This window comes from Mauremys reevesii, linkage group 13, assembly GCF_016161935.1.
Source record: "Mauremys reevesii isolate NIE-2019 linkage group 13, ASM1616193v1, whole genome shotgun sequence".
In the NCBI taxonomy this organism is placed as follows: Eukaryota; Metazoa; Chordata; order Testudines; family Geoemydidae; genus Mauremys; species Mauremys reevesii.
In genome coordinates this window covers 1,460,563-1,529,297 of record NC_052635.1, presented here as the reverse complement: position 1 = coordinate 1,529,297, position 68,735 = coordinate 1,460,563, and the positions used below count along the sequence as shown (strand labels likewise).

The 68,735-nt window shown below is 52.1% G+C and overlaps 3 protein-coding genes and 7 gene segments (V, D, J or C); all 10 read right to left on the bottom strand.

Annotated features, from left to right (window-relative positions):
* Positions 1-14,644: 14,644 nt before the first annotated feature.
* Positions 14,645-19,253, bottom strand: LOC120379818. 5 transcript variants are annotated; one of them is made up of 4 exons: positions 18,901-19,253; positions 16,923-17,040; positions 15,123-15,852; positions 14,645-14,849 (listed from the first exon to the last, which is right to left on the bottom strand). That transcript is itself a non-coding variant. In a coding variant (4 exon segments), coding segments are annotated over 3 exon segments (564 nt in total).
* A 620-nt stretch (positions 19,254-19,873) lies between these two features.
* On the bottom strand, positions 19,874-21,290 carry LOC120380736. Its single transcript, XM_039498668.1, has 3 exons — positions 20,849-21,290; positions 20,422-20,756; positions 19,874-20,047 (listed from the first exon to the last, which is right to left on the bottom strand). Exons 1-3 carry the CDS (start codon positions 21,099-21,101, stop codon positions 19,874-19,876), a joined length of 762 nt encoding a protein of 253 aa, XP_039354602.1. The 5' UTR covers positions 21,102-21,290.
* A 1,602-nt stretch (positions 21,291-22,892) lies between these two features.
* Positions 22,893-24,439, bottom strand: LOC120379823. The segment is given in 2 exon segments: positions 22,893-23,494; positions 23,579-24,439. Coding segments are annotated over 2 exon segments (381 nt in total).
* A 506-nt stretch (positions 24,440-24,945) lies between these two features.
* On the bottom strand, positions 24,946-27,238 carry LOC120380735 (immunoglobulin omega chain-like). The gene is made up of 2 exons (XM_039498667.1): positions 27,014-27,238; positions 24,946-25,591 (listed from the first exon to the last, which is right to left on the bottom strand). The coding sequence occupies exons 1-2, from the start codon at positions 27,236-27,238 to the stop codon at positions 25,163-25,165; spliced, it is 654 nt and encodes a 217-aa protein (XP_039354601.1). The 3' UTR covers positions 24,946-25,162.
* A 5,890-nt stretch (positions 27,239-33,128) lies between these two features.
* On the bottom strand, positions 33,129-34,198 carry LOC120380734. The segment is given in 2 exon segments: positions 33,129-33,727; positions 33,844-34,198. Coding segments are annotated over 2 exon segments (639 nt in total).
* A 1,251-nt stretch (positions 34,199-35,449) lies between these two features.
* LOC120380733 lies at positions 35,450-35,976 on the bottom strand. The segment is given in 2 exon segments: positions 35,450-35,819; positions 35,937-35,976. Coding segments are annotated over 2 exon segments (360 nt in total).
* An 11,138-nt stretch (positions 35,977-47,114) lies between these two features.
* LOC120380732 lies at positions 47,115-47,728 on the bottom strand. The segment is given in 2 exon segments: positions 47,115-47,539; positions 47,630-47,728. Coding segments are annotated over 2 exon segments (471 nt in total).
* A 3,844-nt stretch (positions 47,729-51,572) lies between these two features.
* On the bottom strand, positions 51,573-52,278 carry LOC120380731. The segment is given in 2 exon segments: positions 51,573-51,880; positions 52,150-52,278. Coding segments are annotated over 2 exon segments (360 nt in total).
* A 6,150-nt stretch (positions 52,279-58,428) lies between these two features.
* On the bottom strand, positions 58,429-64,194 carry LOC120380730. Its single transcript, XM_039498665.1, has 5 exons — positions 64,124-64,194; positions 63,773-63,827; positions 61,280-61,406; positions 60,804-61,159; positions 58,429-58,950 (listed from the first exon to the last, which is right to left on the bottom strand). The coding sequence occupies exons 1-5, from the start codon at positions 64,192-64,194 to the stop codon at positions 58,429-58,431; spliced, it is 1,131 nt and encodes a 376-aa protein (XP_039354599.1).
* Positions 64,195-65,434: 1,240 nt separating this feature from the next.
* On the bottom strand, positions 65,435-66,163 carry LOC120380729. The segment is given in 2 exon segments: positions 65,435-65,742; positions 66,012-66,163. Coding segments are annotated over 2 exon segments (360 nt in total).
* Positions 66,164-68,735: the final 2,572 nt, after the last annotated feature.

Sequence of the window (68,735 nt, the reverse complement as noted above, 5' to 3'; positions counted from 1 at the left end):
ATGCTATCATGGTAGTGAGGATGTGCTCCGCTGACGGAATGTGCATAGTGGGGACATTCAGCATCGACTTTGTAAAATCAGAGGCTAAATGTTGACTTAAATAAATTTGACCTAATTTTGTAGTGTAGACATGTCCTAAGGGCTTGTCCATATTTACCAGAGGATTGACTTTTCAGTGAAAATATTAAAAAATGGAATATCTCATCCCCCCGCCCCCCAATAAACAAAGCACTAGGTTCAGGGCTGGCCTTCACACAAACTTGCCACAATGGAGTAACCACACTGGTGTAATTCACACCCTCACCAACCTAAGGCAGATCACAAGAGAACACGGTTACCTGGAAATAAAGAGAATCCACTGGAGACTGACACTGAGATGTGAAAGGTTTAAAATCAGTGATTTGGGTGTGAGCCCGTGGCTGAGCGTTGGTTTTTCAGTAAGAACTGTGCTGCTTCATCACTTAAAAACACAGTGCCACACAGGCATTTGGAAAAAGCTGCGCTCAAGTCCTTGCTCCGCCTTGGGGCCTCTGGCAAGTCGAAATGACGTTATTAAGTTATCTTGGTGATGTGGAACCTAGGTAGATGGTGAGGATGTTTGATAAAACTCTCCTCATATTACTTCTGAGTGAAGAAATAATTTGTGATATGCTGCTGTATATCGCTTTCTCTGCAATTGTGTATCTATTATTTCCACTTTTTTCTTTTGTTCAACTTGTTTATTCAACCTCATGCTTGTTGTGTTTTATTGAAGGTTTATCTTCTTGCTTTAGGAGGAAAAAGCCATCACCTCCTGCATTCTGACTCTCCCACTATAAACTTGTAATGATCACTTACATTTCTAACACAAACCCATTTCATTCAATTTTACTGTACTTATCTGTAGTTGCACTTTTCAAGATTATTTACCGTAGAGCCAGATTCCCAGCTCATTCCAATTCATGTTGCTCTATTGACGTTAGTGGGACAGAATCCCAAATGGAGTAAATTGTTCATCGCTCCACTGGAATCAATGGGACCAGAATCCCAGCTGTTGTAAATCAACATCTCTCCATGGGAATCAATAGGGACAGATTCCCAGCCGGCATAAACCAGTATAGTTACATCAAAGCCAATGGTGTTATGCTTATTTATCCCAGCTGAGAATCTGTACCCTGGGGTGCACATCTCTGTAAATGGCTCTGGCATGTCAGTGTGGGGACACATTTGTTACTTATATTAATATTACTATTATAGCATTTCGAGGCCACAGTCAGAGATCAGGCCTTCATGGTGCTAGGTGTCACATGCTTCCCTAAGGAAATGCTGGCTAATGCCCCAGAGAGGGGACTATGTGAGGATGAGATTTTCAGAGCAGTCTAGGGCTAGGTATGCTCAGTACCCATCAGAAATCTACAGGAATGGGATTTCCAAATTCCCTGGGAGACTCGGAATATCCCCCAACAGGTGGATACCAGAAACACAAGTGTGCAGAATGTAGCAGTGAAATCAGGATGCTGCTTGTTGGTGTAATAAGCAGATGGTGCCACACACCAGGAGTAAATCCACTTCTCCTTTTTGAATGGCTCTGAATGAGGTTTCTCTCACCGTGTCTCTGGCACAGTAATAAACAGCCGTGTCTTCAGCTTGGAGGCTGCTCACTTGTAGAAAGGCTGTGCTGATGGATGTGTCCAGAGTCATGGTGACTTTCCCCTTAAAACTATCAGCATAAGTAGGCACCCCTGTATTTGTGTTAGTCCATCCTATGGAAACCAGCCCTTTTCCAGGAGTCTGTCGAACCCAGTTGATTGCATAGTTAGTGAAGGTATAACCAGATCCTTTACAGGACAGCTTCACAGACTCCCCCGGCTTCTTCACCTCTGCACCAGACTGGACCAGCTGGATCTGAGCCTTTACCCCTGTGAAGAAAGAAGAAGCAGGGTGAGAATTCTTGTGGCTAGTTCTGTTTTTCCCCTTCCTTGTGCCAGTGAAATTCACCTACCTGGGAAAGCTGCCAACAAGAGAAGAAAACTGACCCAACATCTCATGGTTATTCTTCTTAACACCCCTGCAGTAGCAGAACACAGTGACTCCTTTTGCTGCAACGAGCATCCCCTGAGGACCAGTCACTGTTTTTAAAAAGGAAAGAAATTTCCTCTTTATTTGCATATGCAGATCGCATCACCCTCAAAAAGTACACAACCCGCGAGCCAAAAGGAGTAAGGCTGGTAACTTGCATGATAGACTCAAAGAGTCCAAGTAATGTGGAATGCCCCAGATTTATAGTTATTTATATGGCTGCATTGCTGTGGTATGTGAGCACCTCACAGTCTGTAGTGTATTTATTCACACTATGCACCAGTGATATAGGAAGTTTCGTCCCAGTTTTACACATGAGGCATTGAGAGACTAAGAGCCAGTTTTCAAAAGATATTTGGGTGCCTAAGGAAGCAGATAGGTGGCTAGTGAGATTTTCAAAAGGGCAGACATCTAACTCTAATAGAAATCACTTCTGAAAACTCGACCACATGTCTGTCTGCATCTTTAGGTGCCTTAATACTTTTAAACATCTGGCCCCACTGAACTTCCTTGCAGTCATGTGACAAACCTCCTGTCTTCTAAATCCTGGGCTATCAGGAGCATTCTTCTGTCTGGCCTGCAAAGACTAAAGTGTGTGTTAACTTTGTGTACATGAGTAACCCTATTGACTTCAATGGGAATCCTTATGTGAGTAAATTTCAGTATGTGCCAAAGTCGTTGAATTATTGGGGCCTATGGATGAATTTTCCAATTTTAATTTAAACCTAAAATCTATTTTTCACAACCATCGACATGAAGTGAATTATTATTATTATTATTATTATTATAAGTCTCCCTTTCTTCTTCAAACAACTGAAGAGCTCATCAAAATAATTCCAAACTGCACAATGTCAATGAACTTTCGAATTCCAGCATTATAAAATCTAGAAAAGAAAACCTAAAATATTCTAATTTTCCTTCCCAGCTGTTTCTTGACAAATTTTGCTACTAACACACTTTGTACAGAAAGATAATGACCACACTGCTCAGTAAATACCTCCCTCTTGGGAAAGCCAAGGTGACATAAGAAATGAACACCAACTGCATATTTCCTACTGGGAGTAGAACCAGGGAATGGGAAGCCTGCATTTAAATTTTCTAGGAATGCCTCTCATAAAACCAATAGCTTAGTATTAAGCAAAAACTGCCAGACTCTGATGGGCATTAAAGTTTCCCTTTCCATAAAAAAAAGATATAATAGGCCCTGAAATAAGGATCCTTTTCTGTAGTGCGAACTCTGACTAGGAAAGAACTCTCCTGCATATCAGGGATAATTACTGCTATGGATATAACTCCAATTAATTATACTGGGATGTGCAAAAGAGCCAAAGGCAATTAGTTGCCTAACTTGTATTAAATTCTCATGGAATTTTGTCAGCTAACTCCCTAGCCAGTTTGAAATCACCAGACATAACACTAACTCCTGTAGGAACTGATCCATAAGGAATTGAAGTAAGTGGAAAGACACCCATTGACTTCAATTTGTTTTGGATCAGTCCCATATTGCAGTTTCATCTGTTCTTCTCAAAGGAAAGTAAATGTCAGTGTCTGCATGGTATAGGTGGGAAAACTGAGGCACGGAAACACTGCAGTGAGTTGCCCAGGGTCACATGGCAAGTCACTGTCAGGGACAAGAATTTTATTATTACCACTAATCATTAATTATTTGTATTAAGGTGTTGTGTAGGAGCCCCAGTCAGGGATCAGGGACCCATTCCCCAGTCACTGCACAATGACAAAGCAGGAATAAATACAGGATTTTTGAAGTCCCAGTCCAGTGCTCTAGCCACTGAATCAAGAGACCTGGCTTTGGTTGAATGGTGCTGCTTAGCTCACAGATAATATTTTTCCTTCTGGAGAGTATAAAATGCTTTACAAAGGAAGGGAAGCCAAAGGGGGCACCGGTATTAACATCCTTTGTTAAGTGTTTAGCAATTCAAATTTCCAAGCACACAAAAAAGGACTAGATGGGCTTGTGGTTAAAACCCCGGAGTCCGGGCTGGCCGGCTCACAAACTTACAGCGAAATAACGACATCCTCTGTTGAATTCACACCTTCCAAAAGTGCAGTAAGATTGAAGCAGGACATGCTCTGAATCGGGAATGCAGGACACACACCCAGACAGGCACTGAAATCATAAAGCTCTAAAATCAGGGTAGGGGTTGAGGTGAAGGTTCCTGGTGAGATTTAACTTGGAATGAGACCTGTGTGTTCCTAAATCACTCAGGATCATGGGACCAATCATTTGAAAATCCCAGTAAGGGCCAATCTGCCTCCTTTGGGGCTTGACCCACGACAGGGAGTTAGGCTGAGGCCTGGCGTTGCAAGTGTTCTCTGACTGGTTTTTGAACGTTATGATTCCTGATGTCAGATTCAAAATCCAGTCAGAGAACACTTCAGTCTCCCTGGTCACTCAATAACAGACCTAAAACTGGCAATTCTTCAACAAAAAAACTTCAAAAACAGACTCCAACTGGAATTAATTTGCAAACTGGACACCATCAGATTAGGCCTGAATAAAGACTGGGAGTGGTTGGGTCATTATAAAACCTAAACCTAATTTCCCCAATACTAATTTACTCCTACGGTTACTCATATCTTCTTGTCAACTCTCTGAAATGGACAGGGGCGTCTCTAGGCATTTTGCCGCCCCAAGCACGGCAGGCTGGCTGCCTTCTGCGGCTTGCCTGCAGAGGGTCCGCTGGTCCACTGAAGCCGCGGGACCAGTGGACCCTCTGCAGGCATGTCTGTGGGAGGTCCGCCGAAGCCGCGGGACCAGCGGACCCTCCGTCGAAGGCAGCCTGCCTGTCGCCCTCGCGGTGACCGGCAGAGCGCCCCCTGTGGCATGCTGCCCCAAGCACGCGTTTGGCATGCTGGGGCCTGGAGCCACCCCTGGAAATGGGTCACTCTCATTAACACTTCACGAGTTATTTTTCCTCCCTTGGTATCCTGCTGTCAACTGAATTGTCTCATTAGACTGACCTCACACTTGGTAAGGCAATTTATATCTTTTCATGTATTTATACCTGCTCCTGTATCTTCCACTCCATGCATCCGATGAAGTGGGTTCTAGCCCACGAAAGCTTATGCCCAAATAAATGTGTTAGTCTCTAAGGTGCCACAAGGACTCCTCGTTTTGGTTCATTTTTTGTTGTTTGTTTTTTATTGTGGGGCTTGCCATTGTGGCTGTCACTCTGGTCCTGGTGTGAAAACTTTATTAAAGAAGGTGTTGTGATGTGAAGTAAGGGTCAGCACAGTGGGGTAGTCAGATCCCGTCTGGAAGTTTGCTTCCCCGCCTGATCCCCCTTCACCAAGAATGCTGCCTTGACTGTAATGAGGGGAACAAACTGCACATGAATGTATCACTTTCTGCGGTTTAGATTAAAAGCAGCTGCTCTTTCATTATCTTTTTAACCTCCTTCCTTCGGAGCGTCTAAGGATACAGCTCCCCCTTCAGAAACTACAGCGGCTGGTTTATGTGCAGTAACTCAGTTATCTTCAACCACTGTGGTACGTAGTATACACAGTGATAAACAGTGTTACAAAAACCTCTCAGACTTCACTCTACCACCACATGACACAATCGCGCATTCTCAAACACCAGGCCTACCACCCCCAGCTAGTCTGTAATTGCCCTGCCAAAATACTGTGCTTATAAACTGAAAATAGAGGTTCCATAGTTACTTTTTGGAAAGATTAAGAGCCTGACCCCCCCCAGCAGGTGTAAATCAATGTTGCTCCATTCAGGTCAGTGGATCCCTGCCAATTTACATTGGCTGGGGATCTGACCGTAAGTTTCCTTATTTATTTTTAAGAGGCATTTATAGAGAACTAGGCTGGTATTTTCAAAGGAGGCTACAGGAGTTTCAATGAAAGGTTTGTCCACGACTTCCTTTAGCTGCTTTGGAAATCTAACCCTTAATATACTGTGAATTTTCTTTAAAATATATCTTCTCTCTCTCCAAACATAGGCACCTTTTGAAAGGTAGGTACCCAGACCTTATTGAAATCCTTTGGGATTTATGAAAATCTTAATTTGGGGCTCAAATGTTCAAAGTTGCCATAGACATTTGGGAGCCATAAAACAAACCTTCCCAGCACAAAGAATGAGTCTGAGACTCAAGAACTCTTCTGAGAGTTTAAAAGTTTAGAATGTGTTTCTTTGTGCCTAATAATAATAATAATGATAATAATAATAATAATAGTAAAACCTACCTCTTATATAATGCTTTTTCTTGTGTAGATCTCAAAATTATTTAACAAGGAGGTCAGTATGTCATACCCATTTTACAGATGGGGAAACTGAGAAACAGATAAGGACGTGACTCTTGCTGGGTTGGTGGTTATTTGTTTGATTCATTATTTGCTTGGTGATGAAGTGTTTGGCTGATTGATCAGTTGGGTTTTTATTTGGCTGCTTTTATTTGATTAGTTACATGTTAGGGGGTGTCACACTGTCTGCGGTGGCTCACAACCATGAGTACCCACCTCAGCACAGACTGTCAAAAGCAGCAGGGTGGGCATCCCGACTGGTGGTATATTCTATAATTAAATTTCACCAACCCAGTAATAAATGTGAACTCCCGAAGTACAACAATAATGGAGTCACACACTCCAGTCTCTCTTGCACCCAGTCAATCTGGACTATGTGATCAATGGTCACTTACACCAAAAATCATAAAACATCAGGTTACACCCATGCCCAGAGAGCAGTCCCTCAGACAGGTTGATTAGCATCCTAGATCTCACACCAAAGACAATGCTGGATGCCAATTCTACTGTAAACTAACTGAAGGCTTATTAGCTAGGACAAAGGAGTGAGAGTTACTGAGAGGTTAAAGCAGATAAAAAAAATATATGTACTGGTGAGTCATGATCTATGATTCCAAATGGTAGCAGAGACGTAGTAATCTGCCAGTTTCCAAAAACATCACTCAGGGCTGCCCAGAATAACTCTGGGGTTCTCCATCTTCTCATTAGAATCCAAACAGCCCAGAGGTGAAGAATTTTTCCTTGTGTCCATACGGACAGCTTCTTCTCACAGAATACAAGCTGACGGGGGTCACCACGCAGGTGGGCTCTTTCTTGGAGAGCAGTCTCTGCATTTAGAGTCTTTGAATTCCAATCACCACATACAAAAGACCCCTTGTTTGAAATTAGCATTTTCCTATTAACGTTCTTCATTTTCATTCCACAAGGCTTCTTTCTCATTTGGTGGCTTATTTAATCACTGAGGAATACACAGTGTAAATGTTTGCTATTACATTATAGCAGGATACAGATAGGTTAAAACAATGCATGCAGCATCTCATTAGTTTTCATGGTGTTTAAACACCAAATACATTATCATATATGTAACAATCGCTTTGATCTGTACTAGTACACAGGTGAACTGGCTGGGCTTCCAGATGTGAGTTTGTAAGCGTGCTGTAAGGCCTGGGGCTTTGGCCTGGTCTGCCAACCTCACAGGGGCTCTTTCTTTGGGTTTCGTTGGTTCATTATTCGTTTGGCCATCTGGTTCCTTGCTTGATTTGCTGCTTGGTTTCTTATTTGTTTAGTTGATTTGGGTTGGGTTATATATTTGGTTGGTTTAATTTGTTATTTATTCATTTTGATTACTTGGTTGCTTACTTGGGTTATTTATTTGTCTGGTTATTTATTTGGTTTCTTGATTGAGAATTTGGTTGGCTTGGTGGCTGATGCTTAGGTTGCTGGTTTGCCGGGTTCTTTTACATTATGAACGATTATTGTTGCTATTGTTAAAGACATCACATTGTTCTGGGTGTTGCCAATTACATTGTTATGGCTGTTGTCATTGGTACTGTTATTTTTATTCCCATTGCTATAGTTATTGTAACACAGTGCTGTTGCTATTGTATTGTTTATACAATATTATTAAATTATTCATTCCTTTTTATTTAATGGATTTGTTTCTGTTTTGTCCTTTTCAATAAATTAAGGGGATACAATTACCCAGCCACAACAATCTCTCTCCAGACTGTCTTTGAATCCCTTCCAGTGAAAAGAGGAAGTTCTGCGGATTTCTCGCCTCTAACTGCACACAACCCTCTTCCCCTGACTCCCAACCCCCACAGGGCAGTCGATGTTTGTCTGGGCTGGCCGCACACCTGGGACTTGCCTAGTGAGCACTTTCCCACGCTGTGTGTTGCGGTTTGGTTCGGAGAATTCAGGGACTAGTCTCTCTGGGCCACTCTTCCCACAAAACCGCCGCAGCCTTTTGATTTCTCTGATCCGCAGGAAAAGCTGCTGTCGATTAACAGTTGCAGTGTTTCCACCACTGCGGTGCTGACTGGTCTTTGCCAGATCTGCTCTTTTCGATTTGTTTCAGAACAAAAACTTGGCAGGAGGCGCTCACGTACCATGATGATCAGTGTGGTAGGAGAGAAAGGGAGAGTGTGAGGGTTTCAGCGTGTGGGAGTTCAGAGGGAAGAAAAGAGACAGAGACAGAAATCCAGAGTAAGAGTTTATGTAGCATTTGGAAGGGAATCTCAGGGTTAGATTTATCTGCACCCTGCCCCTTTAAGGACCTGCTAAGGAAATCAAAGGGGGTCTGAAAGGACTCAGCAGCAATGGGGCTAGTGCAACTTGTGTTTGTTTGTTTGTTTTGGAATAATAAATTTAACAAAACACCAGTTTTAAAACCCTCTTTGGTCTGAGCGTGTAATGTTTAATCCTACTTCTGCCTTTGTGACCCTCTGGCATGGAGCCCACTCTCAGACACTCTGCAGCGCCTCCTGCTCCACAGAGACCTTTCATATTTTTGCCTCACTCCTGCTTTGCTCCCAATCACTGTGGCTCCTATCGTCTGGCACAGTGATAGGTGGCACTGTCTGCACTTGTCAGGGACCTCAGCTGGAAATAAAACTGGTTCTTGGAAGTGTCCCTGGAGATTATTATTCGGCTCTGAAATGATGGGGCATATGCAGTAGCCCCCTTGGAATCAGTCAGCCCCATCCATTCCAGACCCTGCTGGGGACTCTGCTTGAACCAATACCAGAAGGTCCCTCCACCCGTGATGTAGGAACCATAGACAGCACAGTTGAGTCGCAGAGTCTCTGAGGGCCGCACCACTGCTGGGCCAAACTCCACCAGTCTAAACGGGGGAAGGTCACCTAGAAAAATGGAGACGGGGAGCAAAATTAATAGACCCACGCTGCCAGTTTGGCTCACCCCACACACACCCTGCAAGTGCATCCTCTGTTAACAACTCACACAACACCCGGCCGGCCAGAAAACTCAGAAGGAGCAAAGATATTCCCATTTCTACCACCGGAGAGCAGCACAAGGTAGCCACCTGAGTTTCTGGATGGAGAAAATTTCTGCAGATCTCGGAGCTTCTAGGCAGGAAATCCGGGGTGGTGGCTGGTCCTAGAAGGTTCAGCCAATGGGGGAAAAGCTCGCAAGAAGTGTCTTGCCTATCTCTGTGTCTATCACACTTTTGTGTGTATCTGTCTCCTTCGAGAGACCCACATTCAACCCTAGATAGCTACAGCTCCATAAAAATCACAGATTCTTGTTTCAACTATGATTTTATGGTGGTAGTTATCTTGCTGTTTTGCATGTGTGTACAGAGAGAGTGAGAGAGACATGTATGAAGTCTGCCTACATAACCTCTTCCCAACAGGGATGTTAAAAAATGGACTCATTAGTGAATATTCTACATTGGCCTCTAATGCATGGTGGAACCCACTGTTACTCTCTGGTTTACTAAAAAGAAAGATTGATGATGATACTGGGGGTTTCTTTCCAGATGGGAAACTGAGACACCAAGAACACCACTCTCATCCCAGAAAAGCAGCATAACACAACTAACACACATTCCCGCAATGTGGCTTTGTCCCCGCCTAGTGGCTAGAGCATGCAATGAGGTTTATGAGTGAGTTTTTGAATCAAAAGATTGTAAACTGTTTGCAAATAGACTTGGATGAATTCATGTTTTTTATAATTTCCATGGATAATATCAATCTTTATTTAAAGCATATTTTTAATATTTATCAGTTTAAATTTTCACAGTTGTGCAAAATTATGAGTTTTAAGTTGTTTTATCTTATCTTTTACGCCAATATTTAAAAAGGGCTCTAGGGGTGATCCCGGCAATTACAGACCGGTAAGTCTAACGTCGGTACCGGGCAAATTAGTTGAAACAATAGTAAAGAATAAAATTGTCAGACACATAGAAAAACATAAACTCTTGAGCAATAGTCAACATGGTTTCTGTAAAGGGAAATCGTGTCTTACTAATCTATTAGAGTTCTTTGAAGGGGTCAACAAACATGTGGACAAGGGGGATCCGGTGGACATAATGTACTTAGATTTCCAGAAAGCCTTTGACAAGGTCCCTCACCAAAGGCTCTTACGTAAATTAAGCTGTCATGGATAAAAGGAAAGGTCCTTTCATGGATTGAGAACTGGTTAAAGGACAGGGCACAAAGGGTAGGAATTAATGGTAAATTCTCAGAATGGAGAGGGGTAACTAGTGGTGTTCCCCAAGGGTCAGTCCTGGGACCAATCCTATTCAATTTATTCATAAATGATCTGGAGAAAGGGGTAAACAGTGAGGTGGCAAAGTTTGCAGATGATACTAAACTACTCAAGATAGTTAAGACTAAAGCAGATTGTGAAGAACTTCAAAAAGATCTCACAAAACTAAGTGATTGGGCAACAAAATGGCAAATGAAATTTAATGTGGATAAATGTAAAGTAATGCAAATTGGAAAAAATAACCCCAACTATACATACAACATGATGGGGGCTAATTTAGCTACAACGAGTCAGGAAAAAGATCTTGGAGTTATCGTGGATAGTTCTCTGAAAATGTCCACGCAGTGTGCAGAGGCAGTCAAAAAAGCAAACAGGATGTTAGGAATCATTAAAAAGGGGATAGAGAATAAGACTGAGAATATATTATTGCCCTTATATAAATCCATGGTACGCCCACATCTCGAATACTGTGTACAGATGTGGTCTCCTCACCTCAAAAAAGATATTCTAGCACTAGAAAAGGTTCAGAAAAGAGCAACTAAAATGATTAGGGGTTTAGAGAGGGTCCCATATGAGGAAAGATTAAAGAGGCTAGGACTCTTCAGTTTGGAAAAGAGAAGAACTAAGGGGGGATATGATAGAGGTATATAAAATCATGAGTGATGTTGAGAAAGTGGATAAGGAAAAGTTATTTACTTATTCCCATAATACAAGAACTAGGGGTCACCAAATGAAATTAATAGGCAGCAGGTTTAAAACAAATAAAAGGAAGTTCTTCTTCATGCAGCGCACAGTCAACTTGTGGAACTCCTTACCTGAGGAGGTTGTGAAGGCTAGGACTATAACAATGTTTAAAAGGGGACTGGATAAATTCATGGTGGCTAAGTCCATAAATGGCTATTAGCCAGGATGGGTAAGAATGGTGTCCCTAGCCTCTGTTTGTCAGAGGATGGAGATGGATGGCAGGAGAGAGATCACTTGATCATTGCCTGTTAGGTTCACTCCTTCAGGGGCACCTGGCATTGGCCACTGTCGGTAGACAGATACTGGGATAGATGGACCTTTGGTCTGACCCGGTACGGCCTTTCTTATATTCTTATGTTCTTATGTTATCTATTTAAATGTTCAAGGGGGGAAATCTGGGGGTCAGACAATAATTATTTAATGGCAGTAAATGTTGCAATTCAAAAAGTTAACACTTTTGTGATGCAGTAGGGACTGTCTGTGTGGGGGATGGGAGAGCCAGGGAGGACTTTAGGTGAGGGACAGGACCTGAGCCTGTAACCTGACCCAGGTAGAGGGGAGGGGTGTCAGCACCTTTGCCCGGGAAGCTGGACAAAGGAAGGGGCCGGCTGGAGGGAGTTTGGTTAGTTCAGTTTTGGTTTGGGGCTGGGTGGTTGGAATTCAGGGAATCCCAAACTGGGAACTAAGCTTCCTGAACCCCCAGAAGGACTTGATTGAGGGGTCCTGGCTGTGCCTACAGGCTCTGCTGTAATCTGCATTCCTGTTGTCCAATAAACCTGCTGTGTTACTGGCTGGCTGAGAGTCACTGTGAGTCCCAGGAAGAGGGGTGCAGGGCCGGACTCCCGCACACTCCGTGACAACTTTATAGCCATTAAAACTCAAATGTTCAACATCACATGTCAAAATACTCAGACTAAAGAGCCTTAAAGAAGACACCACTAAATTCTCAATTGCTATTTTTCTTACTTTGAAAACCTCAGCCCCCCTCTCTCTGCCTCTTCCCAGCCAACTAGTCTCTGGTCACTTTTTGTCTGTAAGGCTGAGATGGAGGATGGGGGAGCAGTGGTTGTGGCTGCATATGTGTGAGATGGCTGTGAGATGGAGTGTGTGTGCCTGTGTGTGTTGCTGTGAGTGTGTCACACTCATGCTCTGTAATTGACTCATAGTAATAACTGGTAGGGTGACCAGACAGCAAATGCGAAAAATCAGGATGGGGGAGGGGTAATAGGAACCTGTACAAGAAAAAGACCCCAAAATCGGGACTGTCCCTATAAAATTAGGACATCTGGTCACCCTAGGTGGCGGTGTCTGTAGTTGTAAGGGGAGCTCAGCTGCAGGGAGACTGGGTTCTTGGGGTGGTCTCTGGAAATTCTCGTTGTGTTTTGAGGCAGCGAAGCGTGTTTCCCCATCACAGTTCATCAGTCCGATCCACTCGGGACCTTCGACAGGGAAATCCGGTCTCCAGGGCTGCGCGGAGAGATCGCATGTCAGTGTGAGGTGGGTTGAGACCTTCCTCGCGCGGAACCCAGCAGCTCCTGCAGGTGGGAAAAGACGCCTGCAAACACAGGCAGGAGGTTCCCAAGAAATACTGTAATGATCCGCCTCCGGGGAGCGAAGGGTCTAGCTCCATTGTCATAAACAGATAGTTAAGGGTTAAGGTCTCTTTTACCTGTAAAGGGTTAACATGCAGTACCTGATGACCATCTGACCAGAGAACCAATCAGAGACAACATAATTTCAAATCTCTGTGGAGGGAAGCCTTTGTCTGTGTTCTTTGTTGGCTCTGAGTTCTCTTTTTGGATCTAAGAGAGACCAGTCATGTCTCCAAGTTCTCCTGGAGTAATTTCTACTATTCAATAGTGAGTATTAGAAAGGCAAATTAGTCTTATAATTTGATTTCTACATTTGCAATTGTGTGTTTGCTAAAGGAAATCCTTTATTCTTGTTTGCTGTTACTTTGCTTTTACTGAGAAAGAAAGGGGGAGGGGGAATTATCTCCAGAGATTGATAAATTTAGACCCTGTATTGTTCCATCTTGGATTACAGAGACAGTGACTTTTCTTTTTATTCTTTAATAAATTCTTTTCTATTAAGGACTTGGTTGATCTTTCTTTGGGTGGATTCTCAGGGAAAGGGGAAGGGGAGGTATCCCTCTGTAGTTAAATTCCGGTGTCTCTCCTAGGAAAAGGGAGGGGGGAGGAAGCAGGGGGAATGATTTATTTCTCCTGGGTGTAAGAACTCCATGGATTTGGGGCTCTTGGAATCCCCTAGGAGTTTGGGGAAGGACTGTGTCTCAATCCACATACCTGATTGAGTGGTGGCAGCTTTTACTAGATCTAAACTAGGATTTTAGTTTAGAGGGAAACCAGTGCAGGTCCCCACATTGGAACCCAACAGCTCCAAGTGGGGGTGAGACCTATGACAGGACCCCAGAACCTCAGCTCCCCAGTTCAGCTGCTCAGCGGACAGGAGAGTCTGTTGTAATTTCAGGCAGGGCAGGGGGTGAGACAGGCCAGACGCCTGTAACAAAGTCTCTCTCCTGCCCCTTCACACGCGCAGGTGCTTCCTCTTTCTCTCCTTCTCTCCACTTTCCTGGTGGCCTCTGATAAAGCGGCTCCTTCAAGTGACAGCGGGAGGGGGCGGACCGTAGGGGCAGAGTCAGGTGCCTTCTCTCCGGGAGGCGAAGCGTGTGGCTCGCCGCCTTTTTGTCCCCGGCCCCCTGTCTCCGTGTCACCGTGTCTCCCGGCGCAGTAATAGGTGGCGGTGTCTGCAGCTGTCAGCGAGCGGAGCTGCAGGGAGAACTGGTTCCTGGCGGTGTCTGCAGAGATGGTGACTCGGCCTTGGAGAGACGGGGCGTAGCCGGTATCCCCGTTATACGGATAGACCCATCCCACGGATTCCAGCCCTTCTCCGGGAGGCTGGCGGATCCAGTGCCAGTAGTAATACCGGGTATTGATGGAGACCCCGGAGACAGCGCAGGTCAGTGTGAGGGGCTCGGAGACTTTGCCCACCCCAGGGCCGGAGGCCACCAGCTGCAGCTGGGAAAGGGCGCCTAGAAACAAGGGTGGGAGAGTCCAAAATAATCATTGAATGTGATGCCTGGAGAGCAAAGGCTCCCTCTGCCCCGCCCCGCCCCGCCCCGCCCCCAGCCACACACAGAGAGACAGACACAGACTCACACGGCGCCAGGGCCAGCGCTAGGAAGACACGTTTAATCATTTGGAAGGTGTCAAAAATCTCCAGTTCAGCCGCCGACCCAGCGGAGCTCGCGCGAGTCGGGTGAAGTGTGAGACTCCGGCTCCAAACCTCCGCCAACACCCGTAACAAATTCTAGCTCGCACGACGCACTCGTAGAAAAGTTCGCGCTCTGTGACGTGTCGGGACCGGGTATTAACCCTACATAAATAGTCTGGGAGCCCCTAGCGGTCTCCCTTGTCTTCTGCTGCAGAACCTGCCAGAGAAGCAGTGTAGGTAAGTAGCCAGACACTGTACGTCTTCATCCAGCTGTTCGGAACTCGGCTCTCACCGCGTGGTTTCCCCGTCTTCTATAAAGAGCAACAGACACATCACAGTGTGAGTGTGAGAGTCCTGACTCTGCCTGTCTGTGTCTCTTTCTCTTTTCCCCGCACCCCCTGCTTGTGATCTTGGTTGGGATTTCCAAAGCGGCCTAAGGGAGTTAGGCACTCAAATCCCAATAAAACCCCAAAGGGAGTCAGACTCTTAGCTCCTTTCAGCCCCTTTGAAATCCCCAGTCCCCTCCTTCTCTGCTCCCCACCAATTCTTCATCTATCACCTCTTCCTCGCACCGTGTTACTGACCTAGACACTGGAGAGATTGAACATGTGGAGTTCCCTTGATTCTTTAAAGGAACAGATCTTCTATGGCTCTGAGAGGGGTTTTCTCCTGGTAAAAACTGATTTGCACTCGGCTATGTATGTTGAATGTTTTGTATCCGGAGCTTTTAAAATAAAATGTGTCCCCCTAAAAAGAATCGCAAGGGAATTTAATAAATATTCAACATCACATGTCGATTCTGTTGTGTTGTTATTGGTTAGTGTTTTTGCGAAGTTTTTGTTACCAGATTTGTGTGTGTTGGGAGTTGATTTGTGTGGTGTCCGTTGGGGTTTTTGTTTACAGTTATTTCTTACTGGTTATTGGGTATCTGCTTCGGTGATTACTTTGGAACCATTGAATCGTTGTTCAGACGTGAAGAATAATCGCTCCTCCGGCTCCTCCTCTGTCCCCGCAGAGCTGCGTAAACCCCGGGCTCGGCTGAGAGCTTTGCAGCCGCGGGGCTGTCGGAGCGCCCGGGCGCCCGGGGGACGGAGCCGGGATGAGGCGCCGTAGATCTTCCCCTTTGCACACCCGGAGCAATGCGCTGGGAAGGGAGACGGGAGGATGCTGTGTGTGTCTGTCTGTCTGTCCTCCTCTCGCTGTGCCTCACAGGTCTGCAGCAGGGCGGGCAGAGCCAAGCCTGGTCCGGGTGCGGCGCATCCGCTCTGGGCCAGCTCTGTTAGTCTGATGTAAGCGGTGTAGTAAGATGAGGCCCTGAGACATAAACCTTTGGTATCAGAGGCCTGGTCTGAGGCCTGAGCCCTGAACTGAAGTTACATAAAGCGAAGGAGGCTGTGAGCCAGAGGCAGGCCCTGCTCGCAGAAGTTGGCAAGAGGGAGGCTGCTCAGAGAACCTGTGCTAGAACAGCCTGGTATGAACACTGCCCCACAGAGAGAACAAGGAACAAGCAGATCCAGCCTACAGACAGGGAGGGTCAAAAGGACAATCTGATGCATTGACCTCTTTGTTCGAACCAACCTGTACCAGGAGAAAGGCAGCACCCTAATACGTAGAGGGGCTGCACCTCAATGCATTCAATGCAGGGCTGCCCAGGGCAGGCAAGTGGGAAAATTTGCCACAGGCCCCCGGCCCACAGGGCCCCCCACAAGAATACAGTGTTCTATAGTATTGCAACCTTTTCTAATGGAAGGGGTCCCTGAGGTTGCTTTGCCCCAGGCCCCCTGAATCCTCTGGGCGGCCCTGAGTCAATGCTGCGTAACCGGATTGTACCTGTGTAAGAACGCATCCCTGGGATGGCGCCTTTGTCTGGCCTGGGGGCAGTGGCAAACCCAACCGCTGACTGAGCCAGGCCAGTGTCAGGGAGCACATCTGTACTAGCAGAACTGTAGGCAGCTGATCCAGGAAGCTAGAGACTGTGTTTTGTTTGACAATAAACCTGGCTGGATGCCTTTGTACCTTATCAGAGTCTGTGCTCATAGGGTGGTTCGCTCCAGATCTGCTGTGCCTCGCTTTCCCTTCCCTCCCTGCAGGGAGCGCACCAGGTCTCTCCGCCCCCCAGCAGATGTCTTTCCCCCTGGGCCTGGGGCCGGAGGTTTTCCTCTCGGCTCACACCGGCTTCCCCGCACTGTGCCTCTCTAGCAGCGCAGTGATACCGGGCGGTGTCCTCCCCTCTCAGGCGGCTCATTTCCAGGTACAGCTCGCTCTTGGCGTTGTCTCTGGAGATGGTGGATCGTCCTTGAACCCCAGCCGCGTAATAAGGACTAGACCCATCGTAGTAAATACGTGAGACAAACTCCGGGCTCTTCCCGGGACTCTGCCGGTACCAGAACATGTCGGAGCTGCTGAAGGTGAAGCCGGAGCCTTTACAGGAGAGGCGGATGGACTCCCCTTCATTTCTAACAGCCCCCCCGGACTCCACCAGCTGCATCTGGGACTGCGCACCTGAGGGGGAAAACACGTTAATGATCATAATGATCATTGTTCACACCTAATGACTCTCACTAGCGTAATAAGGGGCATATAAGCAAAAGAGATAGATAGCCAAGTTGCCAGCTAATAGAGCGGAGGAAATCATAGCTGGAGAGAGAAAACAGTATAGGGGGAAATGCGGATGGATAGAGAGATAATACAGCGCAGGGACAATGGATGCATGAATAGCTAGTGGGGGACTAGAAACATACAAAGAGATAAGATAATGATGTGCATGAAACATTGTATAGATTGGACAGTGAAAGAAAGAAAGAAAGAAAGAAAGAAAGAAAGAAAGAAAGAAAGAAAGAAAGAAAGAAAGAAAGAAAGAAAGAAAGAAAGAAAGAAAGAAAGAAAGAAAATATATAATGATGCCTAGATGGATGCAAATGCATAGATAGATAGATGGATGGGGTGGATGGGGACAGATAGATAGATAGATAGATAGATAGATAGATAGATAGATAGATAGATAGATAGATAGATAGATAGATAGATAGATGTTAAAGAGGTTTATACAGACAAACAAAGATCTAGATACACTCTGCCACTAAAAACACATACTCTGAAGGTTCCCTGTATTTTCAAACATTTCCTCACCTGTCCAAGCTGCTAAAACGAACACAAACTGTACCCACACTGGCATTGCTCGCTGAGCTGCAGGGTAAATTCTCGCTGTCAGGATAAGGAGGGTTTAGCCCTTAACTGCACAAACACAAGCCGCGGCCGCTTCTGCCTGTTGCAGCCTCCGACACGCGGCTGCCTGGTTTAGAAGGGAAACGAAGTCACCCCCCTTCCCACACCACACCCTGCCTGGAGAGGGGCGGAGACTCCGGTCTGAGGGTCTCAGGGCGCCCCGGGAGCAGGGCGGGTTATTGTGAGGTTCTTACACTGACCCGAAGTGTGTCAGGCGCTACAGGGGACAAGCGCAAACCCAGAGCTCTGCTCCCAGCACCTCGCAGCCCAGACCCCGGTGAGAAATGCCCCAGCGCAGCCTGGGACCGGCCTGGTGCAACCCTCCCCCGGGAAGCAAACGCTGCTCCAGGCTCCTGAGCAACGGTCTCCGGATGCCGGAAGAGGCTTTGGGATTCCCCTGGTAACTGTCTCCCCTGGGGCACAACGGGCCGCGCATCGCAGGGGAATAAAGTCTCACATCCGGGCTGGGAGTCAGGCTGCCCCCAGGCCGCCCAGTGTTTTCAATCCGCTCCTTCATGCGCGGTAACCTTGCGCGGGTTTGGTGCCCGCTGGAATAGCCGCGGGAGCCGGGCCGGGCTGGGGTTCCAACCCACCGGGTTTGAGTTTCGGTCCCTTCTCTGCCCCGGAGGGATGCGCCTCTCTCAGCTGGTCTCTCCCTCAACCTCCAACTGCCCCGAAAGTGCCTGTGAAATTCACCCCCCTTTTTGTCCCAGCCCCCCCGTCTCCGTGTCGCTGTGCCTCTCGCCTGGCGCAGTGGTAGGCGGCGGAGTCCGCAGCTCTCAGGGAGAGCAGCTGCAGGGAGACCTGGTTTTTGGCGGTGTCTCTGGAGATGGTGAGGCGGTTCCGGAGGGACTGGGCCGGGAACGGAGTCCCGGACCGGGTGATAACGCCCAGGTATTCTAGCCCTGCCTCTGCAGACGCCGGGATCCGGTACCACAGGTAATCGCTGCTCGCTATCGATTCCCCGGAGACAGCGCAGGTCAGCGTGAGGGGCTCGGAGACCTTCCCCACCCCAGGGCCGGACTCCACCAGCCGCACCTGGGAAAGGGCACCTGAAACAGAGGGGGGGGGTGAGTCTAAACTTCCCACTGAGCCCCCCAGCTCTGCCGGGGACCGGCCCCCTCAGTGCTCACTCACCTGGAAAGCCAGAGAGCGCGCAGAGCACCAGCCACCAAGCCCCTGGCATGTCTGGGGGGGGGAGCCAGTGAGCCCCACAGCCACCGATCAGCTTCTCGGGGAGACAAATGCCTGGGAAAGGAGAGCAGCGGCCTCCGTGTGTGGGGGTCGGGGGAGGAGGGTGTGTGGGGAAGAGTAACTCCCTCAGAGTGTGGCTGTGGTCATGGCGGGTGTGAAATTCTGTGCGGGTGGTTCTCCCTCTCGCTTCCGTTCTCCCCCATCTGTGTGAGTGTGCGCATCTTTCTACCACTCATCTCTCCATCTCATACACCCCTCTCTCTACCCAGTACACGTAACCTATCTATTTATCCCGGTACACCCCATCCATCCATCCATCCATCCATCTATCTAGCCCCATCCAGGGCCGCCCAGAGGGGGGGCAAGAGGGGCAATTTTCCCCAGGCCCCGGGCCCCGCAGGGGCCCCTACGAGAGTTCTTCGGGGCCCCCGGAGCTTCTTCCTCTCCTGGTCTTCGCCGGCGGGGAGTCGTTCTGCTCCGGGGTGGAAGGACTCCAAGCTGGCGAATTACTGCCGAAGCGGGACCCGCCGCCGAGGTGCAGCCCGGTCTTCGGTGGTAATTCGGCGGCGGGGGGCCCCGCTGCGGGTCTCCGGGGCACTTCGGTGGCGGGTCCCGGAACGGAAGGGCCCCCCGCCGCCGAAGACCCCAGGCCCCTGGAATCCTCTGGGCGGTCCTGGGTCAGACCCCCACCGGGCTGTCTCATTCTCTTCCCTGCTGTACGCCCGGCAATTGGGGGCGGAGGGGGGCAGGATGTCAAAGAGACAAGGGGGTGAGATAACATCTTGTATTGGACCAACATCTCTCGGTGAGAGAGAGAGAGAGAGAGAGAGAGAGAGAGAGACTCTGGAGCCCCGCCGAGCTCTTCCTGGGGTCTCCTCCCTGCTGTGTTTCTCGGGCTGGGGTCGGCACTGCCCTGTCACTCTGCAGAGTTGTTCTGTCCCTGTCGGCCCGGGATATTGGAGATCCAAGGTGGGTGAGGTGAGATCTTCTCGTGGATCTGTGGGTGTGTCTCTCTCTGTCCCTCTGTCTCCAGCAGAAGTCGGTCGGTAAAAGAGAAGGGCTCCCCCACCTTGTCCCCCGCAGAGGGGAGCTGAGAGAAGGGGACAAGCCAGGCGGGTTCAGCCCCCCCCCCCCGCGGGGCATAGGGGTTCCCCCCTTTCTGTCTGACGGGTCCCTGTCTCTGTGGCTATGGCTACACTTAAACTTCAAAGCGCTGCCGCGGCAGCGCTGGCCGCGGCAGCGCTTTGAAGCGCTAAGTGTAGTCAAAGCGCCAGCGCTGGGAGAAAACTCTCCCAGCGCTGTCCGTACTCCAGCTCCCGGGGGGGAATAACGGACAGCGCTGGGAGCGCGGCTCCCAGCGCTGGGGCTTTGATTACACTGGCGCTTTGTAGCGCCGCAATTTGCAGCGCTGCAGAGGGTGTGTTTTCACACCCTGCTGCAGCGCTGCAAATTTTTAAGTGTAGCCAAGCCCTGTGTCACTGTGTCTCTCCGGGCGCAGTAATAGGTGGCGGTGTCCGCAGCTGTCAGCCAGCGGAGATGCAGGGAGAACTGGTTCTTGGAGGAATCGGCGGAGAGGGTGACTCGGCCTTGGACAGACGGGGCGTAGCGTACGCGCCACCGCGAGTTGTGCCAGTCAATCTCCCCCAGCCAGTCCAGCGCTCCCCGGGGAAGCTGCCGGTACCAATCCCAATAATCAGCAGTGACGGAGCCATCCGAGACCGCGCAGGTGAGTGTGAGGGGCTCGGAGACCTGCCCCACCCCAGGGCCGGACACCTCCAGCTGCACCTGGGAAAGGGCACCTGGAAACAGAAATAAATGAATAAACCAATTGACCCCGCGAGCAAAGAGTCTCCCGCACTCGCCCTATATCCACCCCCCGCCCCGTGCTCACATGGGGCCAGGGCCAGCAGAGCAGCTGAGAGCCAGGTCATCGTGTCTCGGACCGAAGCAGAATAGCCGGAGATGCGGACACCGGCTTCTTCCTCTGGGGAGAGTCTCTGAAACCCTCCGCAGCGTCTGCTGGATCCTGAGACCCAGAGCCGGGGGTGGGGGCGGGCTGGTGCAAATACTGAGCAGTGTCTGGTGTCACGGAGCGAGGCGAGCCCTTCACACACCTCCCGGCTCACTCGCTCGCTCGCTGACATTGACACACACGCAGCCCGCTCGCCCCCGCCTTGTCGCTCAGAGACCAGCTCCTCTTTAACAGCCACGTGTCCGAACACTCCTGCGCCTGTCACCGTCCCTTTAAGGGCCTAGGGGCGGGAAGAATTAACCCTTAACTGCCACGACACCGCGGATGCAGCTTCGCTCTCCTGCAGGCTGAGGGACAAGGCGGGTGTGACCCAGGAAATGCAGCTGCCTCCCTGTTCATATCCTGTAAATTAACAGGGGATTGTCAGTTCTGACTGGCGTCCGGAGCCCCAGCATTAGACTGGGCACCTATTAGGGGAATTACGGGGGTGATTTCCATAGGCTGCCCAGGCGGAGATAACGGTATTTAGCACCATTGAGGAGCCGTACCATAATTCATATTGTAGGCGCTCTCTTAAAAATTAGACCAAGCCCCTTTGTCAATGGAAAAAATGAAAGAATGAGTAAATAAAATCATTTTGCTCCCTCCTACCCCACCCGAGATAACTAAGTTCCAGGCCCGAGTGAACAACACTTCAGAAAGGAAGTGACGTCATCCATTTAATAGTCACCTTCACAACATGATCATACACTTTTTACCAACGGCTAGAAAAATTAGAGTGTTTGCTCCTTTTCCATAGGAAGCAAATAATTCGCAGGCCTGAGTCATCAACCAGGGTGTCAGAGTTTTTGGTTACTAGGAGGGATAATGAGAATTTGGAGCACGGAGTTGGACGGTAATTGCAGACCTACCGAGGGCTGCAGAGTTTCTCTCTGGGAACTGCAGGCTCAGGAACATGTGATTTTTGGTTTGGAACAGGAAACGTAGCTAAGCAGCCTACATCTCCTGTAACCTGATAGCCGAGTGTCAATTCCATCTGACAGGAAGGGAGGGAGAGGGTATTCCAGCATCCCCTTTGCAAGAGAACCATGTCCCGAAATGTTGTGTCTCTTTCTTGTTCTGTTTGAGTATGGATGGTATCCGCACACTATGGAACCAGAGACATATCGGTGAGGGACGAGGACTTGTCTAGAAATCCGGGGCCTCCTCTGTTACCACTGAGTGGGCCGGTTCCAATGCTTTGTACAAATTGTACTACAGAATGAGAAGGCCACTTCTCCTCTTTGCCATTACAAACTGCTCTCGTGAGCTAATGACCAGGCACCCAGTGCTGTCAGCCTTGAGATCTCCTAGCAGGGAAATGGGGGCGGGTCCCTAAAGCCTCTTTCCCTAATAATGTATCTCCGGCCCAGTGCTGAACCTTCTGTTCCACCACCACGGGGCAATGAAGGGGGCAGTGTCGGATATTCCAACAGCCAATGTAGGTCGCACGCTGATTGGGGGGCACCAAAGCGAACCCGTGCTGCCCTCTAGTGGTAGGTACTAGGCTAGAAAACACCGAGTAAGAACTGAGGGGTCGGGATGTGCACTACAGACAAGGAGTGCTGGCCCCTACTGGCAGGGAGCGGGACAGCAGGTGCACAGTGGTCACCCAGAGGGAGGCGCGTGCTGAGAGAAGTGCGCAAATCTGAAAATTCCAACGCTGCTGAAGACTTAGGTGGTGGGGTCAATGTGGTTCTATAAGATAAGAGCTTTGGGTTTTTTTCTTCAGTTTTTATATAGATAGGAAATTACATTAAACGACTCTAATAGAACATTAAGGTGGCAAAGTCAAGCCCTCAAAAGATAGGAGATGCCAGAGCTAAGGTTTTCCATGGAATCTTAACTCTGCCCCCTTGTCGCTAATGACACAAGACTTCACACAGTCAGTGCACAGAAGGGACCCGCTGGGGAATGAAGCGGGACCGGGCAATGAAGGGCACTGTGGTCTGTAGGCCCCCGGCTCATGGGTTGCGGAAGTTGGAATGTGTCCCCCCGGGACAGGAGGAGAGGCTGCAGCTCTCCGAATGCGTCGCAGCCTTGGCGTCTTTGCAGCCTTCACCGGGCTCCAAAAATTATATTTTCCTGCGTGATGAGTACAGCGCTGGGGACTTTTCTCCTTGGTTCAGTTCTGTGTGTGTCTGACCCTTCCCCTGGGCTGTGCCGGCAAAGGGGATGTTTTTGTACGTGGTTAGATTCCCTGCCAAGTCACTGTGTCTCTCTGACAATAATACATCGCTGCGTCCTCGGGTTTCAGGCCGGTCATTTGCAGATACAGCAGGTTGTTGGGGTTGTCTCTGGAGATGGTGAATCGCCCTTTCACCGACACAGCGTATCTCTTGTCGGTTCCGGCCCAATAGCTAATGCCGGACACCCACTGGGGTGCTTTCCCGGGAGCCTGCCGGTACCAGTGCATCCAGTAGTCACCAAAGGTGAACCCGGAGGCTTTACACGAGATGTTGATAGAATCTCCTGCCATTTTCCCGTCTCCCCCAGACTCCACCAGCTGAACCTGCGAATGGGCCCCTGAGGACATAACAGAGAATGGTCTTAGCCTCGTCACCATAACACAGAGCCCCCCTCCCCGCATCTCTTAGGGCCAGAAATCACCTTGGGGAAGTGCCGCCATGACAGCAACATGCAGCCACAGGAGCATCTTCCGCTAAGCTCGGCGTGAATTCCCCAGTGGGAGTTGTGGGTGTTCACTGCAGACACGTGGGGCTGCAGCTTTTGTCTCCTGCAGGGTCGGTGACACGGCGGGGGTGTGACAGGAAATGTTGTCGCTCCATTTGCATTTGCCCCCTTCTTTAAGGACAGAGAAATCAACGTTTGCGTTTGTGTCGCTGCTCATCGTTACCGGATCCATGTGCACTGAGTGTGAGCCAGGGAAGCCGGGGATAATCCCCCGCAGCAGAAACAAATCTCCCGGTTGAGGCGCTTGTGTTTCCAATCAGCCTTTTCATTACCGCTCTGGAGTTGCCAATTCTACCCGCAGGGACTAGTGGGCGCTCCCGTTGGATCCTTTGTGTTATTCAGCTCGGAACTGGGCATTTTCTTACCAGCCTGGGATGCACGAGAGCCAACGTTTGGCACAGGTCCTCTCCTGGAGCAGGCTCCCACCACGCTGCCGGTGGGACCATTACCTAGGGAGTAATCCTGAGAGAAATCTTGGCACCTACAGTGCTCACCATCTCTGCTATGAACCTGAGCTGAGAACTGTGCTCATCTCCCTGTGTGTGTACTGATCTCTTAACCAACACTCTCTTCACTTTTTTAATACATTTTAGTTCAGTTAGTAAGAATTAGCTAAAAGCCTCAGGGCTGGCTCCGGGGGGTTTGCCGCCCCAAGCAGTCAAAAAAAAACCAAACAAAAAAAAGCCACGATGGCGATTGTGATCTGCAGCTGGGCCTTTGCTCCCAGTGGGAGTGAGGGATCCTCCCCCGAATTACCGCCCTGCCTTGGAATGCCCCCCTAAGCGCCTGCTTGCTTAGCTGGTGCCTGGAGCCAGCCCTGATAAGCGTGTACCTGGGTAAGACCTAGAATATTCATTAACCTGGGAGATATTGTTCGGATCCTTTGGGATTGGTAGAACTTTTTTATAAAATGAATAAGATATTTAGTTATCTCATCCTATTTGACTTGGGTGTCTGGGTGGAGGCCTGAGGCTGCGTTACTTTACCGGCTTCTCGGTAACCAGTAAGGGGTTATAGACGCTGTTTTGTGCTGTCTTAGATTCACCAAGTATTGGAATATCCAGCAGTTTGGGGGATTGTCTACCCCATTCTTGGCACTTTACCCTGACTGAGTAACTCCAGTGTGTCTCCCCCGACCCCCGTCACAGAAGTTTCCCCTGAATTCTCCCGAGTACTTGGAGCAGCTTAGACGGTTTCCGTTTCAGAGGCCAGCGACGTTGCTCGTGAACCCAGCAGAGTTCAGGTCGGTTCCCTGCTCTGAGACCCGGGTGTCTGGGGTCAGATTCCTGCCCTGTGCTCTGAGAACAACCGCTCCGGGCACAGACACACACCCAGCCCCGCTGGCGTGCACCACACCGCACGAGGACACGGCATCCAGAGGCTGCAGGGGGTGGGTGAGCGGCGGGCTATGGGGAGCGGCTCAGGGACGTGGGAGTTCAGGGGGTGACGTTGGTCACGTGACGCTCCCGAATCGCCTGGGCTGAACGCAGCGAGTTTTTGTCAGCGCTCAGCCTGGCTTCGCGTCACTGTGTCTCTCGCACAGTAATACCGGGCGGTGTCCTCGGGTCGCAGGCGGCTCATTTGCAGATACAGCTGGTTCTTGGCGTTGTCCCTGGTGACGGTGAATCGCCCTTTCACTGAGTCAGGGTAATCTGTGCTGCCGCCATTGCCGCTGATCCAGGAGACCCATTCCAGGCCTGTCCCGGGGCCCTGCCGGTACCAGAACATGGTGTAGCTGCTGAAAGCGAATCCGGAGCCGCTGCAGGAGAGCCGCCTGGAGCCGCCTGTGTTCGCAGCCCCGCCCCCGGACTCCACCAGCCGCACCTGGGCCTGGGCCCCTGGGGAACAAAGCGGGTTGGGGGCGTGAGAGCGGGTGGGAACAATCCCCTGGGGCCAGGCCTGGGCAAAGGCGGCAGCTTTGGCCACATTCTAGTGTAAGGGGAGAAACTTCTGGTCTCCCTAAAACACTTATGAGAAAAACAAAAACCCGTTGGGGGTTTTCAGCCACTGCCTCTAAACGAGACAAATACATGGTATGAAACCGGAAACAAAATCCGTTTGTCCCAATTTATTCCCGGGGAATCTCCCCTCCCCCGCTCCGGTCAAGCAATATCAACCATCAGATCAACAACCGCCCTCAACCCCCCATTCCAAGCACCTTGGGACGCTGCTGCGATGAAAGCAAAATGCAGCCACCACACAGCATCGTCTCTGCGCGTCTGCGGCCCGTCCTCGCGCTGGGGACGGGCACGAGCTGCTCCCTGCGCGGACAGAGCTTCTCTGCGAGCCGCGGGGTCAGGGGCGGGTGGAAACAACCGGGAAAGAGAGTCCCTGCAAGGGCGTAATTTGCATAACCCCGCCTCATTTAAAATAGCCCTGGGAAAACCCCGCCCCTGCCATGCTGAGCTATTGATTAACAGCCTTCGCGGGGAGGTGGGGGGCTATTCTCACTCACTGGGGGGTGCTGACATTTCACCTGCCCAGTTTTCACTGTTACCTCTGACAGGGCCCGAAAACCGATCAGGTACCGCAGTTAAAGATGCACCGAAGCCATTGGAAGCGGCTGCCTGTGAAACCAGCCCTTTTCTTCAGGAACTCACCGATCAGGATCTGGGAGTCTAACCTGAATGTCCTACATTGGAAAAACCATATCCCTGCCCTACTGGTGCAGTCACTAGGCTGTGTCCCCGGACCCCTGGGTTTCATGCCTAGCGGGGGCACCCAAGGGGGCAGGTCAGATCTGCCAGCAGCTAGTGACATCTGACCCTGTCCCCTTTGGGCTGCCCTGTGCACTGCTCGGTATCCATCCAGGCCTCCCGGGACCCAGGATGCAACACAGAAATGCTGAATCCTCACACCCCCTACAGACTACATGGGACTCATCTTGTGGGGAGGGATCGCTCAGTGGCTTAAGCATTGGCCTGTTGTAAATTCAGGTTGTAAATTCAGTCTTGAGGTGGCCATTTAGGGTAATATGGCAAAATCAGTACTTAGTCCTGCTAGTAAAGCAGGGGGCTGGACTCAATGACCCTTTGGGCTCTATGAGATAGGTATGTCTCCATTTAGTTTATATTATAAGTCAGGGAGCGCAGGCCAGAGCAGGGTGCTGCCCCCTAGGGGCTGGGTCAGGGAGAGAGGAAGCTCGCTGCTAGCCCAGAAGGGCAGGTCTGCAGCAAAGAAAACGGGGTCTGCTGCCCTCCCATGTTTCCTGCCCCACAAAAGCCGAGTCCTTCACGCGCTGGTGGCAGCGCTGGGGACATTATCTCCTTGGTTCAGTTCTGGGTGTGTCTGACCCTTCCCCTGGGCTGTGCCCCGCAGCGGGCTGGGACTGCACAGGGGATGGGTTTGTACGTGGTTAGATTCCCGGCCAGTCACTGTGTCTCTCTGGCAGTGATACACCGCCGCGTCCTCGGGTCTCAGGCCGGTCATTGGCAGATACAGCAGGTTGTCGGGGTTGTCTCTGGAGATGGTGAATCGCCCTTTCACTGAGTGTCCATAGTCCGCGTTCGTGCTGTCGGGGTTAATGCAGGAGATCCACTCTGGCGCTTTCCCGGGAGCTTGGCGGTACCAATACATCCAATAGCTTCCAAAGGTAAACCCGGAGGCTTTACAGGAGATGCTGAGAGACTCTCCTGTGGTTTTAACGCCTCCCCCAGACTCCACCAGCTGAATCTGCGAATGGGCACTGAAAAATTAAAATATATTATTAATCATCTCAACCACGTCCACTGTAATACTGAGCTCCCCTCTGTATCCAGGCAAGGAATCACCTCTGGGAATTGCTGCCATGAAAGCGACGGGTAGCCACAGCATCATGGTTTTTTTATTTTTGGACTATTTTGGAGACAATTCTGCAGAATTGCCCGGAAGACCCGCGGCAGGGCCCCCGCCGCCGAATTACCGCCGAAGACCGAGCTGAACGGGACGAGGGCGGGGCCCACACGCTGGGGGAATGAGAGCAGGTGGGACCCGCCCGGAAAGCGGTGCGGTTGGGGGTTTCCTCTCTCACTCCCGGGGATTCGCTTTTCCCGGGTGCCGGCTGCAGAGACTCGGTCTCCCGGCGCTTCCTAGACTGAGCTCACACGGTCTCCTCCGCCTCCTCCCGGAGCTGCCTTTAACCCCCTGAGGCCGGAGGTCGCGGGGCGGGGGGTTTGTGTCTCAGCTCAGACCGGATTCCCAATCTCCTGCACGGAAATACCGGGCCTCAGGCTCAGGGTGCTGGGACTGGGGGTGTGGGGGGATACCGCACCCCCTGGCTTGAGGCGGTTCCCCTCAGACGCAGGGTCACAGTTCGGGTCCATGGCTCTCAGCACCCCGCTGTGCACGTTGTTCCAGCCCCCTGCTCAGGCTGGTCCTTCGCAAAACTAGATCCTGGGCTGTGGATCCCGGTGTCTTCTAGCGCATCCCACACTGGGGCGGTAGAGTGGGATGGGGGCACCCAGCCCCGGGCACGGGGAGAGAATGGGGGACCTGGTCTGGGGGGAGCAGGGAACGGGAAACACAAAGGACACCGCCTGAAGCGGAAAGGAGGTGAGGTGAGGGGATGGAATAGCGGTGCCTGCTCGCCGAACCATTGCGATGGGGCAAATATGGGGGACCCTGGTATGGGAGGAGGTAGGAATGGGGGAGACTCCAGCGGGGAAGAGCCAGGGGAGTCCCCGAAAAAGGTGGGATGGAAGGAGGAAGACAGGGAGTTTGTGTAGGGGAGGGAGTGATGCAGGAGACCCCGGGGTGAGCGATAAGCGGAGCCTGCACACGCTGGGAAGTGTGCAGCCCCCCTGCTTGTAAACAAGAACACACTTCCTGGTGCCCCGAGATGTGGCTCCCTCCCCCTCCCCCCGGTGCACATAGGGGGGAATGACTCGTCTCCCTTCCTGTTCGAGACCGCCCCGCCCCCCCTCCGGCAGTTTGTGTCGGGAGCCCGGGGCGCTCTGCAGCACGGTGCATCCCAGAGAGCACAGAAATACACCGCCGAGTCAGCCCGCTGCGCCCCCTCTATGGTTAGCTTGAATGACTTCGCTCCCGTGTCCAGCCGCGAGGAGAACCGAGGCGCCACCGAACTGGATTTGCGCTCCGAGCCACCGGAGTATCTGCCCAGCAGGAACAGGGGTTGTTTTCCCGGCAGCTCCTGGTACCAGTCCAGGGCGTAGCTGGTGTAGGAGGTGCTGTATTGACACCTGATCTCCACCCGCTGCCCTTCCGGGGCTGTCAGGGAAGGCGGGATCTGGGTCAGCGAGTTCCCCGCCACCGAACCTAGAAGGGGGAGAATTGGGAGGGAGTCACGGGGCGAGGAAAGTCCCCTAGACAGACCCCGGCCCCTCCGCCCGGAGCTCACCTGGGAACAGCGGCAGCGCGCAGAGACACAGCCACAGAGATCCCCGCATTTCTGTAACCGGTGCGGGAAAGACAGTGAACCGCCGCCACCGATTCGACTTCTGGGGGAAATGAAGTGCCGGGGGGTGAGGCCGCTTCTGTGTGAACGGGGGATCCGGAGCTCGGGTGTGTGTGTGTGTGTGTGTGTGTGTGTCTGCCTGTGGATCCGAGGGTGTGTGCCCGTCTTACCGTGCCTGTCTCTGCGTGTGTCCCCATCTGTGTGTGCTCGCGCAGCCTCTCTCTCTAGTGTCTGCAACACACAACGGTGGCACCCGGCAGCGCCCTGCGCGCGATGCTGCCCCCTAGCGGAGGTTGAGCGGAGGTCACGACCGGCCAATTGTTCTAACCTCTGTCACTGTCTCTTTAAGAGGCGCAGGGGGGCCGAGGGGCTCTGGCGTGACTGTGCCGGGCGCCCCCTGTCTGTCCCTGCTGCTGCCCCTTTGGCATCACTAGGGAGGGGGGAAGGGCAGGTGGGTCCAGGCTGGGGGCGTGGGCGGGGCTCCCATGCTGGGGGAATAGGTGGGGACCCTGGCATGGGGGAGGAGGGAATGGGGCACCCAGAGGCCAATCCCTGGAGCGGAATGGAGGGCAGAGGGGAGGAGGGAATGGGGCACCCAGAGGCCAATCCCTGGAGCGGAATGGAGGGCAGAGGGGAGGAGGGAATGGGGCACACAGAGCCAGTGGGGTCAGGCATTTATGGGGGAAACGTGGGATGGGAGGAGGTGGGGATGGAGGAAGATGGAGATTCCGACAGGGAGGAGCGGAGGAGTCCCTGCGATAGAGGGGGGTGGAAGGGGACAGACGGGGAGATTGTGTAGGGAAGGGAGTGATGCAGGAGACCCCGGGGTGAGCAGTAAATTGGGCCTGGACAAGCTAGGAAGAGTGAAAATCCCCCACCCCGCTTGTAAATAACAACACACTTCTTCGTGCCCCTGAGGTGCGGGTCCCCTGGCCTCCCCCTGTGCACAACTAGGGGGAAATGACTCATCTCCCCTCAGAATAAATAGCCAGAAAGAAGACAAGGATCAATTCTCAACTGCTATTTTTCTTACTTTGCCTAGGTATAAATGTTGATGATTATTCATGGAAACGTGTTTTCCTGTTTGTCTGTGTACAGAGAAATCAGACATTTGCCAACAGCTAGTGACAAAAATCGAACCCCTCCAAGCCTAGGCAGAAATCGTTTCTCGTAGGTTTTAAGGCTAGAGGGGCCGTCTGCTCTCACCTCTTATTTAACACAGGCCGGAGAAGTCCAGCCAATGACTCCGGCATCCACCCCAATAACTTGTGGCTGGTCTTTGAGAAAGAGCCGCCCCGCCCCGTCTCTCTTTGATCCACTCCCTTTGCGCCCCACTCCCCGGGATGGGATGGGGGTAAACAGGACACAGCCCGGTAATGCCGGGGGGAGGCGGATGAGACTCTGCTGGTGTTGGTGGGTGTTTCTGAGAGTGAGCATGAGAACGGCCCTTCTGGGTCAGACCAAAGGTCCATCTAGCCCAGTGTCCTGTCTGCTGGCAGCGGCCAGTGCCAGGTGCCCCAGAGGGAGTGAACAGAACAGAGAATCATCCAGTGATCCATCCCCTCCTGTCAAGTCCCGGCATCTGGCAGTCGGAGGCTGAGTGGTACTGGGGTGGGGAGTGGGTGTAGGTGGGATATTTTTGCACGTGGGTGGGTGTGACTGTCGGTGTGAGATTGTGGGTGAGGCACTTTGTGGATTTGGGTGTGAATATGTGGGTGGAGGTTGACACTGTGTTAGTTGGGTGTGAGTGCAGTGCTTAATTTCTAATGAAAAAGGTGCTGGGGCACAAGCAATGTTTGTACTTTCACAGCTGTCACTGCGAGCCCAGAGGTGCCAGGCTCAGCCTGTGTGAGTGAGTGTGACTGTAGGTGAGCTGGCGGTTGTGTCTGCCTGTGAGAGGGCTTGGACTCTGTGGCAAGGTGGGGGGCTGAAGTGTCCGTGTGTGTCCTACTCTCTCCGGCTGCCTGTTTCACTCTACAAGCGGTGACGAGATGAGCTAAACACCCTGACCTTTGCGGTCCCTTCTCACCCTCTGGTTCTAGGATGCTATGAAATGCTTGCACCAGCCAGGAGCGAAGCCTGCCCAGCACTGCTTGTATCACTGCTCCTCCCCTTGCATCGCTCTCCCTGCAACTCTCAGTGGGCCCCGCTGCCGTTTCGAGACACCTCCTTTTGGTGCCAGCCCCCTCCCCTCCGTCTCTGTGTCACTGTGCCCCCAGGCACAGTAATGCGTGGCGGGGTCCGCAGCAGTCAGGGAGCCGAGCTGCAGGGAGACCTGGTTCTTGGGTTATCTGCGGAGATGGCGACCGCGCCCTGCAGGGAAGGGGGGTAGGATGTCTGCCTCGTAGAGGGGTGTATCCACCCCAGCGACTCCAGCCCTTTCCCGGGAGGCTGCCGGACCCAGTGCCAGTAGGAGAAATGACCAGTGATGGGGACCCCAGACACCGCGCAGGTGAGCGTGAGGGGCTCGGAGACCGGCCCCACCCCAGGGCCGGACGCCGCCGGCTGCAGCTGGGAACGGGCACCTGGAAACAGGGGTGGGAGAGTCCTGAATAAACGTCTAACGAGGCGCTCTGGGAGGAAAGGTCTCCCCGCGACACCCCCTTTCCCCCCACACCCTGACACAGAGAGAGTCACACCCCAATACCCTCACAGACATACACACCCAGTATACAAACACATGTACACTCTCACACAGATACACACCCCCATATACAGTGCACAGACACATCTACAGTTACACAGAGAGATTCACGCCCAAATACGCTCATATGAATACACATACACTCACACACACTCACACACACACACAAATACGGTACACAAACACACTTCTACGGTTAGACAGGGAGATTCACCCCCAGATATACTCTCACCAACACACACACACAACGACCGAAATTCATAGCACACAAGTTCGCTCACACAAATAGATTCGCCCACAAACACACACACAGACACACACACACGGGCCAGCGCCAGGACAGCTAAGAAACATCTGATCATTTTCAGGAGGAAATGAGCAAAACCAGAGCTCCAGTTCAGCTTCTCACCAGGCAGTTCTACTGGAATATCGGTCCCGCACTGCAAAACCGCACCCGCCGTTCCTGTCTCAGAGTCTCCCCTCTCTCGATGTGCCTCTGTCCCTGCTTATACATAAAGCAGTGTCTCTCTTTCTCTCTCCTCCCCCGCCCCGGTTAGTAGGTGCCTATTCGCCCTGCCGAATTTGCAAATGAACCTAAGGGAGTTGGGCGCCCAAATCCCAATTAAATTAAAAGGAGAATTTAAGCACTAAAGTCCTGTAGGAGCCCTTGAAAACCTCAGCCCCCCTCTCTGCCTCTTCCCAGTCAACTTTTCTCCGGTCACTCAGTCTGAGATGGGCAGGGGGCGGGGAGCGGTAGGGTGGTTGTGGCTGCGTGTGGGTGGGTGGGTGGCCGACCGTGAGATGGTGCGTTTGTGTGTGTGTGTGTGTGTGCTCACTGTGTGTGTGCTCTGCAACTGACACACAGGAAAAGGTGGCGGTGTCTGAAGCTGTAAGGGGAGCTCAGATGCTGCGACACCCGGTTCTTGGAGGGTCTCTGGAAATGCTGGTTGTGTTTTGGGGAAGCGGATCGTGTTTCCCCATCACAGTTCGTCAGTCCGATCCACTCGGGACCTCGACCAGGAAAATCCGGTCTCGAGGGATGCCCCATAGACGTCCCATGCCAGTGTGAGGGGCTCTGAGACCTTCCCCATGCCAGGGCCTGAACCCACCAGCTGCAGCTGGGAAAGGGGCCTGCAAACACGGGCAGGAGATTCCCAAATAATCATATAACGACCACCCCCACTCCAGGGAGGGAAGGATCTAGCTCGATTCACAAAGACTCCTTCATCTAAATGCTCTCACATGGATAGGAATCAACAGAGCTCCTCACACACACGTGCAAACATATCCACAAATGCTCTGTCCCACCAGGAAAAACTCACACACACGCACAGAGAGAGAACGAGAGACAGGGCTAGGGCCAGCGCAGCCAGGAAACAGCCAGTCATTTGTCAGTGGACCCCAGAACCTCAGCTCCCCAGTTCAGCTGCTCAGCGGACAGGAGAGTCTGTTGCAATCTCAGGCCTAGACTGGGGTTTCCAGAACTGCCAGACGCCTGTAACAAAGTCTCTCTCCTGCCCATTCACACGCGCAGGTGCTTCCTCTTTCTCTCCTTCTCTCCAGTTTCCTGGTGGCCTCTGACAAAGCGGCTCCTTCCAGTGACAGCGGGAGGGGGCGGATCGCAGGGGCGAAGTCAGGTGCCTTCTCTCCGGGAGGCGAAGCGTGTGGCTCGCCCCCTTTTTGTCCCAGGCCCCCTGTCTCTGTGTCACCGTGTCTCCCCTGGCGCAGTAATAGGCGGCGGTGTCTGCAGCTGTCAGCGAGCGGAGCTGCAGAGAGAGCTGGTTCTTGGCTGTGTCTCTAGAGATGGTGACTCGGCCTTGGAGAGACGGGGCGTAGCGCGTGCTATCGGTGTATAGATATACCCGTCCCATGGATTCGGGCCCTTTTCCAGGAGGCTGACGGAGCCAGTGCCATTCGTAATTTTGAGAAGTGATGGAGACCCCGGAGACAGCGCAGGTCAGTGTGAGGGGCTCGGAGACTTTGCCCACCCCAGGGCCGGAGGCCACCAGCTGCAGCTGGGAAAGGGCGCCTAGAAACAAGGGCGGGAGAGTCCAAAATAATCATTGAATGTGATGCCCGGAGAGCAAAGGCTCCTTCTGCCCCCCCCCCCCCCAGCCACACACAGAGAGACAGACACAGACTCACACGGCGCCAGGGCCAGCGCTAGGAAGACACGTTTAATCATTTGGAAGGTGTCAAAAATCTCCAGTTCAGCCGCCGACCCAATGGAGCTCGGGCAGCTCGGGAGAGTCGGCTGAAGTATGAGCCTCGGGCTGCAAACCTCTGCCGACACCGGTAACAAATTCTAGCTCGCACGACGCAGTCACAGAAAGGTTCGCGCTCTGTGACGTGTCGGGATCGGGTATTAACCCTACATAAATAGTCTGGGAGGGGAGCCCCTAGCGGTCTCCCTTGTCTTCTGCTGCAGGAGCCACCAGAACCTGCCAGAGAAGCAGTGTAGGTAGGTAGCCAGACGCTGTACGTCTTCATCCAGCTGTTCGGAACTTAACTCCCGTGTGGTTTCCCCCTGTTCTTAGTATTGTACAAAGAGCAACAGACGCAGCACAGGGCCATACTGGGTCAGACCAAAGGTCCATCTAGCCCAGTGTGCTGTCTGCAGACAGTGGCCAATGCCAGGTGCCCCAGAGGGAATGAACTGAACAGGTTATCATCAAGTGATCCATCCCCTGTCACCCATTCCCAGCTTCTGGCAAACAGAGGCTGGGGACACCATCCCTGCCCATCCTGGCTAATAGCCATTGATGGACCTGTCGTCCATGAACTTATCCAATTCTTTCTTGAATCCTGTTAGAGTCTTGGCCTTCACAACATCCTCTGGCAAAGAGTTCCACAGGGGACTGTGCCTTGTGTGGAAAAAAACGTTCCTTTTATTTGTTTGAAACCTGCTGCCTATTAATTTAATTAGGTGTGTTATGAGGAGGAGCAAATAACACTTCCCTATTTATGCTCTTGGTGCGTGTGTGGGTGCTTTTCCTCTCACACACACTGTCTCTGTCTGTGTCTCTTTCTCTTTTCCCCAGCACCCCCTGCTTGTGATCTTGGTTGGGATTTCCAAAGTACCTAAGGGAGTTAGGCACTCAAATCCCAATAAAATCCAAAAGGGAGTCAGACTCTAAGCTCCTTTCTCCTCCTTTGAAATCCCCAGTACCCTCCTTCTCTGCTCCTCACCACTTCTTCATCTATCACTGACTCAGACACTGGAGAGGTTAAAAACTTGCAGATTTCTTGATTTTTTTAGACAACAGATCTCCTCTAGCTTTCAGAGGGGTTTTCTCATGGGAAAAACTGCTTTACACTCGGCTCTGTTTGTTGTATGTTTTATATCTGGAGGCTTCTAAATAAATATGTTCCCCTAAAAAGAATTGCAAGTGCATTTAAATAAACATTCAGGATCACACGTTGATTCTGTCGCGTTGTTATTGGTTAGTGTTTGTTGCCAAGTGTTTGTTAACTGAATTCTGTGTGTTGGGAATTGATTTGTGTGTTGGCCGTTGTTTCTGGTGTGTAGTTATTTCATATTGTTTATTGATTATCCGCTTTGGTGATTACTTACGGGTTTATTTGTTGCGTTGTTATTGTTGCTGTTGGGGGTGGATTTGGGTTTGCTTTTTTCTTGATTTGCTTTTGTTGTTTTCTCTCAGCTGTCTGCACCGTTCAACAGCAAAACAAGCCCTTCCCTGCCTGCTGCATTTCCCTCCCTGGGGCTCTCTATCGGCCTGCATGGGCCCAGTTACCATTTTAAGCCGCTCACCTTTTGTCCCAGACCTCCCTGTGTCTGTGTCACTGTGTCTCTCCGGCGCAGTAATAGGTGGCGGTGTCTGCAGCTGTCAGCGAGCGGAGCTGCAGGGAGAACTGGTTCCTGGCGGTGTCTGCAGAGATGCTGGTTCGGCCTTGGAGGGATGGGGCGTAGCGCGTGTCCCCATCCCAGAATATCAGACCCAGCCACTCCGGTGCTTTCCCTGGGACCTGCCGATACCAATCCCCTCTAAAGCCACTGGCTGTGATGGATTCACCAGAGACAGCGCAGGTGAGTGAGAGGGACTCCGAGCTCTTCCCCACCCCAGGACCGGAGGCCACCAGCTGCAGCTGGGCAAGCGCCCCTAGAGAGAAGGATGGGAGAATCCAAACAAACATTGAACCAGCTGCTCCCGGGAGCGAAGGATCTCCCTGCGCTATCCCCGCCATGCAAACATCGCCCCAGAGAGACAAACACTCACCTGGTGCCAGGGTCAGGCCAGCGAGGAAATACTTCAGCATTTTTAAGAGGAGATAAAATAGCATCAAATCTCTCCAGTTCACCCTCTGAGCTAACAACCCCCAAAAACTCTGGTGGGCTCTGAAAATCACAGGTCCGGAGTTGTCCACACTCCTGTAATTTATCAGAGGGGGAGCCTGTTAGTCTGGATCTGTAAAAAGTGACAAAGAGTCCTGTGGCACCTTATAGACTATCAGAGGTATTGGAGCATGAGCTTTCCTGGGTGAATACCCACTTCCTCGGATGCATGTGATTAACACTCCCCTCCCGCACACACAGCTCGATTGACTCTGGATCTCTCTCTCCCTCCCTTTGAGTGCATGCCAGTCTCTTCCCTCACACAGACTTACTGTGTGTGTGTGTGTGTGTGTGTGTGTGTGTGTGTGTGTGTGTGTGTGTGTTTGGCTTCCTGTGAGCCTCTCTAGCCTTGTCCTCACTAGTTGCAAAAAAGTGCTATTTAACCACGTGTTAGCTAACATCTGCTGCTAACCTCCTCGTGTAGAGGAGGCCATTTTTAGTTTTCAATTCAGCTGGTTGTTAACCCCAGATATCCCGCCTCTCCCCGCAGCCTTTATGCCCACCCATTAATAAGAATGAAAACCTTGTCCACACTAAACACACACACCCCTTCTGTCTCTTCTGTCGCTTCACAAATGCACACTCCTCCCTTCCCTAAGCTACCGATTGGGCATGTTGAGAAATTGCAATTCGCTTGCTGCTGTCAAATAAATGATCCCCCATTTTCGTGTTTAAAAGTGTGTGGAGGGGGCATTGTTTGTAACAAGTTCTTTCTCTATCTCTCTCAATGTGTCCCTAAAAACTTACAAGTGAATTAAAGGAAACACGGGGGACCCCCTCTCAGTACAATGTGTTACTGCTGGTTAGAAAGTGCCGGGGTGTGTTTGAGGGGTTTTGTTCATTGGCGTTTGGTTGTTTTAGGATTCGTTGTTGGTGGTTTTATTCCTATTTTATTATCTTTGCTTTGATTATTCTCGCTTGACTCCCCTTCATTTCTAAAAGCAGCCCCGGACTGTACTGGCTGCATCTGGGACTGGGCACCTGATGGAAAAACCACAATGATCATTGTTCAGACCTATGGACTCTCACTAGGGTGAAAAGGGTCATATAAGCAACAGAGAAAGAAAGACAAGTTGCCGGTTAACACAATGGAGGGAAGTTGGAGAGAGAATACAATGGAGGGGAAAATTGCAGATGGATAGAGAGATAATACCGTGAAAAAACAATGGGTGAATAGCGAGTGGAGGATTAGAAACATAGAAATGGATAAGGTTATAATCACGGGACATTGTATGGATTCGACTGCGAAGAAAGAAAGAAAGAAAGAAAGAAAGATACTAAGGAGGTTTATACAGACAAACAGAAATAGATACACTACTATCAAAAACACATAATTTCTAGGTTCCCAAATATTTCCTCACTTTTCCAAGCTGCTAAAATGAGCACAAACTGTACCCACACTGGCACTGCTCGCTGAGCTGCAGGATAAATTCTCGCTGTCAGGATAAGGAGGGTTTAGCCCTTAACTGCACAAACAAAATGCGCGGCCGTTACTGCCTACTGCAGCCGCCGGGTTTGGAAGGGGTTTCCCACGGAGAAGCGAAGTGGGGAAAGGAACTGAAATAATTTAAGCCTTATACTCCCTCCTTAACCTGTGTATTAGATAATTTTAACACAGAGAGCCAGCAAAGCACCAGCCACCAAGCCCCTGGCATGTCTTGGGGGGGGCAGTGAGCCCCACAGCCACCGATCAGCTTCTCGGGGAGACAAATGCCTGGGAAAGGAGAGCAGCGGCCTCCGTGTGTGGGGGTCGGGGGAGGAGGGTGTGTGGGGAAGAGTGACTCCCTCAGAGTGTGGCTGTGGTCAGGGCGGGTGTGAAATTCTGTGGGGGTGGTTCTCCCTCTCGCTTCCGTTCTGTCCCATCTGTGTGAGTGTGCGCATCTTTCTACCACTCATCTCTCCATCTCATACACCCCTCTCTCTACCCAGTACACGTAACCTAGCTATCTATCCTGGTACACCCCATCTAATCTATCTGTTCGTCCAGCCTATACTCACCAAACACCGGGTCTCATGCATCTGTAACGGAGTGTGGGGGCGCCAGGCCCTGCACCACCGGCTTCCTGCGATTCACCAGGACTCTCAGCCAGCCAGTAAAGCAGAAGGTTTATTTAGCCGACAGGAGCACAGTCCAGCACAGGTCTTGCAGGCTCAGATAACATGATCCCCCCTGTTAGGTCCATCTTGGGGCCCCAGGAGCCCCACAGCCCCCATTGGGGGATCAGAGCCCTGTCTGTGCTTCCCTTCCTTCCCCAGCCAGCTCCAGTCAGCCCAACCCCCTCCAGCCCCTCCTCTCTGCTCAGCTTCTTACCTGGGCCAGGAGGTCACCTGACCCCTTTGTCTCCAACATTTTCAGCTGGCACCTTTGCAGAGGAGGGGCCCAGGCCATCAGCTGCTAGGAGACAGGCATTCAGGTGCACTGGCCTTTTGCTTTGCTAGATACTTAAGAACTGCACAGGGGGCACTGAGGCATCAACCCAGCATTCACAGACCCCAGTAAGAACAGTCCCACTTCTTCACACCTCTCCCCACTTCGAGACCAAACTGAGCGGGGTCACTTCAGCCAGTGACCTGGGGAAGCTCGAACCCACCTACATGCCCAAGGATGCCCCAGGATCCCCCCAGTTATGGGGGGAGAGTTACCCCAGGCCATTCCAGTTTCCTGCCCCCCTGTAGGTCGGGGAGACTCAAGGACACTCACAGTTTGCAGGTGGGAAGGCTTATGCAGCCCGCGCCCTTTCCCCACCCCAGTACCCCTGGGGTTCAAGCTGGGCTGGGGTCTTCTCCCAGCGTTCCAGTCTGGGGGGCAGTGATTCGGGCTTTCTTGGTTCAGAGCCCTCCTTTTGACCCTGCCCCCCCTCTGGAAAGGTTCCTCTGTGCTGGGCAAGGGTCCTACAGCCATTTTCCCCTTGTCCCGGGCCTCCCTCACCCTCTGGCAGGGGTCACAGGAGCGGCAGTGCTGCTGGACGTGGGGAAAGACCCCAGGCCAGTAAAAGCTCCGTAGCAGCCTCTGCTGGGTACACCAGGCTCCCTGGTGTCCTGCGAGGGGGATGTAATGGGCCCGGCACAGCAGCTGGCGGCGATACTTCTGGGGTACCACCACCTGCCTCCTGATCCCCCCTGAGTCCATTTTCCCTGGGGGAGCCCATTCTCGGTTCAGGAACCCCTTCTCCCACAGGAACCTTTTCTGGCCACCTCCCCCCATGGTCTGTACCCCACCGAGGTTGGCCAGGTCCCCTATCCTCCGCAAGGAGGGGTCTTCCCGCACCGCGGCCTGGTACTCAGCCGCTGGGGCAGGGATGGGGACCTGCTCTCTCTCACCAGCTGGGTCTGCGGCCGCAGCCTCTCTGAGCCGTGTCCCTGGGCATTCCCTCCCCACCAGGTCAGGATCCGGTGCCTCGGGCAGAGAACCTTCCCCGTTGTCAGGGCGCAGTGCCCTGTGCCGACTCTGACTACGGGTCACGACCAGGGCACCCCGAGCATTGCTTGTCCAGTCCTCGATGTCCCCCCCCATTAACACCTCTGTGTGCAAATGTGGGTGCACCCCCATGTCCTTGGGGCCCTCCTTGTCCCCCCACTTCAGGTGTACCCTCGCCACAGGCACCTTGAATGGGGTCCCGCTCACACCCCTCAGGGTCAGGTAGGTGTCAGGCACCATCTGATCTGAGGCCACCATTCTGGGCCGGGCCAGCGTCTCCTCTGGGCCCATGTCCCAGTACCCAGTGACCTTCCTCCCATCTACCTCCAGGGGAACAAGGCACTGTTTCCGGAGGGGCAGCCCTGTGCACACCCTGTAAACCAAAAACCCGGAGTCTGGAGCATCCAGCCCCCCAGAGGAGCAGACCTGGGGCCTTCTTCCCTCCTTCCCAGGTGGTGCACGGCCAGCCCCCCTTTCCTGGGAATGTTGCCCCTCATCCGACTGGGTCTTTACCCAGTCAACCCTCTGCGGGTTGGGTCTGCTCAGTCTGTCCCTGAGCTTGGGGCACTGGGCCCGTATGTGGCCTCTTTGGCCCCAGTGATAGAAGCCCATATGTCTCGTCGGTCCCCTCGAGTGGGTCGGATGGACCTGACGCTGGATGTTTCCCTTTGGTGGGGGTTCTTCATAGGCCCATGCTGGGAGGTCCCCTGGTGACTCTCTCTCTGCGTTGAGGCAGACCTGCTCCTTCGAGATGCCTCCCTGCCATCCCCTGCCCGACTGTCCATGTATTGGTCGGCCAGCTGGCCCGCATGCTGCAGGTTCTCCGGCTTCTGGTCCATCAACCACAGCCTCAGGTCAGACGGGCACTGCTCATACAGGTGCTCCAGTATGAATAGGTCAAGGAGGTCCTCTCTAGTTTGGGCCCCGGCTGTCCACTTGCGGGCATACCCCTGCGCCCGGTTGACCAGTTGTAGGTATGTGACCTCACAGGTTTTATGTTGACTCCGGAACCTCTTCCGGTACATCTCAGGAGTCAGCCCAAACTCGCGGTGGAGTCCAGTAAGGGGGTGAGAAACGGGATCCTGTCTGCAGGGTCAACCCTGTGCAGCTTGCAGGCATTCTCAAAGGCCGTCAGGAAGGTATCTATGTCCTCCCCCTCCTTACGCCGGGCCAGGAAGCTCTTATCAAAGCTCTTTGTAGGCTTGGGTCCCCCCTCACTCACCGCAGCCGGGGCCTCCCTGCTTCTCAGCTGGGCCATTTCCAGCTCATGTTTATGCTGCTTGTCCTTCTCCTCCACCTCACACTGGCACTGGTTCTCCTCGTGTTTACGCTGGTTCTCCTTCTCCTCCAGCCAGGGCCGGCTCCAGACCTCAGCGTGCCAAGTGCGCACTTGGGGCGGCATGCTGTGGGAGGGCGGCAGGCGGCTCTGGTGAGGGCAGCAGGCGGATCGGGTGGACCTGCCGCAGCCGTGCCTGTGGAGGGTCCGCCGGTGCTGCGGGTTCGGTGGCCGATCCGCAGGCATGCCTGCGGGAGGTCCACTGGAGCCGTGGGACAAATGGACCCTCCGCAGGCACGTCTGCAGGAGGTCCACCGGAGCCATGGGACCGGTGACCGCCACAGCGCCCCCCCGCGGCATGCTACCCTGCTTCGGGCAGTGCAATTCCTAGAGCTGCCCCTGTGCAGGAGGTCCGCCAGTCTGTGGCTTCGGCCACCGAATTGCCTCTGGGTGACCAGTGGACCTCCCACAGGCAGGCTGCCAAAGGCTGCCTGACTGCTGCCCTTGTAGGGACTGGCAGGGTGCCCCCAGCAGCTCACTGCCCCAGGCACATGCTTGGAGCACTGGTGCCTGGAGCCCTTGCTGGGCAGATGGGCCCAGCTCCAATAGTAGCTACTGATGGAGACTCCAGAGACTTTACAGGTGATACTGAGGGTCTCTCCCGGCTTCACCGTCCCAGGGTTGGTCTGGACCAGCTGCACCTGAGAGAGGACACCTGGGCAAAGGGAAACAAAGAGAGGAATGAATGAATCACAGAACATATCTATGGATCGGCCCCTATTTCCCTCCTTTCCCAGAGACACTCCCAGGTGAGAGCAGGGAAAGGAAAAGCAACAGTTTTCATTCTTGTTTTCATAGTATGAAGGAAGTGGGCAGGGCCGGCTCTAGGTTTTCTGCCGCCCAGGGGCGGCTCTAGGCACCAGCAAAACAAGCTGGTGCCTAGGGCGGCAAAATGTAGGGGGCGTCCCCTGCCGCCGGGGAGGGAGGGAGGCTGGGCCGGCGGCGGGTCCCTTCTTCCCGCGGCTCCGGTTGAGTTCGCGCTGCCGCAGGTCGACCGGAGCCCGGGACGAGTGGACCTCCCGCAGTCATCCCTGCGGCAGCTCCACTCGTCCCGGGCTCCGGTCGACCTGCGGCAGCGCGAGCTCAACCGGAGTCGCGGGAAGAAGGGACCCGCCGCAGGACCGGGGAAGGGCGGCGAAGCGCACCGCGCTGCTTGGGGCAGCGTGATTTCTAGAGCCGCCCCTGGTGAGGTGAGATCTTCTCGTGGATCTGTGTGTGTCTCTCTCTGTGTCCCGCTCTCTCCAGCAGAAGTCGGTCGGTAAAAGGGAAGGGCTCCCCCACCTTGTCCCCCGCAGAGGGGGGCTGAGAGAAGGGGGCAAGTCAGGCGGGTTCAGCCCCCCCGGGCGGGGCATAGGGGTTCCCCCCTTTCTGTCTGACGGGTCCCTGTCTCTGTGTCACTGTGTCTCTCCTGGCGCAGTAATAGGTGGCGGTGTCCGCAGCTGTCAGCGAGCGGAGCTGCAGGGAGAACTGGTTCTTGGAGGAATCCGCGGAGAGGGTGACTCGGCCTTGGACAGACGGGGCGTAGCGTACGCGCCACTGCGAGTTGTACCAGTCAATCTCTCCCAGCCAGTCCAGCGCTCCCCGGGGAAGCTGCCGGTACCAATCCCAATAATCAGCAGTGACGGAGCCACCCGAGACCGCGCAGGTGAGTGTGAGGGGCTCGGAGACCTGCCCCACCCCAGGGCCGGACGCCTCCAGATGCACCTGGGAAAGGGCACCTGGAAACAGAAATAAATGAATAAACCAATTGACCCCGCGAGCAAAGAGTCTCCCGCACTCGCCCTATATCCACCCCCCGCCCCGTGCTCACATGGGGCCAGGGCCAGCAGAGCAGCTGAGAGCCAGGTCATCGTGTCTCGGACCGAAGCAGAATAGCCGGAGATGCGGACACCGGCTTCTCCCTCTGGGGAGAGTCTCTGAAACCCTCCGCAGCGTCTGCTGGATCCTGAGACCCAGAGCCGGGGTTGGGGGCGGGATGGTGCAAATACTGAGCAGTGTCTGGTGTCCCGGAGCCAGGCGAGCCCTTCACACACCTCCCGGCTCGCTCACTCGCTCGCTGACATTGACACACACGCAGCCCGCTCGCCCCCGCCTTGTCGCTCAGAGACCAGCTCGCTCTTTAACAGCCACGTGTCCGAACACTCCTGCGCCTGTCACTGTCCCTTTAAGGGCCTAGGGGCGGGAAGAATTAACCCTTAACTGCCACGGCACCGCGGATGCAGCTTCGCTCTCCTGCAGGCTGAGGGACAAGGCGGGTGTGACCCAGGAAATGCAGCTGCCTCCCTGTTCATATCCTGTAAATTAACAGGGGATTGTCAGTTCTGACAGGCGTCCGGGGGCCCAGCATTAGACAGGGCAACTATTAGGGGAATTACGGGGCTGATTTCCATAAGCTTCCCCAGCCTGAAATAATTGGGTTTAGAACCATTGAGGAGTCGTCCCCTAATTCATGTTGTAGGCGCTCCCATCAAGAGTAGACCACGCCCCTTTACCAATAGAAAAAATGAAAGAATGAGTAAATAAAATTATTTTACTCTCTCCTTCGCCATCAGAGATACGTAAGCTCCAGGTCTGAGTGACCAACACTTCAGGAAGGAAGTGACATCCTTTTAATAGTCACCCTCACAGCGTGATTGTACAGTATAACCCCAATTGCTAGAAAAATATTGTTTTTGCTCCTTTTCCATAAGAAGCAAATAATTCTCAGGCCTGAGCTAACCAGGTGCTCGTAGTTCGTGGCTACTTGGAGGGATAATGAGTATTTGGAGCACGGAGTTGGATCGTAATTGCAGACGTACCGAGGGCTGCAGTGTTTCTCTCTGTTAACTCCAAGGTCAGGGACATGTGATGCTTGGGTTGGAACAGGAAACGCAGCTAAGCAGCAGCCTACATCTCCTGTAACCTGATAGGCGAGTTTCAATTTCAACTGACAGGAAGGGAGGGGGAAGGTATTCCAACACCCCCTTTGCAAGAGAACCATGTCCCGAAATGTTGTGTCTCTTTCTTGTTCGCCCATGTTGAGTATGGACCCAGAGACATGTCGCTGAGGGACGAGGACTTGTCTAGAAACCCCGGGCATTCTGGGCTACCACTGAGTGGGCCGGTTTCAGTGCGGAATGACAAGGCCACTTCTCCTGCCTTTGCCATTACAAAGTGCTCTCGTGAGCGAATGGCCAAGAAGCCAGAGCTGTGAACCTTGAGATCTCCTAGCAGGGGAAAAAATTCTAAAGCCTAAATCTCTAATAATGTATCTCCGGGCCAGTGCTGAACCTTCTGTTCCACCACCACGGGGCAATGAAGGGGGCAGTGTCGGATATTCCAGCAGCCAATGTAGGTCGCACGCTGATTGGGGGGCACCAAAGCGAACCCGTGCTGCCCTCTAGTGGTGGGCACTAGGCTAGAAGACAGAGAGTAAGAACTGAGGGGTCGGGATGTGCACTACAGACAAGGAGTGCTGGCCCCTACTGGCAGGGAGCGGGACAGCAAGTGCACAGTGGTCACCCAGATGGAGGCGCGTGCTGAGAGAAGTGCGCAAATCTGAAAATTGCAACGCTGCTGAAGACTTAGGTGGTGGGGTCAATGTGGTTCTATAAGATAATAGCTTTGGGTTTTTTTCTTCAGTTTTTTATATAGATAGGAAATTACATTAAACGACTCTAATAGAAATTTAAGGTGGCAAAGTCAAGCCCTCAAAAGATAGGAGATGCCAGAGCTAAGGTTTTCCATGGAATCTTAACTCTGCCCCCTTGTCGCTAATGACACAAGACTTGACACAGTCAGTGCACAGAAGGGACCCGCTGGGGAATGAGGCGGGACCGGGCAATGAAGGGCACTGTGGTCTGTAGGCCCCCGGCTCATTTGTTGCGGAAGTTGGAATGTGTCCCCCCGGGACAGGAGGAGAGGCTGCAGCTCTCCTAATGCGTCTCAGCCTTGGCGTCTTTGCAGCCTTCACCGGGCTCCAAAAATTATAGTTTCCTGCATGATGAGTACAGCGCTGGGGACTTTTCTCCTTGGTTCAGTTCTGTGTGTGTCTGACCCTTCCCCTGGGCTGTGCCGGCAAAGGGGATGTTTTTGTACGTGGTTAGATTCCCTGGCAATCACTGTGTCTCTCTGACAATAATACATCGCTGCGTCCTCGGGCATCAGGCCTGTCATTTGCAGATACAGCAGGTTGTTGGGGTTGTCTCTGGAGATGGTGAATCGCCCTTTTACCAACTCCGCGTATCTCTTGTCGGTTCCGGCCCAATAGCTAATGCCGGACACCCACTGGGGTGCTTTCCCGGGAGCCTGCCGGTACCAGTGCATCCAGTAGTCACCAAAGGTGAACCCGGAGGCTTTACACGAGATGTTGATAGAGTCTCCTGCCATTTTCCCGTCTCCCCCAGACTCCACCAGCTGAACCTGCGAATGGGCCCCTGAGAATATAACAGAGAATGGTCTTAGCCTCGTAACCATAACACAGAGCCCCCCTCCCCGCATTTCTTAGGGCCAGAAATCACCTTGGGGAAGTGCCGCCATGACAGCAACATGCAGCCAGAGGAGCATCTTCCGCTAAGCTCGGCGTGAATTCCCCAGTGGGAGTTGTGGGTGTTCACTGCAGACACGTGGGGCTGCAGCTTTTGTCTCCTGCAGGGTCGGTGACACGGCGGGGGTGTGACAGGAAATGTTGTCGCTCCATCTGCATTTGCCCCCTTCTTTAAGGACAGAGAAATCAACGTTTGCGTTTGTGTCGCTGCTCGTCGTTACCGGATACATCTGCACCGAGTGTGAGCCAGGGAAGCCGGGGATAATCCCCCGCAGCAGAAACAAATCTCCCGGTTGAGGCGCTTGTGTATCCAATCAGCCTTTTCATTACCGCTCTGGAGTTGCCAATTCTACCCGCAGGGACTAGTGGGCGCTGCCGTTGGACCCTTTGTGTTATTCAGCTCGGAACTGGGCATTTTCTTACCAGCCTGGGATGCACCAGAGCGAACGTTTGGCACAGGTCCTCTCCTGGAGCAGGCTCCCACCACGCTGCCGGGGGGGCCATTACCTAGGGAGTAATCCTGAGAGCAGGGCCGGCTCCAGGCACCAGCATGCCAAGCTGGTGCTTGGGGTGGCATTCTGCAAGGGGCGGCAGTCCCTGTTGTTTTGCCCCCAAGCAGCGCGCCGAATCGCCGCCGCGGGCGGTCCGTGTGCCCTTAGGGCGGCAGGCGCGTTTCCGCGGCAGCGCCAATTCGGCGGCAGCTTCTATGTTTAGCTGTCCTGGGCGGCTTCAGCTAAACATAGAAGCTGGCGCCGAATTGCCGCCGCCGGGGAAACGCACCTGCCGCCCTAAGGGCACAGGGACTGCCGCACCCCCCCCCCTCCAGGGCCCAGGGCGGCAATTCGGCGCGCTGCTTGGGACGGCGAAAACTGTAGAGCCGGCCCTGAGTGCGGGGCGCTTTATAGAAGTTTTATCTTTGTATAAACTACTCACCATTGTCTGGTGTTTCTGTTAAAAGACCCGAGGGAAATAAAGCGAAGAGGTATTAATTTGGAGGCTGTGATAACACAGGTGACATCCTGTGACCTTTAGGGAGGCAAAAGTTTACCTTGGAAAATTGATAAAGCAGCAAGTTAGTGGAAACAGAATCTCATCTTCCTGGAGGTGGAGAAATGAGCGTGTCCAAGGATGAGAAACGTGGAGAAGCCGGAGTCTCTGTACCGGGGCAGATGCAGGGACAGAGTTGTGGCGGGATTTAAAGAGGGCGTTGGGTTATTAATTTCCCTGGGCACCTGTAAACGTAAGAGCCTCTCCCCGCAGTGTGTGATCCCAGCTCTGTGAGCAAAGGCTGAGAGAGGGGGGAGGGGTAGAGTATCCATGGATCGATCATAGAATCACAGAACTGCAGGGCTGGAAGGGAGGGGTCATTCCCTCCAGCCCCTGCACTTTGGCACCGGTGCAGCCTGAGGCCAGGGGAGATGAGACAGCGGATCAGACAGGGAGTCAGATAAGAACGGAAGCTGTTTAATAGGCTTCTAATCAAACATCACACAGCTCTAGGGCACTGGTCAGGCGTGTTTGGGGGGAGTAGCCTCTGCTCGTTGATAGTTGTCCTGGTCCGTGTTTTTCCTTATCCCGGTTTTTCCCAGCACACAGAACATGGGGATTCACATGGGGAGTGTTTGGCATTTTCTGGGCTCTATGGAATGTATTGTGAGGCGTAGAACAGTTTATGGGACCCAGCGTGTCAGTCCCCCCATCCCAGTCCCGAGGTGCCGGCCTCGGGATCTCTGCTGTCTGTGGCACTGGATTTGGCTGCAGAGCCGAGAACATTTTAACCATTTCAAGGAAGGGAACCGCGAGAGCCCAGCGCCCGGACTTTCAGTCTCACAAACCAGCTGGGGCTTCCCCTGCTGACCGCAACGGGAGGTTTTTGTCTGAGCTCAGCCCGGCTTCGCCTCACTGTGTCTCTCGCACAGTAATAGCGGGCGGTGTCCTCGGGCTTCAGGCCGGTCAGTTGCAGGTAGATCAGCTTCTTGGAGCTGTCTGTAGAGGTGGTGAATCGCCCTTTCACGGAATCTCCGTAATAGGCTGTTGCTCCACTAATTGCTGATACCCACTGCAGCCCCTGCCCGGGAGCCTGGCGGACCCAGCTCATCCAGTAGCTGTCTATGCTGAACCCCGAGGTGGTGCAGGTCAGTCTGAGGGAGTCTCCGGGCTTTTTCACATCCCCGCCGGACTCCAGCAGCTGGACTTGTGACCGGACACCTGGAATAAACGCATGTTAAAATCATGTCAGTGTGAATTGCCAACAATCCATCCCGCTGACTCCCCTGCCCGTACAAGGGGAGAAAATACCTTCCAAAGCTGCTGCAACGAACACGAAATGGAGCCAAAGAGGCATTTTCCCTGGTGTGGGAGGGGAGCGGAAAGGTCTCAGGTGGGTCGGTTGGTAACTGCACAGACCCCGTGGGCTGCAGATTGTCTCGGGGTGCAGATTCGGCAGAGAGAGATTTAAACAGGAAACTCTCACCCTTATTTGCATATCCCCTCCTTATAACAGCTAAAACTCCTTCCCAGTGACTCACTGGATGAGTGCCCTGGTCTGGTCACTCCCTGTGGGGCACCTGGCACTGGCCACTGTCAGACAGGATACTGGGCTGGATGGACCTTGGTCTGACCCAGTCTGGTGGTTCTTATGATCTCTCATCTTGGTCTGGGGACCCAAGACTTCTTCCTAGAGAAAAAACTTTGAACTCTGCCAGTCGCCCTGAGGGCGAGAGTCAGGCTGCCTTCAGCGGCGTGCCTGCGGGAGGTCTGCCGGTCCCACGGCTTCCCCGAAGACGCGGACGGCAAATCACCGGCAGAAAGGCCACCGAAGGCCGCCCGACTGCCGTGCTTGGGGCGGCAAAGAACACAGAGCCCCCCTGCCCTTGCTACCCCACCGCCCTCAGCGCCAACCTTTGGGAGTTCCCTGTAATTAAGGGCTGCAGGTTCAGTCCTTTATCTCCGCGGTCACTCTGTTAAATTGCTGGAACTGTATTGTGGGCTGGAGCTTTAGCTTCGCCCTCGGAGAGCTGCAGAAATTCTGGACTGTGATTCTCAAATGTGAGGTGGGTTCCTTAATCCATGAGGCCCCTTTGAAAATCCCAACCCTGCGCCCTATTTCCAGTACCAGCTGAGCGGGGTTTCTTCAGGAACTGAGCGGTCTCTGCAGCACAGGCCCATCGGGACTTGCCACAGAAATGGGTGACAAAGCCCGGGAATTATAGGGTTACACACTGACAGCAGGCTCTTATTCACCCCTGGTGCTGGAGCGGAAAGTTCTCAAGGGACTGGCTGGTCACTGCACAGACCCGGGGGGCGGGGGCTTGGCGCGGCGCTCCGAGGGGAGGCGGGGGCGTGGAGCTTGGAGGGGCGGGGCCTCGTGCATTGTGGCACTCGGGGCGGGGCTTCGGGGGCGTGGTGCTCAGGGGCGGGGCATCGTGCAGCATGGCATTCAGGGCGGGGGCTTGGCGCGGCGCTCAGAGGAGGGGTGGGAGCTTGGCGCAGTACGGCGCTTGGAGCGGGGAGGGGGCGTAGCACGGCGCTTGGAGGGGGCGGGGCTTCGGGCAGCGTTGTGCTCAGGGGCGGGGCTTCGGGTGGCGTGGTGCTCAGGAGCGGGGTTTAGGCAGGGCGGCGCTCAGAGGGGAGGCGGGGGCGTGGAGCTTGGAGGGGGCGGGGCATCGTGCAGCATGACACTCGGGGGCGGGGCTTCGGGGGGCGCGGTGCTCAGGGGCGGGGTTTCGGCAGCGCTCTTCTTTTTAGCTTCGGGCGGCAAAAAAGTTAGAGCCGGTGGTGTGGGGAACCCGGCATTCGTGTAGAGGCTCATGGTTCCGAGATACATTTACACTCCAGAGGCTCAGTGTGCGCGGGGCGGGGCTGGTAAAACCAGGGACAGTTTCCTGGCTGGGGAAACAAATCTCTCGCGCGGCGGCCCTTGTGTTTTCAATCAGGCTCTTCATTCCCGCTCGGGAGTTGCCAGTTCTGCGCGTAGTGACTATGGGCGCTCCCGTTGGGTACTTTGTGTAATTCAAATCGGAACTGGGCATTTTCTTACCAGCCTGGGTATCACCAGAGCCAACACTGGGCACAGATCCACCGCGCTGCCCGTTGGACCGAAGGCTCTGTACAGAGATCTGGAGCCTTTTGTTTGAAGGCGTTGCCGGACTAACGGCGTGTGCCAAGGCAGGACGGACACCCCATGTTCTCGCACGATGCGCTGAGAAAGAATCCCCGGGGCAGCCCGGCTTGGGGCAGAGCTGAGAGCCAGGGCACGTGCTCCCCAGACAGTCCCACACCAGCGCGCAGAGCGCCAGCGTCATACCAGCCATTCGGCTGCTGTTCCCCACCTCTCTGCACCGAAGAAGAAGTTGGGGAGGGGTGTCAAGGTTGATTCCCCACTATGGCACTTCCAGTGCAAAAGGTGGGGGCCGGCAAGGACTCAAAAATAATACTGGCCACCCCGGACTGGTATTGGTGCCACCACGCAAATTAAAACTGCCTTTTGCCAATCCAGAAAAAAACAACCCTCACTTGGGAAGATTTTTTTCTGAGACCCTGCAGTTTTACCACCACTCCCTCGGGGTGATATACGTGCTGACGCTTGTGCAGTAGGTGGTGATCATAGCCTTGGTGTGGAGTGATTACTGCATCCGCAGTCTAATGTACTGATTTCTCTGCAACTTCTCCTTCTCAGAGATATGATTCACCACCGTCATCCTTCCCGAAACAATGAAAGAAATAGCTTGATGTGCTGACATAAGATTCATCAGTGAGTGTTTCACCGAAACCTATTTCTATTTCTTCCTTGGGACCTCGGAGTATATCCTGGTAGCCGTGATGTCCTTTGATAGATCCACAGCTATTTGTAAGCCTTTGCACTACCCCACCATCATGAACGGTCAATTGCCTCTTCAGTTCATTATTGGTAGCTGGTTAGGAGCCTTTAAATCAGTTCTCTGCCCAACCATCCTGGTGTCTCACTTACCATTCTGCGGCCCCAATGTCATTAACCAGTTCTTCTGTGACATAAGAGCCCTTTTTAAACTGGCTTCTACAGACACACACCTCATTGAATGAGTGAGCTCCCTACACACTTCCACTGTGGTGTTTAGCTCTTTGCTCCTAACAATAGTGACCTACGTGTATGTCATCCCCACCATCTTACACATCCCATCCACCCAGGGGCGGCTCTAGGCACCAGCAAAACAAGCTGGTGCCTAGGGCGGCAAAATGTAGGGGGCGTCCCCTGCCGCCGGGGAGGGCGGGAGGCTGGGCCGGCGGACCTGCTGCAGTCATGCGGAGGGGGCGCTCGTCCCGCGGCTCGGCTGCACCTCCCGCAGGTATGCCTGCGGGAGATCAACCGGAGCCGCGGGAAGAGGGGACCCGCCGCAGGACCGGGGAAGGGCGGCGCAGCGCACCGCGCTGCTTGGGGCAGCGTGATTTCTAGAGCCGCCCCTGCATCCACCACCGGTCGGCAAAAGGCATTTTCCAACTGCGCAGCTCACATCGGTGGCGTCCATCTTCTACAGCTGTTCTATTTTCATGTACATAGATATTACCCCAAATGAGCCACTGTCGGGGTTGTACAAAGCAGCAGCCATTCTTCATACAGTGGTCACCCCTTTGCTAAACCTATTCATATACCACTTTGGGAATGAGAAAGTAAGAGAAACAAAGGGTAGGAATAAACTGTCAGATTTTCAGAATGGAGAGAGGTAAATAGCGGTGTCCCCCAGGGATCTGTACTGGGCCCAGTCCTATTCAACATATTCATAAACGACCTGGAAAAGGGGAAAACAGTGAGGTGGCAAAATTTGCAGATCGTCCAAAACTACTCCAGATAGTTAAGCCCCAGGCAGACTGCAAAGAACTACAAAAAGTTCTCACAAAACTGGGTGATTGGGCAACAAAATGGCAGATGAAATTTAATGTTGATAAATGCAAAGTGATGTGCATTGGAAACATAATCCTCACTATACATATAAAATTATGAGGTCTAAATTAGCTGTTACCACTTAAGAAAAAGATCTTGGAGTCATTGCCCATAGTTCCCTGAAAACATCCACTCAATGTGCAGCGGCAGTCAGAAAAATCAACAGAATGTTGGGTATCATCAAGAAAGGGATAGACAGAAAATATCATGTTGCCTTTTTATAAATCAGTCTTTCGCCCACACCGTGAATACTGCCTGCGGAGGTGGTAAGTGAGAGGAGGCCCGTTCCAGGGAGTTACTGTAGGAGAGGAAGCCAGGCAGCGATCACTGTGCATCTGTCGCACAGTAGTAGGTAGCGGTGTCTGCAGCTGTGAGACTGTCTATCTTTAGCTTGCCAGTGGAGCCGCTGGTGGAGGGGGTAACGCGTCCTTTGAACTCATCCGCGATGTAGATGGGGTAATCCGGTCTGAAGGATGCTATCGGGACCAGATTTTTCCCCTGGGGAAGGCGCAACCATTGCATATGACGGTCATTAACATTATACCCAGAAACAGTGCAGTCCAGCGTAATGGAGTTCCCTGGCTCTGCCTCGGCAGAACTCGGCTGGGTTAAAGTGATCGCGGCCACCCAGCCTGTGAAAGAAAGAGAACAGAGACATTATTATTCTATCAGGCCAGAGCAGGGGTCCCTCTAATCTCCAAAATGCATGACAGAGGAAGGGGCAAGACACCCTGCTGTGGGCAGTCACAAAATGACCTGCCCAGACAAAACTAAGTTTTCCCCTCAGCCCAGGGTCACGGATTGGGTTAAATGCCAGAGCCTCGATCCAGTGCTGTCATCAGTTCCTTAGCGATATAACAAAAACCCAACACCCGACAAGAGTCTGCATTTCCCTGCTCACCTGACAGGCTGCACCATGAGATAAGGCAAAGACAATATAACAGCCGCAGCATGACTGCCGCTGATCTCTGCTTTAGCACAGCGGCCTTGTGTCAGATATTCCCTCTGAAGCTACCGCCCTAAATTCTTATATCCTTCAACGAGGGAAACGGTTCTGCATTTGAGAACCTTTGCATCTGCTTTCTGCCTTTCCCCGCCTACTCTCCACCCACCCGCTGACTAATGGTGTAGGACGCAGGAGATCTGCCTTCAGGCTGGGATCTTTCAAAATTGCCTGAAGTTACGCAACTCGCTACCCAATTCCCTCGGTCCCCCTTGAATAGCTCAACTTCTGCTACCTGCCCGGCCACATGCTCACTGTGTGATGGGCACAGAGGGTCAGTCCTGTCCATCTAGCTCAGTTCTTCAACAGGAGCCAAGACCAAGTGCTTGAACAGAAGCTGCACGATTGACTCTAGTAGCGACCTATGGGATGCCTTAGCCGTAGCAGGGGAATGTTCTTCCCAACCACATTCAGTGAAAGTTTGACGTGCCTGCTCAAAACAGCATAGAGATCTCAACCAATCAACTGAGTCTTGCTTTTACTTCGTTCCCCATCAAACAATGGTTTCCTGCCATTCCTGGCTCTTGTGGGGATAAATTCATTGTTTGTGATGGGCTCAGATATTACCTAGGTGGAAGCCAGGGAAGATCCTAAACCGAAAGTTATCTTTGATGTTGGTCAAACCACGTTTGCAAGCGTTGACTATAAAATACAGATGTTTTACTGTCACATGTGTAAATGGTGAGGACTTCTGAACATGTACGGAGTAGGAACTTATTCTCTGAGTACTAACAGTGGAGTCAGTGGGGGGTAGAGATTCCCCCTCCCTCACGCGTCAGTGTAAAGCAGAAGTCATTTCACTGCAGTCAATGGGCCTAAATTTTCTTTTTAATCAGTCTTGTGTAAAGCACAAATAAGGTCTTTGTACTCAGTGAGGCTGGATCATGTCTCATTCACCATGGTGTTAGGAAGGACTAATTCTGCTTGGGTCATGGGGCTTCTCTCCTTTGGCGTACTCGTGTGTAAATTAGGAGAGACTCCAGTGTGCACCCACTATTACCGAGGGGAGAATCCGGAGCAATCGAGCTACTCACAGAGTAAAATACTACTGGACATGAGGAACGGGAACAGAATCTCACCCCCTGCTAGCATTGCCCTGCTTTGAAACAAACAAACAATGTAGAGATTTATGGAGAGATCACGAGGTCGTGTGTCTGTGTGCAGTGCTAATGACGGCTATACTGAATTACACCACATGAGAATTTGCCTCTTTCCAGTTCCTTCTTTCTAGCAAAGGAATCAGGCTAGATTGCATAAAGTCTTTAGAACGTGATGATGCAAAGTAGGCGCCTACTGTGGTTTTCAAAATAGGGTAAGAAGGTCTGGCACCTAATTCCCATTGAAAATAACGGGACTTAGGCACCTAGCCCACTTTTTCTATATCTACTTACCTTTAAAAATAGGACCAGTGCTTTCTTGAAAGTCAGGCATATGAAGGGTGAAGACTCCTCAAACACACAAGACACTTCAAAGCTATTAATTGCAAGACAGTTTTATTTTTTTAGGGTCTTCCATTCAAATTCTTGTCCCCTAAAATTGTACAGAATATAACAATAGGATAGTAGCTCTTAAAATCATTTCCCTGTCTCCTAATATTAGTTAACAAAGCAGCAGGCAATTAGGAAACCACAGACTTTCAGCTGGAATTTAAAATGAAAGTGAAACGCCATGTGGTTTCCTCAGATGACCAGAGATGCAGGTGCAACTGAGAGCTGCTAGATCTCTGTCCTTCAGAGTTCTGCTGCCATCATTTGCTCAATGGCGGGTATAGCGACAGCTGTCTCATTCCCCTGCCTGTGTTAACAACTCCCGTCATTGTACAGGGCACCGCATGCTCTCACTTCCTGACCCTTTCCTGCTTCCGCCTGTGGTCACTATGCAATAGACGTCTCTGTCTCTTTCCCCGAGTTCTGCTGCCCTCTGGAGACCACTGCACCAAGGAATTCATGTTCACTCTCGACCATTGCAGACTGGTGGCGGATTAGAATTGGAGTCAAGATCACCTCCCTCCCTGTCCAGCATTGTCACCAATATCAGATACATATACTGCAGCTCAAAAGACACGCTGTAGTTCAGACAAAGGTTTGTTACAGAAATGCCTGCGATGTGTGTCACGCAGAGAGACAAAATGTTCTCAGAATGGTATTTCCGGCTTCAAAAGTCTGTGACTCTGTCCTCCATGCGCCTTAAAACATGAATGCTTTAGTTCAACATTTCTTCTGGATGCAGAACCCACTGGGTGGGATGGCCTTATGTAAGGGTCCTTTCTGCCATTCAAATCCACCAGTCATTATTCTTGGAATTTTTGTAACACCTGAAGGGTCCCAACCAAGATCAGGGTTCCAGTGTGCCGGGTGCTGCCCCTACGCGCCACAGGAGACAGGCCTTGCACCCAAGAGGTTTCACTCTAAACAGACAAGCCAGACAAAGGGAGTCACTTGCGTCACTTCACATTGGTTCTGTTCTAGGCTGTGACAGTGATCAACAAATTCTCCCAATTCCCACCCCGGTGGCCTAACCTGCAATGATGCTGCTTCCCGGTCACAAGTTGATTTGAACGATGCACGTTGAAATTGCAGAGCTCAAAGCCACAAATCGCTGGGTAAAATTCTACCTTTGGAGAGGCAGGAGAGCCAGGCCTGTTCCCCAAGGAGCCCCTACTCTGAGCACTGGTGTGAAAGTCCGGTGATGCTTGGCCCCCTACCGGCCTTGTGCCAGGGGTGAAGTTCATGCAAAGAGAAAAATGAGTTAAGTGAGAGGAGGCCAGTTCCACAAGGGATATTGTAGGAGAGGAAGCCAGGCGGCGATCACTGTGTATTTCTGTCACAGTACTAAGTAGCCGTGTCTGCAGGGGAGAGTCTGTCTATCTTTAGCCTGGCAATGGCACTGCTGGTAGAGGGGGTAACCTGTCCTTTCAACTCATCCACGATGTAGGTGGTGTAACCTGTTCTGAAGGCTGCCAGCCAGACCGGACCTTTCCCAGGGCCTTGTCGGATCCAGCTCAAATGGTGGTCATTGACGTTATAGCCAGAGATGACACAGTCCATGGTAAGGGAACTGCCTGGCTCTGCCTGGGCAGAACTCGGCTGGGCTAAAGTGATCGCAGCCCCTCAGCCTATAAAAGAAACAGAACAGGGATATTTGTTATATCACATACAACCAGGGGTTAGTCTAATCTGCAACAGCCATTTCAGGGGCAGATGCAGTGGGCAATTAGAAAATAACCATATTCCAATAACGATATTGGAAGCTTTAGCTTAGGGTTGGCCCATTGGTGTCATCAGTTCCTGGTATATATAGGGGGAAAACACGCAACATCTTGCAAGAGGCTGTATCTTGCTGCTCACCGGAGAGGATGCACCACGTGATAACACAAAAACAATGTAAAAACTGCATAACTGCTGACAACCTTTCCTCTTGTGCAATGGGTTGGTGCCCGCAATATCCTCTGAAGCTACAAGCCAGTTATCACCCCAAGTTCCTATATCCTCGTAGGCAGGCAAATGGTTTTGCATTTCAGAAATTTCCTTTCTCCTGTCCGGCTTTCCTCTCTCCCCTCTACCCACCCATTTGTTTGTGGTTAAAAAAGTCTTCAGGCTGGGAGTTTCCAAAGCTGCCTAAAGAAGTGAGGTCCCTAACACCCTTTGAAATCCATTGGGTACTCCCTTAGGCACCTTTGAAAACCTCTATTACCAGCACTGCTACGTACTCAAGGTGTGACTGGAACACAGGAGTGCTCTAATGAATCAGACCTGTCCATCTAACCAACACTGGCTAATACAAAATGCTCAGAACGAAGGTGCAAGACAGACCATAGTAAAGGAATAACCTATCCACAGGGGAATTTTCTTCTAAACTCTGGTGAATAAGAGGGTGGGTTGTTCACAAGGACAATCTACTCCTTCTTAACTCCCTAGTCCAGGCGCAAACTACAAAAAGTGATGGTTTCCTACCACTCATGGTTGCTGGGTCTATACATTGATTAATGCTGGTGGGGATCTCAGGCACGAGTGTGACAGAGCCCACTGGAGATTCTAAAGAGAAAATTCTCTTTGGACATAGTTGAACCATATAAGTTCCAAATTAAAAGTCTGATAATTAACAAAAAAGTTTCTCTATAAAAGTTTTTTAAATTATGAGGACTTCTCATACACTGAGTAGTGACTTACTTTTTCAGTAGTCTCAATGGAGTTAACAGGCCCAACTCTCCTCATTCACTCATAAGACCCCGGCCACACTGGTTCAGATCACAAGTCCATCTAGCCCAGTATCCTGTCTTCCGACAGTGGCCAACGCCAGGTGCCCCAGAGGGAATGAACGTAACAAGTGATCCGTCTCTTGTAGCCCATTCCCAGCTTCTGGGAAACAGAGGCCAGGTGTGAGTCAGGAGTAAGTCCACTGGTTGAACTTGGGCTGGTTCTCCTCTCATCCTGTTGCAAATCAGGGATAAGATCCACATTTTCCAGAAGGTATATAGGTGCCTAGTGGGATTTTCAGAAGCATCTGTGCAACTAAAACTTAATCATTTCAACAGGCATTAGGCAGCCTGGCATTTCCAAATGCATTCAAAGTTACCTGAATCCCTTTAAAAATAAATCCCCAAATACTCTGGAATCAAGGTGAGTTATTCTTTTCTTATGCACCTGTGATAAACTGGGGGAGTGAGGGTAATCACCCCTGTGTAACTTCCCATCCATTCAGTTAGCTACAAAATCCTTCCTAGTAGCTGTTCTCTGATTGCGTTACCTGTAAAGGGTTAAGAGATAAGCTTGAAATGAGTGGGCACCTGACCAGGGGAACCAATAGGGAAGCTGCACCCTTTCAAATGGGGAAAAACTGCTGGGTGTGGGGGTCGGGCAGAAGCAGACCGGGCAGCAACATGGTGTAAGGTTTGGGCCAGGTATAAAAATCACCAGCATCATACCTAGAAACTACTCATTTGAAACCACAGGTAAGTAAGTAGAACAGGAATGTCTAGTTAGAAGCAATTAGACTGGATTCTTCATGTTGGGCTTGTGGAGTCCTCTGTGCTAACCCCAGATGCTTTTGTTTTGCTTTTTTTGTTTGCTTTTAACCTTTAAGTTGGACCCCAAGAAAGTCATTTTTGGTGTTTGATCCCTAACAGCCTGAGTTTTCAGATGTGTTGCATTTATTTTTTCAATAAAATTTACCCTTTTAAGAACATGATTTGATTTCTGTGTCTGAGGAGGTAAAGAGGCTGTGCCTATGTGGATACAACAGCTGAGCTTCCCTTTTCTTTTGTTTTCTTTCTCAGCTGCCCCGAGGGAGGGTGGAAAAGTTGAGGGGCCTCAGGAAAAATCTTCCCAAGTGAGGGTTTCTCTGGATTGGCAAAAGGCAGCTTTCACTTGGGTGGGGGCAGCATTACCAGCCTGGAGAGGCCAGTCTTATTTTTGGAGTCTTGCGGCCCCCACCTTCTGCACTCGAAGTGCCAGAGTGGGAATCAGCCTTGACTGCACCTCAGTGTAAAGCAGGAGTAATTCCACTGGGGTCCACGTGACTGACTCTCAATGGAAACTCCATTGTCTCGTCCGGGCTAATTCTCCAGTCACTCAATCTAGGGTGGCAGTTCTCAAACTGTGGGTCGGGACCATATTTTAATGGGGGCCTCAGGCATGGTGTTAGACTTGCAGGGGCCGAAGCCCGAGCTCCACACCCCAGGACCAAAGTCAAACCTCGGCAGCTTCAGCCCTGGGTGGGGAGTCCAAGGGTTACAGGCCTCCCGCCTAGGGCTGAAGCCTTTGCCCTCCTCCTGCGCAGAGCAGTGGGGTCGGGCTTTGACCCCGCCCCACCCCGACACACAAGAGGCAGCTGAGTTTGGGTGGGCTCAGGCTTCGATTCCCTGCCCTGGGGTCCTGTAGTAATGTTTGCTGTCAGTAGGGGCTTGCGGTTCAAAGACGCGTGAGAACCCCTGAGTTAGGCTGGTTCTCCTCTCACTCATCAGGAGTGTAAATCAGGAGACATTCCAGAGTAAAGCACTATAGGTGTGAACGGCTCCAATGGACTCACTCGTGAAGTAAAACACACACACACCCACACCCACACACACACCCCTCCCATGGGCCAGAGCTAGGGCAGCCAGGAAATACCAGTCATTTATCAGAGTCATCCCCACCCCTCAACTCCCCCGTACAGCTGCGGAGCGGACAGGAGAGTCTGTTACAATCTCAGGTCCGGATTGGTGGTTTCCAATACTGCCAGACGCCTGTAACAAAGTCTCTCTCCTGCCCATTCACACGCGCAGGTGCTTCCTCTTTCTCTCCTTCTCTCCAGTTTCCTGGTGGCCTCTGACAAAGCGGCTCCTTCAAGTGACAGCGGGAGGGGGCGGATCGCAGGGGCGAAGTCAGGTGCCTTCTCTCCGGGAGGCGAAGCGTGTGGCTCGCCCCCTTTTTGCCCCAGGCCCCCTGTCACTGTGTCTCCCCTGGCGCAGTAATAGGCGGCGGTGTCTGCAGCTGTCAGCGAGCGGAGCTGCAGGGAGAACTGGTTGCTGGTGGTGTCTGCGGAGATGGTGATCCGGCCTTGGAGGGACGGGGCGTAGCTCGTGTCCCCGGTATATGGATATATCCCTCCCATGGATTCCGGCCCTTCTCCGGGAAACTGCCGAACCCAGTACCAGATGTAATCCTGAGACATGATGGAGACTCCAGAGACAGCGCAGGTCAGTGTGAGGGGCTCGGAGACCTTCCCCAACCCCGGGCCGGAGGCCACCAGCTGCACCTGGGAAAGGGCACCTAAACAAGGGTGGGAGAGTCCAAAATAGTAATTGAATGCGATGTCCAAAGAGCGAAGGCTCCCTCTGCCCGCCCGTCACAGACACACACACAGAGAAATGCACAGACAGACACAGAGACTCACTCGGACCCAGGGCCAGCGCTAGAAAGACACATTTAATCATTTGGACGGTCTCAAATATCTCCAGTCCAGTCGCTGACCCAGCTGAGCTCAGGCGAGTCGGCTGAAGTGTGAGCCTCCGGCTGCAAACCTCTGTCTACACCTGTAACAAATTGTAGCTCATAAGCAGAGATAGAGATTTTGGTATGATCCCTATAAATAGTCTGGGAGCCCCTAGCGGTCTTCCTTGTCTTCTGCTGCAGAACCTGCCAGCTTCATCCAGCTGTTCGGAACTCAGCTCTCATCGTGTTGTTTCTTATAGTTGAATAAAGATCAACACTGTCATCACAGGGTTATAGTGGGTCGGACCGAAGGTCCATCTAGCCCAGTATCCTGTCTTCTGATAGTGGCCGGTGCCAGGTGCCCCAGAGGGAATGAACAGAACAGAGAATCACCGAGTGATCCGACCCCTGTCGCCGAATCTCCTCTCTCGCTTTCTCTCTTGGCCACGCGTGCGCTCTCTCTCTCTGGATGTGATTCTGTCTTTGCTTACACACTCAGCAGTGAGTTTGTCTGTTTCTTTCTCTCCCTCTTCCTCCGCTTACTCATACACTGAGTTTGTTTCTTTTCTCTCGCTCTCTCTCGCTCACTGGCTCTGTCTGTTTAGCAGCTGCCTTTTCACCCTGACCGATTTCTCCAAAGAGCCTAAGGGAGTTAGGCGCCCAACTCCAAATTAAATTAAAAGGGAAACTTTAAGCACTAAAGGGAGACCCAGTTCTTGGCGGTGTCTCTGGAAATGCTCGTTGTGTTTTGGAGAGGCGGCATGGAAGGTGTTTCTCCATCACAATACATCACCCCAATAAACTCAGGACCCTGGCCAGAAAATCCGGTCTCCAGGAGACGTCGCATGTCAGTGTGAGGGGCTCTGAGACCTTCTTCACCCCGTGGCCCGAACCCACCAGCTGCAGGTGGGAAAGGGGGCCTGCAAAAGGGGCAGGAGAAACCCAAATAATAATATAATGCTCCCCACTCCAGGGGGCTAACGATCTGGCTCCAAGCGCAGACTCCTTCATCTAAATGCTCTCATGCAAATATGAATCGACACAGCTCCTCACACACACAGGTGCAAATGTAACACTGACAGACCCAGTGGTTGGAACCTGGGACCCCGGGTGCTTAGTGTGTGAGCCTCTACCTCATGAGCCAAAAATCATGTGCCTCTTAGCGAAGGCTGTAGAGCAGACACATTAATCAAGTGGTCTTGGTGCCCCTCGATGGGAGGAACACCACATCCAGAAGGCGTGTGGGTTACAGAAACCCACAAATACTCTACCTCACCAGGAAAAAAATCTCACACACACACACTCCCTCCCATGGGCCAGTGCTAGCGCAGCCAGGAAATACCAGTCCTTTATCAGAGGGTCCCACCAGAACTTCAGCTCCCCAGTTCAGCTGTGGAGCGGACAGGAGAGTCTGTTGCAACCTCGGGTCCAAATTGGTGGTTTCCAGATCTGCAAAACTCCTTTAACAAAGTCTCTCTCCTGCCCATTCACAAGCGCAGGTGTTTCCTCTTTCTGCTTCCTCCAGCCTCGTGGGTGCCTCTGACAAAGCGTCTCCTTCAACTAAAAGTGACCTCAGAAGGGAGCGGACCGCAAGGGCGAAGTCAGGTGCCTTCTCTCCGGGAGGCGAAGCGTGTGGCTCGCCCCCTTTTTGTCCCAGGCCCCCTGCCTCCGTGTCACCGTGTCTCCCCTGGCGCAGTAATAGGTGCCGGTGTCTGCAGCTGTCAGCGAGCGGAGCTGCAGGGAGAACTGGTTCCTGGCGGTGTCTGCGGAGATAGTGACTCGGCCTTGGAGAGACGGGGCGTAGCGCGTGCTATCGGTGTATAGATATACCCGTCCCACGGATTCCAGCCCTTCTCCGGGAGGCTGGCGGATCCAGTGCCAGTAGTAATACTGAGTATTGATGGAGACCCCGGAGACAGCGCAGGTCAGTGTGAGGGGCTCGGAGACTTTGCCCACCCCAGGGCCGGAGGCCACCAGCTGCAGCTGGGAAAGGGCGCCTAGAAACAAGGGCGGGAGAGTCCAAAATAATCATTGAATGTGATGCCCGGAGAGCAAAGGCTCCCTCTGCCCCTCCCCCCACATCACAGCCACACGCAGAGAGACAGACACAGACTCACACGGCGCCAGGGCCAGCGCTAGGAAGACACGTTTAATCATTTCGAAGGTGTCAAAAATCTCCAGTTCAGCCGCTGACCCAGCGGAGCTCGGAAGTGTGAGCCTCGGGCTGCAAACCTCCGCCAGCACCTGTAACAAATTGTAGCTCAAACGGAGACACAGAGATTTGCCCGGTGTTATCCCTATAAATAGTCTGGGAGGGGAGCCCTCTAGCGGTCTCCCTTGTCTTCTGCTGCAGAAGCCACCAGAACCTGCCAGAGAAGCAGTGTAGGTAGGTAGCCAGACGCTGTACGTCTTCATCCAGCTGTTCGGAACTCGGCTCTCACCCTGTGGTTTCTTAATGTTGAATAAAAATCAACATGGGCAGCACAGGGCTACACTGGGTCAGACCAAAGGTCCATCTATCCCTGTGTCCTGTGTCCTGCCAGTGACCAAAACCAGGCACCCAAGAGGCAATGAACAGAACAGGTAATCCTCAAGTGATCCATCCCCTGTCACCCATCCCCAGCTTCTGGCAAACAGAGGCTAGAGACACCACCCCTGCCCATCCTGGCTAATAGCCACTGATGGACCTCTCCTCCATGAATTCATCTAATTTTTTTAACCCTATTATAGTCTTGGCCTTCAGGACATCCCCTGGAAAAGAGTTACTTAGGTTGATTGTGCGTTGTGTGAAGAAATACTTCCTTGTGTTTGTTTTAAACTTGCTGCCTATTATTTTCATTGGGTGACCGCTAGTTCATGTGTTGTTTGGAGTAAATAACACTTCCCCATTTACTTTCTCCGTGTCTATGTGGATCCTTTTAATCTCTCACACACTGTCTGTGTCTCTTTCTCTTTTCCCCACATCCCCTGCTTGTGATCTTGGGTGGGATTTCCAAAGCTGCCTAAGGGAGTTAGGCACTCAAATCCCAATTAAACTCCTAAAGAAGTCAGACCCCCGATCCTTTCACCGCCTCTGAAATCCCCAGCCCCTCTCTGTCTCTGTTCCCCACCGATTCTTCATCTCTCGCCTCCTTCTCACACACTTTTACTGACCTAGACCCTAGAGAGCTTGAAAAATTGCAGTTTAACAGGGGCGGCTCCAGGCACCGGCGCAGCAAGCAAGTGCCTGGAGTGGCAAGCTGCGGGGGGGGGGGGGCGCTCTGCCAGTCGCCCTGAGGGCGAGAGTCAGGCTGCCTTCGGCGACTTGCCTGCGGGAGGTCTGCCGGTCCCACGGCTTCCCCGAAGACGCTGACCGGCAAATCACCGGCAGAAAGGCCACCGAAGGCCTCCCGACTGCCGTGCTTGGGGCGGCAAAGAACACAGAGCCCCTCTGCCCTTCCTACCCCACTGCCCTCAGCGCCAACCTTTGGGAGTTCCCTGTAATTAAGGGCTGCAGGTTCAGTCCTTTAGCTCCAGTCACTCTATTCAATTGCTGGAACTGTATTGTGGGCTGGAGCTTTAGCTTCGCCCTCGGACAGCTGCAGAAATTCTGGACTGTGATTCTCAAATGTGAGGTGGGTTCCTTAATCCATGAGGCCCCTTTGAAAATCCCAACCCTGCGCCGTATTTCCAGTACCAGTTGAGCGGGGTTTCTTCAGGAACTGAGAGGTCTCTGCAGCACAGGCCCATCGGGACTTGCCACAGAAATGGGTGACAAAGCCCGTGAATTATAGGGTTACACACTGAGGGCAGGCTCTTATTCACCCCTGGTGCTGGAGGGGAAAGTTCTCAAGGGACTGGCTGGTAACTGCACAGACCCGGGGGGCGGGGGCTTGGCGCGGCGCTCAGAGGAGGGGCGGGAGCTCGGTGCAGCATGGCGCTTGGAGGGGGCGGGGCTTGGGGCAGTGCGGCGCTCGGAGTGGGGCGGGGGCGCGGAGCTTGGAGGGGGCGGGGCTTCGTGCAGCATGGCACTCGGGGGCGGGGCTTCGGGGGCGTGGTGCTCAGGGGCGGGGTTTCGGCAGCGCTCTTCTTTTTTGCTTGGGGCGGCAAAAAAGTTAGAGCCGGTGGTGTGGGGAACCCGGCATTGGTGCAGAGGCTCATGGTTCCCAGATACATTTACACGCCAGAGGCTCAGTGTGCGCGGGGCGGGGCTGGTAAAACCAGGGACAGTTTCCTGGCTGGGGAAACAAATCTCTCGCGCGGCGGCCCTTGTGTTTTCAATCAGGCTCTTCATTCCCGCTCGGGAGTTGCCAGTTCTGCCCGTAGTGACTATGGGCGCTCCCGTTGGGTACTTTGTGTAATTCAAATCGGAACTGGGCATTTTCTTACCAGCCTGGGTATCACCAGAGCCAACACTGGGCACAGATCCACCGCGCTGCCCGTTGGACCGAAGGCTCTGTACAGAGATCTGGAGCCCTTTTGTTTGAAGGCGTTGCCGGACTAACGGCGTGTGCCAAGGCAGGACGGACACCCCATGTTCTCGCACGATGCGCTGAGAAAGAATCCCCGGGGCAGCCCGGCTTGGGGCAGAGCTGAGAGCCAGGGCACGTGCTCCCCAGACAGTCCCACACCAGCGCGCAGAGCGCCAGCGTCATACCAGCCATTCGGCTGCTGTTCCGCACCTCTCTGCACCGAAGAAGAAGTTGGGGAGGGGTGTCACGGTTGATTCCCCACTATGGGACTTCGAGTGCGAAAGGTGGGGGCCGGCAAGGACTCAAAAAATAATACTGGCCACCCCGGACTGGTATTGGTGCCACCATGCAAGTTAAAACTCCCTTTGCCAATCCACAAAAACACAACCCCCTCACGGGGGAAGATTTTTTTCTGAGACCCTGCAGTTTGACCACCACTCCCTCGGGGTGATCTACGTGCTGACGCTTGTGCAGTAGGTGGTGATCATAGCCTTGGTGTGGAGTGATTACTGCATCCACAGTCCAATGTACTGATTTCTCTGCAACTTCTCCTTCTCAGGGATATGGTTCACCACAGTCATCCTTCCCGAAACAATGAAAGAAATAGCTTGATGTGCTGACATAAGATTCATCAGTGAGTGTTTCACTCAAATCTATTTCTATTTCTTCCTTGAGACCTTGGAATATATTCTGGTAGCCGTGATGTCCTTTGATAGATACATATCTATTGTAAGCCTTTGTATTGCCCGGCCATCATGAATGGGCAATTGCCTCTCCAGTTGATTATTGGTGCCTGGTTGGGAGCCTTTAAATGAGCCCAACCTTCCTGGTGTCCCGCTTACCATTCTACAGCTACAATGTCATTAACCATTTCTTCTGTGACATAAGACCCCTTTTCAAACTGGTTTGTATAGACACAGAAATCATTGCATAGGTGAGCTCCCTATACACTTCTATGGTGGTGCTTAGCTCTTTGCTTAACAACGGAGTCCTACATGTATATCATCACCACCATCTTACACATCCCATCCACCACCGGTCGGCAAAAAGCATTTTCCAACTGCGCAGCTCACATCGGTGGCATCCATCTTCTACAGCTGTTCTATTTTCATGTACATATTACCCCAAATGAGCCACTCATCGGGGTTGTACAAAGCAGCAGCCATTCTTCATACAGTGGTCACCCCTTTGCTAAACCTATTCATATACCACTTCGGGAATGAGAAAGTAAGAGAAACAAAGGGTAGGAATAAACTGTCAGTTTTCAGAATGGAGAGAGGTAAATAGCGGTGTCCCCCAGGGATCTGTACTGGGCCCAGTCCTATTCAACATATTCATAAACGACCTGGAAAAAGGTGAAAACAGCGAGGTGGCAAAATTTGCAGATCGTCCCAAACTACTCCAGATAGTTAAACCCCAGGCAGACTGCAAAGAACTACAAAAAGATCTCACAAAACTGGGTGACTGGGCAACAAAATGGCAGATGAAATGTAATGTTGATAAATGCAAAGTGATGTGCATTGGAAACATAATCCTCACTACACATATAAAATGATGAGGTCTAAATTAGCTGTTACCACTTAAGAAAAAGATCTTGGAGTCATTGCGATAGTTCCCTGAAAACATCCACTCAATGTGCAGCGGCCGTCAGCAAAATCAACAGAATGTTGGGTATCATCAAGAAAGGGTTAGACAGAAAATATCATGTTGCCTCTTTATAAATCAGTGTTTCGCCCACACCGTGAATACTGCCTGCAGAGGTGGTAAGTGAGAGGAGGCCCGTTCCAGGGAGATACTGTAGGAGAGGAAGCCAGGCAGCGATCACTGTGCATCTGTCGCACAGTAGTAGGTAGCGGTGTCTGCAGCTGTGAGACTGTCTATCTTTAGCTTGCCAGTGGAGCCGCTGGTGGAGGGGGTAACGCGTCCTTTGAACTCATCCGCGATGTAGATGGTGTAACCCGGTCTGAAGGATGCTATCCGGACCAGATTTTTCCCCCGGGGAAGGCGCAACCATTGCATATGACGGTCATTAACATTATACCCAGAAACAGTGCAGTCCAGCGTAATGGAGTTCCCTGGCTCTGCCTCGGCAGAACTCGGCTGGGTTAAAGTGATCGCGGCCACCCAGCCTGTGAAAGAAAGAGAACAGAGACATTATTATTCTATCAGGCCAGAGCAGGGGTCCCTCTAATCTCCAAAATACATGACAGAGGAAGGGGCAAGACGCCCTGCTGTGGGCAGTCACAAAATGACCTGCCCAGACAAAACTAAGTTTTCCCCTCAGCCCAGGGTCACGCATTGGGTTAAATGCCAGAGCCTCGATCCAGTGCTGTCATCAGTTCCTTAGCGATATAACAAAAACCCAACACCCTACAAGAGTCTGCATTTCCCTGCTCACCTGACAGGCTGCACCATGAGATAAAGCAAAGATAATGTAACAGCCGCAGCATGACTGCCGCTGATCTCTGCTTTAGCACAGCGGCCTTGTGCCAGATATTCCCTATGAAGCTACCGCCCTAAATTCTTATATCCTTCAACGAGGGAAACGGTTCTGCATTTCAGAACCTTTGCATCTGCTTTCTGCCTTTCCCCGCCTACTCTCCACCCACCCGCTGACTAATGGTGTAGGACGCAGGAGATCTGCCTTCAGGCTGGGATCTTTCAAAATTGCCTGAAGTTACGCAACTCGCTACCCAACTCCCTCGGGCCCCCTTGAATAGCTCAACTTCTGCTACCTGCCGGCCACACGCTCACTGTGTGATGGGCACAGAGGGTCAGTCCTGTCCATCTAGCTCAGTTCTTCAACAGGAGCCAATACCAAGTGCTTGAACAGAAGCTGCAAGATTGATTCTGGCAGCGACCTATGGGATGCCTTAGCCGTAGCAGGGGAATGTTCTTCCCATCCTCATTCAGTGAAAGGTTGACGTGCCTGCTCAAAACAGCATAGAGATCTCAACCAATCAACTGAGTCTTTCTTTTACTTCGTTCCCCATCAAACAATGGTTTCCTGCCATTCCTGGCTCTTGTGGGGATAAATTCATTGTTTGTGATGGGCTCAGATATTACCTAGGTGGAAGCCAGGGAAGATCCTAAACCAAAAGTTATCTTTGATGTTGGTCAAACCACGTTTGCAAGCGTTGACTATAAAATACAGATGTTTTACTGTCACATGTGTAAAAGGTGAGGACTTCTGAACATGTACGGAGTAGGAACTTATTCTCTGAGTACTAACAGTGGAGTCAGTGGGGGGTAGAGATTCCCCCTCCCTCACGCGTCAGTGTAAAGCAGAAGTCATTTCACTGCAGTCAATGGGCCTAAATTTTCTTTTTAATCAGTCTTGTGTAAAGCAGAAATAAGGTCTTTGTACTCAGTGAGGCTGGATCATGTCTCATTCACCATGGTGTTAGGAAGGACTAACTCTGCTTGGGTCATGGGGCTTCTCTCCTTTGGCGTACTCGTGTGTAAATTAGGAGAGACTCCAGTGTGCACCCACTATTACCGAGGGGAGAATCCGGAGCAATCGAGCTACTCACAGAGTAAAATACTACTGGACATGAGGAACGGGAACAGAATCTCACCCCCTGCTAGCATTGCCCTGCTTTGAAACAAACAAACAATGTAGAGATTTATGGAGAGATCACGAGGTCGTGTGTCTGTGTGCAGTGCTAATGACGGCTATACTGAATTACACCACATGAGAATTTGCCTCTTTCCAGTTCCTTCTTTCTAGCAAAGGAATCAGGCTAGATTGCATAAAGTCTTTAGAACGTGATGATGCAAAGTAGGCGCCTACTGTGGTTTTCAAAATAGGGTAAGAAGGTCTGGCACCTAATTCCCATTGAAAATAACGGGACTTAGGCACCTAGCCCACTTTTTCTATATCTACTTACCTTTAAAAATAGGACCAGTGTTTTCTTGAAAGTCAGGCATATGTAGGGTGAAGACTCCTCAAACACACAAGACACTTCAAAGCTATTAATTGCAAGACAGTTTTATTTTTTTAGGGTCTTCCATTCAAATTCTCGTCCCCTAAAATTGTACAGAGTATAACAATAGGATAGTAGCTCTTAAAATCATTTCCCTGTCTCCTAATATTAGTTAAGAAAGCAGCAGGAAATCGGGAAACCACAGACTTTCAGCTGGAATTTAAAATGAAAGTGAAACGCCATGTGGTTTCCTCAGATGACCAGAGCTGCAGGTGCAACTGAGAGCTGCTAGATCTCTGTCCTTCAGAGCTCTGCCGCCATCATTTGCTCAATGGCGGGTATAGCGACAGCTGTCTCATTCCCCTGCCTGTGTTAACAACTCCCGTCATTGTACAGGGCACCGCATGCTCTCACTTCCTGACCCTTTCCTGCTTCCGCCTGTGGTCACTATGCAATAGACGTCTCTGTCTCTTTCCCCGAGTTCTGCTGCCCTCTGGAGACCACTGCACCAAGGAATTCATGTTCACTCTCGACCATTGCAGACTGGTGGCGGATTAGAATTGGAGTCAAGATCACCTCCCTCCCTGTCCAGTATTGTCACCAATATCAGATACATATACTGCAGCTCAAAAGACACGCTGTAGTTCAGACAAAGGTTTGTTACAGAAATGCCTGCGATGTGTGTCACGCAGAGAGACAAAATGTTCTCAGAATGGTATTTCCGGCTTCAAAAGTCTGTGACTCTGTCCTCCATGCGCCTTAAAACATGAATGCTTTAGTTCAACATTTCTTCTGGATGCAGAACCCACTGGGTGGGATGGTCTTATGTAAGGGTCCTTTCTGCCATTCAAATCCACCAGTCATTATTCTTGGAATTTTTGTAACACCTGAAGGGTCCCAACCAAGATCAGGGTTCCAGTGTGCCGGGTGCTGCCCCTACGCGCCACAGGAGACAGGCCTTGCACCCAAGAGGTTTCACTCTAAACAGACAAGCCAGACAAAGGGAGTCACTTGCGACACTTCACATTGGTTCTGTTCTAGGCTGTGACACTGATCAACAAATTCTCCCAATTCCCACCCCGGTGGCCTAACCTGCAATGATGCTGCTTCCCGGTCACAAGTTGATTTGAACGACGCACGTTGAAATTGCAGAGACCAAAGCCACAAATCGCTGGGTAAAATTCTACCTTTGGAAA

Excerpts from the sequence above, each read along its gene's own strand:
- LOC120380735 (XM_039498667.1), bottom strand. The coding sequence starts at position 27,238 with ATGTATTGGTACCGCCAAGCTCCCGGGAAAGCGCCAGAGTGGATCTCC. Across the intron at positions 25,592-27,013 it reads CTGGCCGGGAATCTAACCAC|AATGTGGCCAAAGCTGCCGC; the intron begins GTACAAACCCAT and ends CCCTTACACTAG.
- LOC120380736 (XM_039498668.1), bottom strand. The coding sequence starts at position 21,101 with ATGTCAGCGAGCGAGCGAGTGAGCCGGGAGGTGTGTGAAGGGCTCGCC. Across the intron at positions 20,757-20,848 it reads TCTGCTGGCCCTGGCCCCAT|GTGCCCTTTCCCAGGTGCAG; the intron begins GTGAGCACGGGG and ends TTCTGTTTCCAG. Across the intron at positions 20,048-20,421 it reads ACACAGTGACACAGGGCTTG|CTCCCCTCTGCGGGGGACAA; the intron begins GCTACACTTAAA and ends CCCTTCTCTCAG.
- LOC120380730 (XM_039498665.1), bottom strand. The coding sequence starts at position 64,194 with ATGACTGTGGTGAACCATATCCCTGAGAAGGAGAAGTTGCAGAGAAAT. Across the intron at positions 63,828-64,123 it reads TACATTGGACTGTGGATGCA|AGAGGTGCGGAACAGCAGCC; the intron begins GTAATCACTCCA and ends TCTTCGGTGCAG. Across the intron at positions 61,407-63,772 it reads CGCTGGCGCTCTGCGCGCTG|GTGCTGGCGGAGGTTTGCAG; the intron begins GTGTGGGACTGT and ends AATTTGTTACAG.